At 28.2% G+C, this 72,089-nt stretch overlaps 1 protein-coding gene across 1 annotated transcript; it reads left to right on the forward strand.

Moving 5' to 3' along the window:
• Nucleotides 1-43,959: 43,959 nt before the first annotated feature.
• LOC127291419 (uncharacterized) lies at nucleotides 43,960-55,188 on the forward strand. Its single transcript, XM_051320552.1, has 6 exons — nucleotides 43,960-44,038; nucleotides 47,262-47,319; nucleotides 48,723-48,885; nucleotides 50,141-50,339; nucleotides 51,409-51,600; nucleotides 53,889-55,188. Exons 2-6 carry the CDS (start codon nucleotides 47,264-47,266, stop codon nucleotides 54,065-54,067), a joined length of 789 nt encoding a protein of 262 aa, XP_051176509.1. The 5' UTR covers nucleotides 43,960-44,038; nucleotides 47,262-47,263; the 3' UTR covers nucleotides 54,068-55,188.
• Nucleotides 55,189-72,089: the final 16,901 nt, after the last annotated feature.

Below are 72,089 nucleotides of genomic sequence, written 5' to 3' on the forward strand. Positions count from 1 at the left end.
TATTAATTCTAATAATTTTTCTTATTTGTAATTAAAGTAGAATTTTTCTGTCGATTATTACAAGAATTATTTTTTAACCTTTTATTCAATGTCGTCTTATTATTTGCAAAATATTAATTTTATGCCCAGTAAAAATAATAATTTATTACCTATATATTTTTAGGTTAATTTTAATTTGTCAAAAATTTATTTTTTTTCAAAATAACTTTAAGGAAGTTTATTATTATACAATTTGAAGTTAATGTTTTGTTTATACTTTTGTTTTTTATTAACTTCAGACAGATTATATTATTATTAAATTATGCTTTAATTATTTATATTTTATTTTATAATTAATTGAATATAATTATTTGTAATTAAATGAAAAAAATTATTATTAATTTTTATAAATCAATTGCTTTTTTTAATATTCATTCATTGAAAAGAATGAAAATATACAAAAAATTGTCTCCTCCTTTTCAAAACTTAACAGTTTAAAAACTATAATTCCTTTCCATTCCTTTGGATTAAAAATCTAAAGTTTTGTTGAATAATGTTTTTTGGTTAATCGAATTATGCTGTTTTCTTTTAATTACTTGTAAATTATAATTTAAAGTCAGTGCGAATATTTAATATTTTCCAAGTAAAAATTATTAATCATTTATTATTTCAATAATAATTAATTTTACCAGTTTTCGATACTTTTTGCTTATTAACTCGAAATGAGACAACCAGTTTCCTTTTTGATGCGTATTAAATTGAGTATGAATTTCGTACATAATTTGATACCAGGTTTTTTCTGTGAGAACAAATTATCATCGAATTGCGATTATCCTTAAATTCTCATGTTTTATTAGAACTATTGAAATGCAGTAATAAGGTAATGTTTGTAGTTAAAAGTTTCCGATTGTGGAAGTAAACATTTTTTTCAAAGAAAATTTTTTTATTCAATTCGTCGATTCAATAAAAAAAAATAATTTCACAGGTTTTCTTTAAATTGTATATTGTTTTCACAATTTATTAATGTTTGAAGGAAATGTGTGTAGCCGATATAACCTCAAAGCACAATTTTTTTTCTCTTTAATATGTACAGGGTAGTCACATATAAGTAAATTCAAGGAAAATATCTTTTGTTAGACACAGGAAAAAAAAGTGCTATTTTAGCACCAATTTTGGTGTTGAAATAACACGCAACAAATTTTCACCTGTGAGTGTTATTTTAACACCCTAATGGTTCGAATTTGTCACCTGATCTTATTATTGGTGTTGTTTTAACACCAGAGTAGTGTTCTTTTTTATTTATTTCATTTAGTTAATTAAGGTAATTAATTATCATTTATAATAATTTTAATTAATTTTCTACATTTGTTTAAAATGAAAAATTTAAAGTGCTTTATGAGAAAAGTAAATTAGAACATTAGAATATACATTTGAAAAAAGCAATAGGTTATGTTTACGGCACTGGTTAACCTAAGTTAATTAATGAATTTGATTGACTGCTTTGTAAAGTATTATTATAATTAATTGGTACTTAATTAATTAAAGATATAATGTTTATATGTGCGAACAAATATTTGTCTTTATTTATTGTTTATTTTCTATCATGTAATTGGATTTTATATTTGAAATTCCGTTAACAACAAAATCTAACTGTTAACTTATATTTTGTACTAAATATTATACAAAATAGTGAAGAATTGAAATGAGAAAAATAAAATATATTAAATATTTTTGTCCGCTTTACAATGTTTGTTTATATTTTTTTAATTTAAATTTTTTAATACGGATTTATGATATTTTTATTATTATGACTGTTATTAAATTAATATTTGGTTGAAGTAAATATTTATTTGATAATAATCAAGTAACCTAGTATTTAAACCAAAAAAAATTTTTTTGTGTAATTTTATAACTTATTTTTTTTATTAATAAATAATAATGAAACAAGTAAATTCTTTACAGCATATTTCAACTACACCACTAAAGGTGTTAAAATGACACCACAATTTGTGTTAAAACAACATAACTATTAGTGTTTAAACGACACCACAATTAGTGTTTAAACAACACCACTATTATTGTTAAAACGACACCACCTATTATAACACCAGCTGTAAATCACACGCAACAAATTTAACCCTTATTTTTTCAGTGGAGAGATTATAAAAATTATTCATATTGAAATTAAAAATTCAGCCATTGAGGTTCGACGCCGGTCCAATTTCTATGTGTCCCTTTTTGTGGCTAAGATTTCTTGAAAGTAAATTCCAATCAACACCCTTCTAATATTTATTTTATAAAAAACTTTGAAAAGTTAACAGATAATATTGTAAAATATCTACTGGCATTAGAAACTACATGCGCACGTTATTTCAGCTAGTTGTAATTAATACATCATTTGTTCTTCATATTATTATATTTATAATAATTATTTAAAATCAAATTTCAAATTTTGCGTTACAAAATCGCGTTTGTCCAAAATAAAGATGATCACAAGTTTTCGGTATATCAAAAACTTGTGAGGTGTGTGAACGCCCTTATTGCAGGGAGCTCTTCAATTCCCACCTGAGCATGCTATGATAGATAAAGGGACATATTTATATATATACTAGAGGGGCTCCGCCCCCCTGCGCGCTTCGCGCGCTAACCCCCCTATCTTTTATTTATTTAATATTTATATACATTTATATAAAATATTTCACTGATTGGTTTTTTGCCAAATTCCCTGAAAGCGAAAATTTATCTATATTTTTTTTCATACTACATTTTTATTTATTTAACTTTCAATGAATTTGTTTCCAAGATGTACCACGAGGAGGTATAATACACTTTAAATACTTAAAGTTGATTACAAACCAATTTAACATCTCGCTATATTCAATCTTGAAACGAACATAACCTTAAAATTTAGGTCATTTCTGGCGGGGGAGGGGAGGGGACTTGCGGCTATATTCAGAGTCTTGAAACGAACATAACATCAAAATTTAGGCCATTTTGGCGGAGGAGGGGAAATGAGAGGAGGGAGGGGGGACTTGCGGCTATATTCAAAGCCTTGAAACGAACATAACCTCAAAATTTTAGTCATTTCTGGCGGGGGAGGGGACTTGCGGCTATATTCAGAGGTCTAGAATTCTTGAAACAGCGGCGGCGGCGGCGATTTTTTTTTGTAATATAGGAAGATATATATATCCTCAACTCGTTTGCACTTATAGTCCTTACCTTCAATGCTGTATCAATAAATAATTTTCGGCTATATCATAATTTATTGTATATTTTAATGAAGGATGATATTGGCTTCAGTAGAATAATTTTCTATTTAAATCAATGTTACATTTAGTTTCTTCAAAGAATCAATCAATTGACATTATCAACTAAACCTTATTTGATTCAAATAAAGTTTTTTGATGTAGTAGAATACAAAATAAAGACATTTATTTGATTGAAAAGATCGATTACTTGTCCATTATCAAAGAAATATTTATTTGAATAAAATAATTTTTATTTATAATTTATAATTCTATGATATTCATTTGTCGTTTTTTTATGAATATTAAAAGTTCTAATTTTCCAGTTAAACGCAAAAAATGGGAAGTGATAACACATTTATTTTTTAGCCATAAGTTTTTAATATTAAAATCTGTTTTACACTGAAAAACAAGTTCTACGTCCAAATGTACATTACATGAATATTTTTCTTTCTTTTTACGATCAGCAGAAATATTTGCTTCTACTTCTCGTGCATTGGCTCAACATTCATTTCACGCCTACTGTTATGTAGTCACTTTTCGGTCATTTTGAGTCAGCCATCTTGAAATTCAAAGTTATCTTGTACATGGTATGAAGGTACAATTATTTTTATTCACTAATAGTATAAGTGAACAAGTTAAAAAAAATTATTTAAAAAAACGTTAATTTTTTTCATTTTATCCGACATGTTGTATTCCTCGGAATCACACCGGAATCTTTAAGAGCGACACCTAAAACTTCCTAGAATTCGTTGTAACCTAAATATCTGATCTTAAAATATTTTAAATTCTTACGAAGAAATCATGGTAAGAAAAAAAAATTATTTAATTATTTTTTATTATTTATTTATTATTACTTATTATTGTTTGGGCCTTAATGGGTTGATTGATATGAACCCGTGCCAGTAATGGAAGGGCTGTATTCTATAAGGAGATACGTGTGAAAGCAGAAGTCCCCACGCACAGCGCATGTGCAGCTGCGTATATAGTATCCACAAACTCAATTAATTGTAATTTCCCACTGAAAATGCATATAAAAAAATGGTCTTGAAAACTCATTGCAATGTAATCAGATTTATCACATAAATATTCAGAATACAGCAGGGACTCGATTCTCCGAATTTTCGATTATCCAAACATATTACAGAATTTCTTTTTGTTTATAAGCATAAGCATTTAATAAAAAAAATTATCTATAAATTAGTATTTCGAGACTTGAGCTACAAGAAGACATGAGATACATGTACGTGAAAAATAATGGTTTTTAAAAAAATGTTTATGTAATTCTATTGAAGTATTTATTTCTATTGAAGTAACTAAAAATTTGTTAATGTTGACTTGAAGAGCTTTATAGTTTGTTTTAATCTTATTTAAATACATTCACAAATACTTGTTTAACATTATAAATCAAAAATTCGTTCATTTTCTATTTTTTTCGATTTTTTATTATCCGGATACATGTGTCACGTCACCGTAACTTCTACATTCATAATTATAAGAATTCTTTTAATCAATACTGAATTGTATGTCTCTGCGACAAACACCCGTGCTTTTGTTACGCATTTAAATGCCTTTCTCTTATGAAAACTCCCGCCCCATTGTCGCGCGACTGAACATCTTTCTTTTATGTATAAATGACCCTTGCGTTTTGTATCTTCCTACGTCCATGTACTGTATTTCTAAAACATAGAAATAAAAGCGAGAAATCTTTTAATTTCCCCATGTAACGAACACCTGTAGTATCACCACATTAGAAGAGTGGTACTCTTTCTATTCTGTATTAGAACGGTACAACCCTCTTCTTTAACGTTTAACTGAGAGAGAAGGACTCAACTTCGGCTTCCAAAAATTAGGGTGAAAAATATATAGCACTATTCTCTTACGAATGTTCAGTATAGAAGGACTCAACATCGGCTTCCAAAATTAGGGTGAAAAATATATAGCACTATTCTCTTACGAATGTTCAGTATAGAAGGACTCAATATCGGCTTCCAAAATAAGGGTGAAAAATATATAGATATATTCTCTTATGAATATTCAATATAAAAGGACTACATTTTTATGGAAAGGGCAGTTCTCAAATCATCTTCATACGTATAACATCTATCAGTTCAGAACTTTTCATCATACACGTTACTTCTACTTCATATTTGGTACCAGTTCACATACGAAATCTAGTACAAGCGTTGTTATTCTGCTCGATTTCATACTCAAGTTCGACTTAGAAGAATCTCTGTGTCAAGTGTTAAAAGTTTCTACGTCAAGAAGAGCTGATTCAATCAACTGAACTCCGGACCTGTGGTCATCACCAAGGCCCGTCAACCTGCCTGTGAGCTCTCAAACTATATCTGGTACCAACCAGAAGTTCCTATCATAATTAGGACACAGCAGTGGTCCTTTTTCATACATCTTACATCTAAATTTTCAAGTGGAATGCTGACTTCCCCTTATTTCAAGAATGGTTGCTTCAGGATACTCTCTCTCAAAGATCAATTTTATAACTCTAAATGTTTGTCTAAATAAATTTGTAACCTTGTCGTTAAAAATCACTATTCTCTTTCTTTCCTGTACCCTTAGCTCAGAGCCTTCTGCTCTGTAAATGAAACAGGAATTCACTGAATCACCGAGCGGCCACAAATAAAATAAAATATTATTTCTTTAGTTATTTCTCTATTTGAGACGTAACAGAGGAAATATAATTTTTGGTGCATCGGCCGTTGTGAACAGGAAAGAGAATATAAATTTAAAATCTATGCACTAAAAATATAATTTTTGGTGCATCGTCCGCTGTGAACAAGAAAGAGAAACTTAATTCATTCTTTTTTCTAAAATATTTTTCAAAAAAAAAAAAATGAGAGAGGAGAAAAAATTCTTGAACCAATAAATCTAAAAATCCTTCTATTTCTTACTTACATTTAACACAAGTGACAATTCTATAAGTGAAAGTCGATCCAAAAGTGAAAGCAGTCAAAATATTAGTGGTAAATTAATAATATGCAACATTTTATTAAACTATATGTCTGAAAAAAGTGATCCCATTCCAAACCCAACACCTGATCGTTGTCTTCGAAGTCATACTAGGGCCGGAAATTTAGAAACTCGTCCTAAAGTTGTTCATTCTCCCCCTATCAAAACTTATACATTAGATTCTAGAAATTCCGAAGACGACAGTGATACTTTTAGAATTAGCACAGAAATAGGAAGTGAACAAACATTTAATGCTTTTGAAAATAATCTTCTTGAACTAAATCCAAATTTTTTATCTACACCAAACAAAGAATCTGTTATTTCATTATTAGAGAAATCAGTAAAAATGTCTATTCCAAATAATCAACAAGTATCTCTTCGCGATGCACTAGAATTAGTCCCTTTGTTTGATGGACAAAATATACCATTGACGACTTTTCTCGACGGGTGTCATGAAGCAAAATTAATGTTACCAGAATCTCCCCAAATAGAAGAAAATTTAGTTAAACTCATTCGAAGTAAATTAACAGGTGAAGCTAGAAAAGCTGTATCCGGAAACACTTTCAAAACTATTCTAGATATGGGGACACAATTAAACCGTATACCAATTACAGGGCGAATTAGGAAATATTTTTATGTGGGAAAGTGAAAGAGTTTTATCTTATGCAAATAGAGTAAAAGAGTTATCAGATCAAATTTTTGACGCATATAGATTAGCAAGTAAAGACGGTACTTTAACTAAAACAGTGATAGAAACATTAGAATTAGACATTGTTTCTTGTTTTCGTCGAGGTTTGCGTCCAGAAATAGAAATTCGAATTCCAGATTGCGTAACTTTAAAAGAAACAACAAATAGAGCATTAGAAGCAGAACGAAAATTAAACGCGGTAGTAGAACTCAGAAAAGGAAATTCTTTAAGATCAAAAGTTACATTTGCAAAAGAAGAATCAATTATATGCCAAACTTGCGATACAATGGGGCACACTTCTAAAACTTGTAGGTCAAGAAATAATCAATATATTCGAGATCGTTCTATATCCCCTATGCGGCAGGGACCATCTGTTGCTTTTCCAAGAAGAGGAAACTCCCCTTCTTTTGGTCAACGATGGCATTCCCCTTCACAAGTACGATTTTCAAATTTTTCTCAAAATTCCTATAATAAACCAAATTCACAATTTCAAAATAAAAATGATTTTCGCACTAATCAACAGAACAGACCTTTTAGTGTTACTTGCAATTATTGCAAAAAACCTGGTCATGTTATCAAAGATTGTAGGAAAAAAGAATATAATAATAGGCTCAGAAACACATTCTCAAGTAACAATCAAATTAGAGAAAATTACCCCCACAGCACCGAAACTTTCCTGAAAATTTCCTAAAGTTTTAATTGAAATTTTGAAATATTTAATTGCAATTTTTAGAGAATGTTGTGTAAAGAGATTTAAATGTCCCACTTAATTAAATGTTTAGCGTAAACCTTTCCTGAACATGTAAATTACATTTTCGTTAAAATTTCGTCGTGAACCTTTCCTGAACATGTAAATTACATTTTCGTTACATTTTCGTCGTGAAACTTTCCTGAACATGTAAATTAAATTTTCGTTACATTTTCGTCGTGAAACTTTCCTGAACATGTAAATTAAATTTTCGTTACATTTTCGTCGTGAAACTTTCCTGAAGATTTAAATTAAGTTTCCGTTAAATGTTTATCGCTAATATTGATTGAGTTATTAATTTAAATTTTTGTTAAAATTTTATCGCTAAAATTGACTGAGCATTTAAATTAAATTTATATTACAGTTTTTTCGCAAAAGTAAATAAAAGATTTATTTAAATATTTGTTGAATCTTGAGCGAAAGGTTTACTGAAGAAGAAAAAAAGTCATACTAAAGAGAAGTAGGACAAGGAAATTAAACGGTAATTAAATTAATAAAAACACATTTATTAAATATTATCGCAAAAATAAAATAAAGACGTAATTTAACGTATTTGACAAAAAATATCGTCTTTGAAAAACATTTTCACCATCAAATGTAGCTTTTTAAGCCAAAGAATAAGAAAAATCATCCAATTGGAAATCTGAAACAAAATAATTTCTTGTAAATTTATTTCCTTGAAATAATAATTGTTATTATGAACAAAAAAATATAAGTTTTATATTTTCTTCAATATTTTATTTTATTGTTTTTCAATAGTTTTACTCACCTCATTGTTTGAAAGGTTAATCAAGGCACCTTATGGCATAGGCATATGGTAGCATAGGCACCTCCATCTATGCTTTGGAGGGATTTAAAACGCGAAAAAGAGTGAACCATGTCTTAACCCCTTGTTAATCTAAAAATAAATGTATATATAATTGTTTTATCGACTCAATAAATATATATTTTAATTTTTTTAACAAATGAATGTGTCTCGCACCCAAATCTAGGATTCCGTACACAAAACAGACAAACAACTATTTTGAAAATTCTATAGTTTTTAGAAAAATATCATAATTTTATCAAAAATAACTTTAAAAAATATACTAGAATGCCCATTTGGTTAAAAATTCTACAATTGAAAGGGAAGACCTATTTTTAAAAAATTTCAATTTTTCGGAAAAAAAAATTGTTTGAATCAATTTTAATCGGGTTGGCTATAATTTTTTTATAATCACCCGCTTCTGAATCTTCTGAATCAGTCTCATCTTCCTCTTCGAGAAGCCTTTGTGCTTCCTCAGCCTTTTTTTGTTTTTCAGCCTTCTCTCTGTAAAGAATAAACATTGATTTTTATTATTTTATTATAAATTAAAGGCACACAAAAAAAATTGTTTGGCCGAGACACTACACTAATATATTCCTATGTATTTTTTCCCCCAAAATCCGAGTCTGTAGTCAGAATAATCAGAATGGCTCTTGGTTTTGAGTTATACTCAAAAAACGACTCAGACACGAATTAAAATCAAAAAATAAAACAATTTTCACTGACAATATAATAATGTATTTCAATGTATTTTTTCCCGATGAATCAGAATCCGAAGTCAAAATTGTCAGATTAGATAAAAATTTTGAGATAAATTCAAAAACTCAAAAAATTGCTATCAAAAACACGAATTAAAGGCAAAAGAAGAGAAGCATTTGGCCGAGACATAACACTAAAATAGTATATTCTGGTGTAATTTTTCCCGTTGAATCTAAATTCGAAGTCAGACTTTGTGGATTGGCTAAACCATTAAAAATAAACTGAAAAATCTTGTTTTTGACAAATTTTTAAAATTTATTTTCAAAGTTTGAGCTAATATAGTAATTTTGACTTCGGCTTCAGATTTGGGAGGAAAAATTACATAAAAATACACTATTATTGTGCCGTGGCAAAAAAATTTTCGGTTTTTAATTTTTTGTTTTGAGCAATTTAAATTTATTTCAAAATTTTTAGCAAATTTGTCAATTCTAACTTCAAGTTTATATTTTGCAGAAAAAAATAATTGAAAATAAATTATTTCAGTGTTATAGAAACAAGATTTTCATTTTTTAATTTTAATTTGGTTTTTTAAGTCGTACTTTTGAGTATAACTCAGAAACAAGATCAAATTTGACTATTCTGACTTCGGATTCGGATTCAGGGAGAAAAAATATGTTAAAATATATTAGTGTAGTATCACGGTCTAAAAATTTTTTTTTGTGAGCCTGTGTATTTGAAATTTTAAACAAAAAATTGAAAGATAAGTACACTTACTTTTCTCGTTTTAGAGAATTCCCACATTGGGTGAGCCAATCTTTTACCCAGTAATCTATGTCACTTGTATCGACCTTTTTATTATACAATGCTGTAATAGTTTCTATAAAATAAAAACGTAACATTACAACATTAAAACATTAAAACAAAATTTTATTATTTCAATGAAAACAGCTTGGAACAATTGCTAAATGGTTTTTAACAGTTAAATTAATTTTACTGTGTCAGGAAAACTTAATTAAGGGGAGGTCTAAGTCAAAAGCCAGGCTTTCAAAGAGGGTTTTCATTAAAATTGCCCAATGTCACAAAAACTTTTTATATCTCAGTGAAATTAATTTCAATATAAACAATTATTGATTGCTTATGGAGGAATTATTGTATTATCAAAAATTTTGTAATGCAATTTTCATCCATATTTCGATATTTTTTTTCAGTGACGATGTAAATTAACAGTTTTATGCATAAAAATTCGTTTCTTTGTTCTTGCGACACTGTAAACAGAAAAACATGAAAAGATACTGCCCCCGCAGGATTTCAAAAATGATGCCTGAAAAATGTATATGCGTGTTTGAGTATGTGAAACAAAAATAATAGATTAAAATTTTTTTAAATTGTAGTTGTCATTGGGGGACATATAATTTTGAGCCGAATTACTTTAATTTAATTTTTTGAAAAAATGTGGACACATCTACATGTTTTTCTTTGATTTTATACAACTTTTTGATAAGCATCTTTTTATCTGTTAGCGAACATTTTACAGTTATTTTATCCACATTAATTGACAGTTTAAAAATAAAGATTTTTGAATAAATATAATTTTAAAAATTGTTGCACACATAAATTTCCTTGACATCTTAAAAATATATTACTTACTGTGCACAACCTTGTAGAATTTCGTTTCTTTAAATGACTCTTTTTTCTTGCTACGTCCCATGAATGTGTAGTTAATTCCAATTTTGTTGATCATTAGTTTGTTAAGTGCATTTTTTACCGTCATGCTTAATGCTCTCAATTTTCCTATTGATTTCAAAGATTGGAACTGAAAACAAATGATATTATTATTGAAACTACATTCTAAACTTTGTATAGTTGGGAATTACATGTTTATTAGTCATATTTTAACATAATTTTACATAAATTTTCTAGCTATAAATGCTAATTATTTTTTGAAATAATGAAATTATAAATTGAAAACAGCCGAAATAGTGGCACTTTATTAGAATGCAGAAAATAATTAGCATTTTTGAAAAATACAAAATCAAAACAGTTATACAAACCGAGGCCTGATAACTATTTACAAATTACAGAAATTTCTCGAGATTATGAGTCATTTTAAAAATTTTATTAAAAATTGAGAAAAGTTAATTTTCTTTTCATAAAAATTGGTAATAATGATAAATGTAAAAAAGAGAGTCACTGATAGTGCTGTGTAATATTAACAAAAAAAAAATTTCTCAAACCTAGCCCAAGTACAAAGAAGATATTTGGGACCAAGTTTGAAGTTGAATAATTCCGACAAAAAACATTTTGCACATTAAACCTTAGTGGGAAACCTTCATAATTATATTTATCATTATTATATTCATATTTTTCATATTGTGTTTTACCCTTGTATATTTTTGAATAGTCAAAACATTTTTTTAAAATTTAATTTGGAATTTTTGTAAAAAAAAGAAATTGAAAAATTCCTTCTTTTTATGTCAAATTTGCCAAAATATACAAAAATACTTACAACTTTTTTATAATAGCGTTTATTGCTTAACTTTTCATTCAGAAGATTTGCCTCTTCCAGCGTTGTAGCAGGAAAATCGGCTAATTCTTCCTCATCTTCATCTTCTCCTTCTTTCTGGGATTGCCCCTTTTCATTTAAATGAGAGCAGATGTATTCTACCATTATTCCAATTGTATTTAATTTTTTAAAAATTCGAATATCCTTTTCTGTACCTAGAAATTTCAAAAAAAATTGAAAACAGTTTAGAAAAAAAGGTCATATTTATTTATTTATTTATTTATTATATTAGCTTTAATGAAAGATTGAATTTTAATAAAAAAGTGTATTTCTTACATTGCCATTCCTCAATTTCTTCGGGTTTATCAGAGAATTTTGATTTTCTGCCTTTTTTGCTATAATCATTATTGGGAACATCTTCTTTCTTCTTGGTTGACTCTTCTTCACGCTTTTCGACAAAAAATATCTTTTATATAAATAAAATCAGACTTCTGTTTGCATACATTGTTTTAAACATTTACTACTAATTATGTTAATTAGGAGGAGGAGGAGGAGGAGCAATTTTGCAAAATCTAATAATTAAATAATAATTGAACTATGTTGCAATTAGAGAATTTAAAGGTTTTGGTAAATGTATCTAATAAAAAAAAAGAAAAATTACTACACAGGTTACGACAAAACGTTTTTAAAATTGAAAATTGTTTGACAATAAAATTTTGTTGTTAAATTCGATAAAGACAAATTGATTCGTAAGGTCCTTAAACATGTTAAATCTGTGTTTCTCAACTTTTTTGTAAAATGAATTTATTAGGTTTTGAAAAATTGCTGCTAAATTATAATATTCATAAATATTAAAATATTTGAATTATAAAAGCTTACTTCTGTATGCGAAGTACTTGGTTCCTTCAACTCTTGGGCAGGGTACTTCGAACATCTTGGTTCTACAATTTTTGGAACTTCAAAATTGTTTTCGCTACCTTGTGGAGTAGCGCAACCGTTTCCATCAGTCTCATCAGCAGTCTCAATATTCTTATCAGTATCAAGAATCTGTCCGTTGGAAGTTTCCTCTACAACAAATGTTTTTAATTTATGCAAATTTACATTTGAAATTTTTATAATAGAAAGAACACAATTCCAAATTAGAAAGTAATATCAATGAATTATAAGTATTTTCAATTCTAGAAAGTAATTAAAAATTAAAATAAGGGGTTATACCACTTTGACCACATGAAAAAACAAGCATTATCACGAATTTTTATTGAAAAATGGAAATATTTTTACATATTTTAATTAAAATACCTTATGTTATTATCCTAATATCAACCAACAAAAAAATATTTTAAAAAAATTTTTTCAAAAATTTCAGTTTCACACGTGATTTAGCGGAACGCGACAAAATCGTACAGTAGGCACGATAACTTATTCCGGATTTGAGCTAGGACAAAAAACCAAAAAAAAAAATAGTTTCTGTAACCTGATATCTACTGACATATATATATATATACGTTTTTGAAAATATGCATTTTTAACAAAATGACATCGATTTGAATGAAAAAATACGTATTTTTCTTCAATTCCGTTATTTAAAGTCGATATTTTGAAAAACCTGTAAGTATTTCAGTAGACAATTATATCAGAAACAAAATAAAAAAAGAAGAGAATCAATTAAATTGGGTAACAGTTTTCGTAACAGTTTAGTCATGATTATAGATGAATACTAGAACGACTTGTATTGGATTAACAACCTTTATGCTTACTGTATGAATGATTTTTCTCACTCATATCTTTAAAATTCTATTAAAACAGATTGAAAATGGTATACCAGGTTTTTACCTGGTATACCATTAGTTCGAGTCTTCATTTGCAAAAGCCGCGGCGCGTATAAACATTAGGATGTTTTTGCTTGTACAGTTCAAAAATTTGCCTTTGCCCTTGAGATGTCGATATAAAACTAATGACATCATTTTTATGACCCGAAAGAGTGAACAAAACAACAATTTTTTCGATTTTTTGAAAATTTCAAAGTGATGTAACCCTTTAAGATTTTTGTAAACAATTTTAAATACCATCTTCAAATTTTCTCTTCTTGCTTCCTGTAGGACAAGGGATGTGGGATTTAAATCCGCCTTCAACATCTTGTTTTAAATTAGCTGAAGTTACAAATGCTGTGTCCACTTTTTTATGTCTGATATGTCGACTTTTTTTCAATCTGAAATTATTGACACTGTCGTCAGTGTCAACTTCTGACAGTTGCAAAGCCACTTGATGCTTTTTCATTGCATCTTCAAAACTTCCTGTAAAAACGGCAAGTTTAAAAAAAGTTTTAAGTATACATACATATTTTAAGACACATATAAGACAATAAATGATAGGGGTGATTATTTTTTCGCGATTTTTGGAAAACTCAAAACCATATTCAATTTTAATGAAACAAAGTAAAATTTAATTCAAAATTTTTAAATTTATTTGATTATTAATTTTTAAAATATTTTCCAGTGAAATTTCAAGTCACTTAAATTTTTGTTTATGGATGATCAATTTCTTTTATGTCAATTTTGAGTATTTAAAAGTATGATACATTTTGAAAAATTAAAATATAATTAATTAGTTGACAATTTTGAAAATAAAATTTGACATTTCAAAAAACAAATTTTTTAATTATCTTGTAATTTTTATTTATTTTCATTGCCGACTTTTGATAAGTTTTTTTCTATTAGTATAAAAAATTAATCGTATGGATTTTGAAAAATATAAAAAAAAATTATTTTAAAAATTGCAATAATATATAAAAAAATTAGATCCTAAAATTTAAAAAAATTGACGCACCTAAACGTTAATATCGAAGGGTTGAAATTTCACCTGTCTTAAAAGTTAAATTTTACTCACGTGCATTACAAAAGTGTTTTTCAACTGGGTGAGGTTGTCCTTCTTCATTGCACCATTCTTTGTCAAGCAAAAAATCTGTGTCTGAAAGTAAATATTGTTTCAACTCCGCAAAACAAACAGGAGGATGGTAACTGGAAACTATAACTCCCTTGGCATTCACAGTAGCCCATGGTCTTTTCAGGACTGATATCAAGCCTCCGAAGTCGACAACAGCAAAAGCTGGTGGTGCAAGAGCTTCTTCTTTAATCGTCTATGTTAAAAAATGAAATACATGACATTGTAACATTTTGTCTTACTGAGTCAGGCTTTATGTAACAACCCAGTGGGCACGGGGACGTTGGTCGTCCTTAGGACGTCCTTAAGACATCCTTAGGACGCCTATGTCCGTTCAAAGGACGTCCTAAAGACATCTTACGTTTTAAAGACGTCTTTAAGACACAAGATGACTTTAGGACGTCTTTATTCATATTATAGTCGGTATAGAATTTCTTTTTGAAAATAAACAAAGTTCATATTTTGGGTATACTGCAACACCGCATATATAATGAATATGAGACATTCCACGCCAACTTGACATATCATCAAAATTGACGTTTCTAAATAGGCTCAAACTTTTTTACCTTTTTATACTCCAAGAAAAAGAGGTCCATGATTTTTTCAAATTTTTTTTATGCAGCCGTTTAAGAGATATATGAATTTTTCAAAATTTACAATTTTTAAGAAAAACATTTTTTTGATTGCTCATAACTTTTACAAAAATGGATAAATTTTAAAGTTACCTATATAAAAATTTTTAGTTTTTTGATGAACTTTTCAAAAATTTGATGCAAAAAATTATCGAAAAACTATTTACCACTTTTTTGTAATTTATTTGTTAAAATCTTATTTTCAAAATAGTTTGTATCCTTCGATTTTTTAAAAATAATCCTTTTATATAATAAAGATGAAGACCGACCGACCGACCTACACCAGCTCTGAACTTTCAATAGTTTCACGTCTATCTCTACTATTTAATGTCTATATGGCACATTTTTTTTGGAATTTCACATTTTTTCACCTACTTTTACTCCAAAAAAAATATATTTTTTTTTTTTATAAGTTTTTGTTAAATTTTTCATTTCACATGTCTTGCGCTGGGGGACATGTTTATTTCGAAAGTTGATATGTAAAAAAAATTCTCATGTGTTGTTAATTTTTTTCCGGTTCAAAATTTTTTTATTTGTGAAGAAGCTTACTGAATTTGGTATTGTCATGTAAGACCACCGCGACAAATAAAAATACATTACCATTATTTTTAGATAGAAAATGTTGACAATATTTATTTTATCATTTTTGTTTTTTATATTGCATTCTTAATTTTTATATTCAATTATAATGGAAGAATCAATTGATTGGCGTCAAATTTAGAATTTGTTAATATTTTTTAGCATTAAATAAAAAAGTCAGGTCGTTTTTTGTAAATTGACAAAAAAGTTTAGCACCGGAAAGTACGCGAAAACCGCGAAATTCTAATAAAAAACCGTGGGGATTAAAAAAAAATTATATGGAAATTTTTCGTAATATATTTCAATGAAATCAATGTGATTTCTCGATATGCAAATAAACGATTAAAAATATGAGAAAAACATTAAAATATTGAACAATCAAAATTACGACGCTCCGTGCAAGAAAGGACCTACCCCCGAATGAACGTTAGACTCATTTTTCATGCACTGCTTATGGGAAACTAAACCTAACGTTCATTCGGGGATTATCACTATTTTTTTTATTATTATTATATTATTTTTATATATATTATTATTATGATTATAATTATTATAATTCTACTCATTGAATTTCTTATTTAATAATTAAGTTTTATTCATTTACTTCATAAAAAATAGTCCAGACGAGCAAGCGTTAGCGAGCGAGGATATATTGCTAGTTTAAATAATTTACTTATGGACGTAAAAAAAATTTTGTCTGCCTGTTTTAAATATAGTTTTTAAAATTTTTCGTTCAATAAACGTTACAAACTTCCTATACCAAAATTGTATGACTTTTGGGGAGGTTCATTCAAATAAATAACACGTAAGGTGTTTTTTTTATATAAATTAAATCCTCCTTTGCGAGATTTTTTCCAGCTCTAGGAGCTTTGTAATTAAATAAATAAGTAAATAAATAATTTTTTTTAAATTCCATACCTAAATATAAAATTGCTTTGATGAATTTTCAGCTATTCACGACAAAGAATACAATATTTAAAAAATTTTAATTTTTATTAAAAATTCATTAAACTGAGAAAAATATGTAATAATTTTGTAGTAAAATCAGGGCTATTAAAATTCATGATTTTTTTAAAGATTTGAAAAATTCGATTTTTTTTAAATCAAAGTATCAAACATTTTTATTTACGTAAATATTTTCAATTATTTTTTTACAGATACTATGAACGATACATTTTATAATAAAAACAATTCGTCCTTTATAAGAAATTGTAAATTATTCTGAATTTTTTTAATTAATTAAAAAAAACTTTGTAATCTTTTCAGTCCTCACTCTATAAATAATATATATATGAATTAGTTAAAAATCTTAGCCGAGGTTATTTGATTTTATTTATGTTTTTAAGTTTTAATATTTTAAATTTATTAAAAACATGGAAATTACCAGGATTTTAAAAATGACTTGAAAAATTATTTTAAAAATTCGATAAGTTCTTATTATAGAATGATTCATAAAAGTATGTATGAAATAAAGAAAGTAAACTTAAGTTTACTTTCTTTTTACTTTCTTAACAACACCGAAATATTTTAAAAATTATTTGACCGAGAAATTAAAAAAAAAGTGGTATGGAAAATTTTAATTCAAAATCAGTTAATAAAAATTAATTAATATTTAAATTAATGTTTTGTTAGCTTAAAAATTATTAACTAATAATTTGTTATTTTTAATCAATTCAGAATTAAAGATTTCATTTTTAAGTTTTATATGAAAATATATTGTTTTGTATATAAAGCATAATTTAAACGATAAAAACCCTTTGATTTAAATCATTACAGCCTTTAGTTAAATTAATTGTATTTCACCATGAGGTAATAATTTTTTTAATAAATTAATTTTCATATAAAAAAAGAAATAAAAGTTTTAATCAATTTTATTTCTTTATAAAAAAATTAATTTAATTTTAAAAATTATTTCCATCAGGGTAGCCACTAAAATTTGCTAATAAAATTCAAAGTCAATTCGAGGTTTTTCCATGTTTTTCAGAAATTAAATTAATTTCTTAAAAACCTGGAAACCGGAACTATTGAAACCTTAAAAACATGTAATTAGACGTAAATTTTTAAAATGCTTGAATTGACCTTCATTTTATTCTTACACATTGAATTTTATCAATTTTATTATACTAAATAAAAAAACATGCGGTTACAATTCGCAATCTAGAGCCTCGTCTGTTCAACAAGATTTTTTTGATTGACAAATTTACATTTTTGTATGTAAAAGTGCTAATTTTGAGATCTTGAAAATTTCTTGAAAACATGTTCACTACAAAATTGTCACATATTTTTCTAAGTTAATAATGGATATTAAATAAAAATTTTATATTTTAAAATAATATTGAAAAACAGTATACAAAATTAGTACCCTATCCGTTTTTCATACAGTGCTTTAGAAACTAAATTTAAAACCCAAAATTTTTTATGTCAAATTGAGAACTTCAGATTTTCTCAATTTAAATGGAGAAAAATTTTTAAGGAAATTTTAATTTAAATTTTCAGAACGATATTTTAAACAATTATTCCCTAACAAACAAAAATCAGGATCTGTTGCAACCCTAATCAGTCTTTTTTGAAAGCTTATAATTCGTGGTGTAAGAATTAGTGTCTTAAGTGTAACTGTATATTAAGAAAAAATTTCAGTATTTTTAGATTTATAGAACAAATTTCTAAAATGTTTTGTTTTCTTAAAAAATTTTGAAATCAAATTTATGACATTTTTTAAATTCAGACATTTAATCAAAGTTTTGAATTGAAATCGTCAATAATTTAGAGTATTTTTTAACTATAAGCTCAAGTTTAGTTAAATTGATGAATCAAATTGTTTAAAAAATTGTATGTTAGAATTTTTCTAACAAAAAAATTTTCTAACTTAAAAAATTTTCTTTTAATTTATATAAGTTGAATATTTTTTACAGCAGAAAAATTTTTTAAAATTAAATTTAAAATATAGAACGATCAGAAAATCGCTTTTATACTTTATATTAAAAAAAGTCGTATTTTATTAAAATAAGTCAAAAAAGGTTTACAATCTAAGACCACTAGTACTTAAGACCAATTATTTTCACATTATAAATGTGATTCAGTCAAATATCTGGATTCAGTGAATACAGGACTGAACACGCGATCCGCTGCCATGTGGCTAATTGAAGGTTATAATTTTGGCTTGGTCGCCCTGGCCAAACTGAATTAACATACACATAGAATTATTTATAATTAAATATGAATAATAATAAGGATCTTACTGTTGCTGAAGACATTTTCCTCGACGAAGAACCTATTCAAAGAAATCTATTGTTGCACAGCACATTATAGTTTTCACATGACACAACGCGACGCGACTTAGAGAATTGACGCCGGTTTCCCGCTAATCCCCTCAGCAAAATATTTTCTTGTCGATACGATACAGCGGACTTACGCAGTGATTCAGTTGAGTAACATATTGGTCGGAATTGGACGAATTTAATATTCCACCAATGATATTCTGCCAACCACTACGTACGTAAGTTACGTCGCCCTGTGTAGCACAGTGTAAACCACTGTTAACTGTTCGTGCAATATACATGCATGTGTAAATACATGATCCATCTGGATTATGTATGTGTATGTGCCACACGTTTCCGAAAAGGTAAGCGCTTAATATTTTTTTCTTTTTTAATATTCAAAATTTTTTTGCTACAATACTATTATATTTATGCATGCATAAACAATTTTTTTTATTAACATATATTTAAAGCTTTAATATTTAATAGAATTTTTTAAAAAGTTATGTAAAACCACGTGTAAAACACAAGTTCCTAACCTCAACTTTCACTTTAATTTTAGACTTTTAATTTGAATTTTAAAAAGTTCAGTATTTCATTAAATTATTTGGGTAAGATAAGTATTTAATAATAAAAATTTATTTTTAAAATACAAAGTTTCAATAAAATGGATACGAATTCCGACCATGAGGAAACAAATAATCCATCATGGAGCAGAGACAATACAACATTGGAACAAGGACTTGAGCGACATGAGGGTGAAATTCATGAAAAGAAGAAGCAGAAAGGTAAGTTTTATAAATTATAAACAAAACAGCTTCAATACAGAAAAATTCAAAAATACAATTTGTTGCAATTTTTCTATATTAAAGTTTATTTTAACTGTTGAAAACTTACTCGTATAAAACTTGGTATAATTATTTACATACTCGTTTACAAATATTAAAGAAATAGCATAAAATAAATTTTTTTGAATTAAAAAAATTATTTTTCTGTGCCGTCGAAACTTAAAAAAGATTTTTTTATTTTATTTACCTGACTTTGGGGATTGATATATTCTTATATATATATATTTAAATTATTTTTCTGTTAAAAAATTATTTTAATTTTTTTAAAATTAATGTTGATAATATTAATTCTCATTCTGTAGAAAATTATCTTTAAAATAAGTTTAAGAGCACAAAATCATTTATTACATTAGAAACTAAGAGAGAACTCTGTGGAGGTTATTATACTATACAAAAGTATGTACATATAACACTGATCAGTTAAAAGAAAGGCTGTTTCTATTTCGCCCGACGCGGGCAAAATAGATACGACTGTGTGAACTGGCTATTTCGCCCGTCGAAATATATGTGTTTTAGAAGACGGGCAAAATAAGAAAAATATATTATTTCGCCCGTTCAAGATAAAATCGAGTATCTGGAAGACGGGCGAGTATATTATTTCGTCCGTGAAATGTTTAAACAAAAACTGGCGAAATAATCAAAATACAATATTTAGCCCGCTAGGTATAAACAGCTGTTGTATATTTCAATTTACAAACTAAAATTATTTTAACTTTTATTTTGCAATTTATGTTAAATATCATATATTTGATAAACAGATTTGATGGTCTCATTAATTTTTTGTGTTTCGATAAAAAAAAGGGTTTTTCTGATTTCTTTCTCAGCAGAATCATGGTTTTTTATATCAATGTGAGATTATACTCCGTATAGTATATTCTTTAAATATTGAAAACGACGGTGCGTTGTTTGAAAATCTATTTGGTATCGAAAGTAGTTCATATGACATTCTTTATTTTGATTGTCTTCAATTTTATTTACTCGTTGAATTTAGAGATGCAAATATACAAAAATTTCAGAAATAGTCGAATTTTGAATTCTTATTTAAATTACAAAATTAAAATCCACAATTTTTATTACCAAAGTTTAATAAACTAAATTTAAAAAAATTTTTTTTTCATTTTTCATGAAAAAAATTTTTTAAAATAATTTTTTCAATTTTTAAGAAAAAATTTTTTGCAATTTTTTCGTCATCAATTTTTAAAAGAAAAATTTATAAAAAATATTATTAATTATTTGAAAAAATATTAATATTTTTAAATCGATGACGATCAATTTTAATTGTTTTCGACTTCAACATCGTAATTTTAATTAGTTAAATTTAATAATTATAATTTATAATTTTAATATTAGGTTCCGTTTTAGACGTCGTAAGGTATAGACGTGTTTGAAGTGCGCTCTCTGAGATTGTTCATATTCGTGTAATTTACATTGGATTGTGCTCGCTGTTTGCTGGTGTGGGTTGAACCCAGTGATGTTTTCTCATTTTTTTGTTCTTTTCCTTACACCTGTTTATTTTTCTTTTTACGCATTTTTACTCATTTTTGTATCGTGTTTGTACGTTATAATAAACTGATTGAAAGTTCAGTGAAACAAACTTGGTCAAGTCTTGGTTTATAGTGTGGTTTATAGCAAGTGACTCATAAGGTTTATTGTAAGCTTCTCAATAATAATAAACAATGGAGTCTCAAGAAATTTTAAACACACTACAGAAGATCCAAGAAAGTATGGCTACGAAGGATGACATAAATATAATTAAACGTGGTAACGAACAAATTCAGAAGGAGATGGAAGGATTCAAAACTAAATTCAATCAATCGATTTTTGATTTAGAAAAAAGGTAGAGGTTCTCACGCGAAAACTGCACTCCAACGATAATGCAACTAAAGCAAAAAACATCCTCATCTTTAAAGTGGAGGAAAATTTAAATGAAAGAGAAGATACTCTCGGCAAGATTATGGATGTTTTTCAGCAAGTAGGGTTGCAGATTAATGAATTCTGCGTAGAATCGGCTTATCGTATCGGTAAACCAGGTACAAGTAGACCGATCTTGGTACGCTTCATAGCACCAAGATGGAAATCCCTACTCTTTAAGAAAATTAAGGAATTCAGAGATTTGGGTATGGCAATTGCGAATGATTTATCTAAAGAGGAACGTCTAGAACGAAAAGAATTACTTATGTTTAAGAACAAGTTGATTGAGGGAGGTGAGCGAAACATCATAATCAAAAGAAGCAAATTATGGATTGGAAACAAGGCATTCTCTTTAGAAGAGCTCCAGGAAATGGAAAATGAAAAAGAGCAACATCGCTCCCAATCTTCTAGCCAGGGCCCAAATTCGCTGAATGGGTCAACTCTTGAAAGAAAAAAGAAGCCAGGTCGGCCACCAGGGTCAAATAAGCGTCATCTACAAATGGATAGTAATACTCAAAAGGACTCTCCACTCTCAAAATATATACTACAATCACCAACCTTAAAAAGAGTAAAACAAGACGAATAGCAATTAAATCACCCCCGCACTCCAAACAAGGAAGGACATTCAAAACCCAATAAAAAGAATGAGAAATTATTAAAAGCGGTTGATGCTCGTTTGTCAGTTTCGTTTTGGAACGCTAACGGCTTTCGTAATGTTATAGATTTGACAGACAATAGTATAGGTTGTGATGTGTTATGTGTGTTGGAAACTTGGCTACAAAAACCTCCATCTTTCCTGTCTGGATATTTAAGTGAATTTAATTTTATATGTCATAATGCTTTACGTGAAAGTGTAATGGGCAGAGCAAAGGAAGGTATGGCAATATTTTTTAGGAGAAATATTTTTAATAAGCAAATAATTTTACAAGATGACCACGCTATTTTTGTATTATTCAAAAAAAGTGACTCAGTTTTTATAGTGGGGTCGGTGTACTTTAACCCAACTTTGGAGGAAGACTGTTGGCGGTCAACCCTGGATGTGGCATTCACTAGAATTGAAAATTTAAACTTGTGCTGCCTGATAATAGTGGGCGGTGATTTTAATGGTAGAACTGGTGAGTTAAACCAATTGGATGAAGTTGCCCTGTTGGAATCTTCTTCAAATTTTTATGCAACAAGAGAATCTCTTGATAAAGTAATAAATAAGAGAGGTCGTCTGCTTGTGGAATATTTTGAGGATCGCGCATTCTTCCTGTTAAATGGTAAATCGAGGGGGGATACTCCCGCTCGCTTCACTTACTGCGGTTCGAGGGGAAACAGCACGGTGGACCTGGTCTTCGTGAATTTTGTAAATTCGGAGTCAATTTTGGACCTGCGCGTAAACCCTATAGTCACATTGTCGGACCATTTGCCAATCACTGTCTTTATGTATGATGCGGTAAGAATAAAAGTGGGAAATTGTCAAGTCGTCGGAAGGGATGTGTATAGCGGTGGTTTCAGATGGTCGGAGGAGAGGGGCGTGGAATACCCGGAGATAATGAGCTGGTTGCCGAAGGTACGTTGGTGTGATGTTTCGTCTGAAATAGGTAATGAAAATATAATCCAAGCTATTAGTCAGGTGGCAGAGTCTCTGGGGCTACGAAAATTAGTGAAGAAAAGTAAATCGGGAAAACCTTGGTTCAATAAGAACTGTTTTGAACTGAAAAGAAAAGTTAAAGAACTATTAAAAAAATGTTTTAAATCTAACTTCAATTCAATAGACAATAATCTTTATAAAGTAGAAAAAAAGCGTTATAAAAATTTATTAGATAAATCTAAAAAAGCCTTTGAAGATTCAATCAGAAGTAACTTAGCAGATTCAAAAAATTCCTCAGCTTTTTGGAAAGCAGTTAACAGATTTAAATATCGTGCCCCAGGTCTCGATCAGATTAGTTTGACTGTGTGGAATGAATTCCTGGCAAATGCGTACCCTCCAAGAATTACTTTTGATGTCAATCTAATTGATGTAAGAGACCCCGTCTTGGATGCAGATATTACGTACGAAGAATTGATATTAGTGTTAAAAAATTGTAAGAATGGTAAAGCTGCCGGCTCAGACGGGATCTCATACGAATTCTTTAAAAATCTGCCATCAAATTGGCTCTTGTACATGCAGTGTCTGTTTAACAGGGTTTTTGAATCAGAGTCAGTGCCTGCAGGGTGGGGAAAATCTCATGCATTTATGATTCATAAAAAGGGGGATAAATCGAATCCAACGAACTATAGATGTATCGCTCTTATGAATTCGATTCCTAAAATTTTCACACAGATTCTAAATAGAAGATTAAACACGTGGACAGAAAATTGTAACATTATTCCAGAATTTCAATCAGGCTTTAGGTGTAAAAGGGGTTGTATAGACAATGCATTCGTGCTAAATTCCATTATTCAGATTCGTTTAAGTCGGGAGAAGGGTAAATTATATGCTTTTTTTGTTGATTTTGAAAATGCATTTCCTTCGATTGACCACAACAAGCTCTGGGTTAAACTTTTTAACCTTGGTGTTAGCGCAAAATTTGTTAGAATTTGTAAAAACTTTTATGAGTCGGCATCAATTGCGGTCCGCACGAAAGAGGGTGTTTCTAATTCGGTAGAGATTACAAGGGGGATTTTGCAGGGTGACACACTGAGTCCTTCGTGCTTCTCTCTTTATATCAGTGACATCGAGTCTCACTTTCATGATCATGGGTGCAGGGGTGTAGCAGTAGACTCATCTAATGAAATACTGTTATTGGCTTACGCAGATAATATTGTCATTCTGGCGGAATCGGTTAGTGACCTTAAAAGAAAAATGAAAATTCTAAGTATGTATTGTATGAAAAATGGTCTAACAGTCAACACAAATAAATCAAAGGTTGTGATTTTTCAAAAGGGGGGTCGAAGAAAAGAAGTTTCATTTAAGTACAATAAGTGTGAAGTGGAAATTGTAAATAATTACGTGTACCTCGGAATTCAATTCTCTAATTCGGGTGTTTTTTGTAACGCTGCTGATAGAGCCATTTCTACATCAAAGACTGCGACTGTGTCTGTACTGAATATTTTAAAGCGATCAAAATCTAACGCGTGGGAAACTAAGAGTAAATTATTTGATAGCATGGTAAAGAGCGTGGTAATATACGAGGCAGAAATCTGGGGTCTCCGATACCTGGACTCTTTAGAAAAAGTGCATACAAATTTTTTTAAGAAAGTTTTATCATTGCCGGATAACACTCCAAATTATGCCGTGAGAATAGAAACAGGTAGAGTAAGACTCTCATTAGCTGTTTTAAAAGCTGTATTAAGATGGTTAGAAAAAATAGTCAACATGCCAGAAGGAAGATACCCCAGAATCTGCTGTCGTAGAATTTTTGAAATGGCAACAAGAAAAATTCAAACAAATCAAAAATTTAACTGGGCTCTCCAGGTGAAAAATTTGATCGGTGGGCTGAAACTAATGAGAGATGAGAGCGGCGTAGATATTAATTTTACAGTAAACAACAAGGTCAAAATTCTGAAAGAGTATGAATTGTTTTTGAGGGGGGCAGACCACGAAAGACTGCAAAGATCGTCGAGTCTTCAGATCTACCCGACTTTGGTAGTCGAGGAAGAGGCTCGTTCTTATTTGAAGTTAAAACTTCCATTTTCGGTTCTTAGATTAATAGCCCAGATGAAAGTGACCCAATTTAGACGGCAAGCAATAATGTACAAAAAAGAGAGATTTAATATTGATGCGGAACAAAGCTGTATCTGTTGTAACCTAGAATTAAAAGAAACAATGTTTCACATTTTAGCGGTTTGTCCGGTGTATTCAGGCCTCAGAGAAACAATGCTTGCAGCGTCTGACTTGGAGTATACATCTGGTCAATTTTGGGTGGATCTGATGACATCGAACGACATAACCAAACTGAAAAAATTCGCAGACTTTGTTTTGAGTGTATTAAGATTTAGAATTAATTATGTCGGCTTTTCGTAATGGTTTGTAATTTGAGTGTGAGGGAAAATGTCTTCGTCTTGCTTTTGCTGTAATGTTAGTGGTCTATTTTAATTTTATTGTCAAACATGTTTGAATTATATTATGTAGCCGGAATTCTCTTCATAAACGGAAGTCTTTTGTATAAATTTTTATAATTTTAAAACAAATAAATGGATATATATTACATTCTCATCATAATGAGAAGGTATTACATTTGGGCGATTTTGAGCATTCTCTAATTTTAGTAAATCTCGACGTTTTGCGACTTTCTGATGCCGAAAAAATGGGTCTTAAAAAAATGTCTGTCTGTATGTATGTCTGTAGACAAAATTTGGTCCGACGATAACTCGAACAAATTTTAATGAATCGACTTCAAATTTGGTATACACCTTAAGTGTACCAAAATCTCGCCTGAGTTCGTTGGCCAGATGATTTCGTTGAAAAACAACAAAATAATTCAAATTTTTAGTTTTTAAAAAGTTCTAAAATTCGCATTTTTCAGAAAAAAATTTTTTCAATTTTTTTTCGAAAATTACGACTAAAAATAAACACTTTTTTCCTTTGACAATTTTTAATAGCGATTAAGACAAAAAAGTTATACCACTTTTTTAAAAAAAGACAAAAAATGACATAAACGGATGAAAAATGGGTAAAATGCAGGGCGAAATTACTTTATTTTGAGAAAATATGAGCAACTATGTATTATTTCTCTTTAAACCACTTTAAATTAACATAAATTAAAGTAACTTACTCATAAAATATGGAATTTTTGTTTTTTTAAATTTTAATGAAAAATTTGTTTTTACATTCTTATCATAATGAGAAAGTATTACATTTGGGCGCTTTTAAGCATTCTCTAATTCCAGTAAATCTTGACGTTTTGAGACTTTCTGATGCCGAAAAAATGGGTCCTAAAAAAATGTCTGTCTGTAGACAAAATTTGGTCCGACGATAACTTGAATAAATTTTAATGAATCGACTTCAAATTTGGTATATACTTTAAGTGTACCAAAATGTCGCCTGAGTTCGATGGCCAGGTGATTTCGTCAATAAAACAATAAAATTATCCAAATTTCGTTAAAATATATCAAAATTTTCGGATTAAAATTCTATGTACAACATTTTAACTATCATAGCTAGCTCAGTTATATTGTATGCAAAGTGAAGGTGTATATCGATATAACTATTTTTTTGAACATTTTTTGTTTAATATTGTGCACGTCGTAAATAAAAGATTGGTATTAGGTCGGTAAACCTGGAAGTACCACATTCATAAAAAAAGTTTTTACATATGCCAACATTTAGGGCTCAATTAGGGCTAATTTAGTACCACATGCAAAAATTTAGGGCACTTTACCTATTTGAAATAACCCTTGGTACTGCTGGCTTGAAGTCAAGCTGGAAGTACCACACTATAGAACCTAAATATTTTTCAAAATTTCTACCATAGGAATTTAGGGCTCATTTAGGGCTCTCAACTGGGACTATTTAAAATTTTTAAAAACCACCCCTAAGTACAAAAAAACATCCCCAATTATTTAAACTCAATTTAAGCAATCAATAATCATATAGGAATAAAGAGCTAAATCAGGGTTCTTCAATAGCACTAAATTCACTTTTTAAAAGTGCATCCCAACCACCCCAGCCAAGTAACTGATAGATAGTCAACCACAAAAACTACCCTCAACTAGTTAAAACTCAACATTTTCAAAAACAAACACATACGCAATTAAGACTAATTTAGGGCTCTAAAATATAATTAGATTGGTTATTCAAAAATGATACACCAACTTTAAAAACTACCCCAGAGTGGTTCAAACTTAATTTTTTTTAAAAATAAATACTTAGGAATTTAAGGCTAATTTAGGGCTCTTAAATAAAACTACATTGAGTGTTCAAAAACGATACACCAACTTTAAAAACTACCCCAGAGTAGTTCAAACTTTATTTTTTGAAAAAATAAATACTTAGGAATTTAAGGCTAATTTAGGGCTCTTAAATGGAACTAAATTGGGTGTTCAAAAGTGACGCATAAACTTTAAAAACTACCACAGAGTAGTTCAAACTTAATTTAAAAAAAAATATTTAGAAATTTATTGCTAATTCAGGGCTTTTAAATAAAACTACATTGAGTGTTCAAAAACGATACACCAACTTTAAAAACTACCCCAGAGTAGTTCAAACTTAATTTTTTCAAAAAATAAATACTTAGGAACTTAAGGCTAATTTAGGGCTCTTAAATGGAACTACATTGGGTGTTTAAAAGTGACGCATAAACTTTAAAAACTACCGCAGAGTAGTTCAAACTTAATTTTTTGAAAAAATAAATACTTAGGAATTTAAGGCTAATTTAGGGCTCTTACATGGAACTACATTGGGTGTTTAAAAGTGACGCATTAACATTAAAAACTACCACAGAGTAGTTCAAACTTAATTTTTTGAAAAAATAAATACTTAGGAATTTAAGGCAAATTCAGGGCTCTTAAATAGAACTACATTGGGTGTTCAAAACGATGAAACCAACTTTAAAAACTACCCCAGAGTAGTTCAAACTTAATTAAAAAAAAACATTTAGGAATTTAGGGCTAATTTAGGGCTCTTAAATAAAACTACATTGAGTGTTCAAAAACGATACACCAACTTTAAAAACTACCCCAGAGTAGTTCAAATTTAATTTTTTGAAAAAATAAATACTTAGGAATTTAAGGCTAATTTAGGGCTCTTAAATGGAACTACATTGGGTTTTTTAAAGTGACGCATTAACTTTAAAAACTCCCCCAGAGTAGTTCAAACTTAATTTAAAAAAAAAATATTTAGGAATTTAAGGCTAATTCAGGGCTTTTAAATAGAACTACATTGGGTGTTCAAAACGATGAAACCTACTTTAAAAACTACCCCAGAGTAGTTCAAACTTAATTTTTTCAAAAAATAAATACTTAGGAATTCAGGGCTAATTTAGGGCTCTTAAATGGAACTACATTGGGTGTTTAAAGGTGACGCATAAACATTAAAAACTACCCCAGAGTAGTTTAAATTTAATTTATTGAAAACAAAAATACTTAGGAATTTAGGGTTAATTTAGGACTCTTAACTGAGAATATTTAAAATTTTTAACACCACCCCTAAGGGGCCATTCATTAATTACGTAAGGACGATTTTGGCTAATTTTGACCCCCCCATCCCCATGTAAGGATACATAAGATTTTTCGGACCCCCCCTCCCCCTTCTTACGTAAGTTTTTAACAATATTAATGTCATTAAAAAATTAATTACATCAATACAAATGGAAAATACTTGTCAAAATCTTACGTAGGATTAGCTTCTACCCCCCACCCCCTCACGTAAGACCATGTAGAGATTTTATAAACCCCCCTCCCCCTAAGGACCCTTACGTAATTAATGAATGGCCACTAAGTACAAAAAAACATCCCCAATTATTTATCTACTCTGGGGTAGTTTTTAAAGTTGCTGTATCGTTTTTGAACACCCAATGTAGTTTTATTTAGAAGCGCTAAATTAGCTCTAAATTCCTAAATATTTTTTTTTTGAAAAAATTATGTTTGAACTACTCTGGGGTAGTTCTTAAAGTTTATGCGTCACTATTGAACACCCAATGTAGTTCCATTTAAGAGCCCTAAATTAGCCTTAAATTCCTAAGTATTTATTTTTTTTTAAAATTAAGTTTGAACTACTCTGGGGTAGTTTTTAAAGTTGGTTTCATCGTTTTGAACACCCAATGTAGTTCTATTTAAGAGCCCTGAATTTGCCTTAAATCCCTAAGTATTTATTTTTTCAAAAAATAAAGTTTGAACTACTCTGGGGTAGTTTTTAAAGTTGGTGTATCGTTTTTGAACACTCAATGTAGTTTTATTTAAGAGCCCTAAATTAGCCTTAAATTCCTAAGTATTTATTTTTTCAAAAAATAAAGTTTGAACTACTTTGGGGTAGTTTTTAAAGTTGGTGTATCGTTTTTGAACACTCAATGTAGTTTTATTTAAGAGCCCTAAATTAGCCCTAAATTCCTAAATGTTTTTTTTTTTAATTAAGTTTGAATTACTCTGGGGTAGTTTTTAAAGTTTATGCGTCACTTTTGAACATCCAATGTAGTTCAATTTAAGAGCCCTAAATTAGACCTAAATTCTTAAGTATTTATTTTTTCAAAAAATTAAGTTTGAACTACTCTGGGGTAGTTTTTAAAGTTGGTTTCATCGTTTTGAACACCCAATGTAGTTCTATTTAAGAGCCCTGAATTAGCCTTAAATTCCTAAGTATTTATTTTTTCAAAAAATTAAGTCTGAACTACTCTGGGGAAGTTTTTAATGTTAATGCGTCACTTTTAAACACACAATGTAGTTCCATGTTAAAACCCTAAATTAGCTTTAAATTCCTAAGTATTTATTTTTTCAAAAAAATAAGTTTGAACTACTCTGGGGTAGTTTTTAAAGTTAATGCGTCACTTTTGAACACCCAATGTAGTTCCATTTAAGAGCCCTAAATTAGCCTTAAATTCCTAAATGTTTTCTTTTTTTTAAATTAAGTTTGAACTACTCTGGGGTAGTTTTTAAAGTTAATGCTTCACTTTTGAACACCCAATGTAGTTCCATTTAAGAGCCCTAAATTAGCCTTACATTCCTTAGTATTTATTTTTTCAAAAAATTAAGTTTGAACTACTCTGGGGTAGTTTTTAAAGTTTATGCGTCACTTTTGAACACCCAATGTAGTTCCATTTAAGAGCCCTAAATTAGCCCTAAATTCCTAAGTATTTATTTTTTCAAAAAATTAAGTTTGAACTACTCTGGGGTAGTTTTTAAAGTTAATGCGTCACTTTTGAACACCCAATGTAGTTCCATTTAAGAGCCCTAAATTAGCCTTAAATTCCTAAATGTTTTCTTTTTTTTTTAAATTAAGTTTGAACTACTCTGGGGTAGTTTTTAAAGTTGGTGTATCGTTTTTGAACACTCAATGTAGTTTTATTTAAGAGCCCTAAATTAGCCTTAAATTCCTAAGTATTTATTTTTAAAAAAAATTAAGTTTGAACCACTCTGGGGTAGTTTTTAAAGTTGGTGTATCATTTTTGAATAACCAATCTAATTATATTTTAGAGCCCTAAATTAGCCTTAATTGCGTATGTGTTTGTTTTTGAAAATATTGAGTTTTAACTAGTTGAGGGTAGTTTTTGTGGTTGACTATCTATCAGTTACTTGGCTGGGGTGGTTGGGATGCACTTTTAAAAAGTGAATTTACTGCTATTGAAGAACCCTGATTTAGCTCTTTATTCCTATATGATTATTGATTGCTTAAATTGAGTTTAAATAATTGGGGATGTTTTTTTGTACTTAGGGGTGGTTTTTAAAAATTTTAAATAGTCCCAGTTGAGAGCCCTAAATGAGCCCTAAATTCCTATGGAAGAAATTTTGAAAAATATTTAGGTTCTATAGTGTGGTACTTCCAGCTGGACGTCAAGCCAGCAGTACCAAGGGTTATTTCAAATAGGTAAAGGGCCCTAAATTTTTGCATGTGGTACTAAATTAGCCCTAATTGAGCCCCAAATGTTGGCATATGTAAAAACTTTTTTTATGAATGTGGTACTTCCAGGTTTACCGACCTCTTTCACTTCATCACTTATTCTTTCTGGAATGGCCTGACACTTCCTGATAAAAAAATGGTAAAATGAAGAACATCTGTTGAACAACAGGAAAATAGTTTTGCTCTTCATCACTTATTCTTTCTGGAATGACCTGATACTTCTAGTTAAAAAATGGTGAAAAGATAACCATCTGTTGAACAACAGGAAATTATTATCCGGCATCATCACTTGTTCTTTTTGAATTTATCTGAAAAGCCTAGATTAAAGTATGATAATGTGAAAATCATCTGTTGAACAACAGGAAATTTGTCTTGCACTTCATCACTTATTCTTTTTGAATTTATCTGAAAAGCGTAGATTAAAGTATGATGAAATAAAAAACATCTGTTGAACAACAGGAAATTTGCCTTGCACCTCATCACTTATTCTTTCTGGAATTGCCTGACACTTCCAGTTATAATATGGTGAAAAGATAAACATCTGTTGAACAACAGGAAATTTGTTTTGCACTTCATCACTTATTCTATCTGGAATGGCCTGACACTTCCTGATAAAAAAAATGGTAAAATGAAGAAGATCTGTTATACAACAGGAAATTTGTCTTTCACTTCATCACTTATTCTTTTTGAAATTGCCTGACACTTTCAGTTATAATATGGTGAAAAGATAAACATCTGTTGAACAATAGGAAATTTGTCTTGCACTTCATCACTTCTTTTTTGTGGAATTGTCTTACACTTCCAGTTATAAAATGGTGAAAAGAAAAACATCTGTTGAACAACAGGAAAATAGTCTTGCTCTTCATCACTTATTCTTTCTGGAATGACCTGATACTTCTAGTTAAAAAATGGTGAAAATATAAACATCTGTTGAACAACAGGAAATTATTATCCGGCATCATCACTTGTTCTTTTTGAATTTATCTGAAAAGCGTAGATTAAAGTATGGTGAAATAAAAAACATCTGTTGAAGAACAGGAAATTTGTTTTGCACTTCATCTCTTATTCTTTCTGGAATGGCATGACACATCCTGATAAAAAAATGGTAAAATGAAGAACATCTGTTGAACAACAGGAATTTTGTCTTGCACTTCATCACTTATTCTTTCTGGAATGGGATGACACATCCTGATAAAAAAATGGTAATATAAAAAACATCTGTTAAACAACAGGAAATTTGTCTTGCACTTCATTACTTATTCTTTCTGGAATTGCCTGACACTTCCAGTTATAATATGGTGAGAAGATAAACATCTGTTGAACAACAGGAAATTTGTTTTGCACTTTATCACTTATTCTGTGTGGAATTGTCTGCCACTTCCAGTTAAATATATGGTGAAATAAAAAACATCTGTTGAACAACAGGAAAATAGTCTTGCTCTTCATCACTTATTCTTTCTGGAATGACCTGATACTTCTAGTTAAAAAATGGTGAAAAGATAAACATCTTTCGAACAACAGGAAATTATTATCCGTCATCATTACTTGTTCTTTTTGAATTTCTCTGAAAAGCGTAGATTAAAGTATGGTGAAATAAAAAACATCTGTTGAAGAACAGGAAATTTGTTTTGCACTTCATCACTTATTCTTTCTGGAATTGCCTGACACATCCAGTTAAAAAAATGGTGAAATTATATACATCTGTTAAATAACATGAAAATAGAAAATGTCAAGCTGAAATTATTATGACTTTTTCTATAGATATACCGCTGTCGTCCGAACTAAGATCATAATTAGATCGTATTTCGACAATTGCGACAATATTATTTTTTAATAATCTGGTCGATTTTTATTTTTTCGATTCCCTAAATTTTAGATATTGTGTCAGCTAATCACAAGCAGGGCTGGTTTTGAGCGGCAATGACAATAAGATAATCCATAATAAAGGAAAGTTTGCTATTTGTAAGTGATTAAGGTCCAAAATAAGTATTATAAGTTTATATACAAGAGAAATATCATTAAAGTAATTTTTAATGTTAAGAATATTGTCAATTTTTTAAAAGTATTATACAAAGAAAGGATAATATATAGTTTCAGAGTTATGATAATGTATCTTATATGTATTAGAGATTCTCGTAACCATTTTTAAATTTAAACAGCAGTTTTGTTGCAAATTAAAGTTTGCAAGTTGCATAAATTTGCTAAAATTTTACTTGACAAAGGGGCAACTTTGCAGAAAGTTTCCAGCAAGCTTGTTGCTTAAAAAAAGTAACAAATTTATCTACAAAACTTTATTAACCTTTATTTCATAGATGTTTTTTATTCGGTAGAAAGTGCAAGCTAGTTTTACTATCACTAGTATTATGAAATTCAAAATTATTATTTTATTGTGTCAAACGGTGTGAGCAACAGTTTCCAGTTGCCGAAAATAAATAAATTACTATATAATTTTTTATTTTAATTAAATTTAAATAATTTGTAATTAATATGTATGAATTTATCAATCAATTTGTAATTAAGTTGTCTTTAATTTATTAATAATTTGTTTATTTTGGACAACTGGAAAATATGTTGTGCGCGCACCTTTTTGACTTATCACAGTAAGTCAAATGCAAAGCAAAACATAAAGCAGGTTGTTGTGGAACCACCTTTAATTGTATTGTTTATCATATAAAGTATCAATTGGAATTGTTGATTTACTAATCAGTTTAAAATTTTCATTTGAATTTTTATCTACGCGCCGGCGGAATGTCATATCGGGATGCACTTCGTTACTGCTACATAATGATGCTTATTATGCAGCAACAGTAAGTGTAGTTTTAAATTCGAATTAAAACTTTAAAATGTTTAGTAAATTAATAATTTTTATTGATTATTCTACATTGTATGATAATTACGATGGAAACAGTTTTTTGAAATATGAGTTAAGTCGACTTAAGACGTTTTTCGAGCAAACGGTTTATAGTGTTTTCTAAAATCTTTTTTATTTCAATTAAAAGTTTTTTTATATTTATAAAACTTACATAAAGACTAAGAAAGTAACAAAAAATTATTTGTTACGTATATAGTCAACTAGATATTTCTGACTATAAACAAAAGTTTTTTGAAAGACGTTACATTTTTCACTAAATATGAGTTCCTGGAGTGGGATTACAAATAGCGACAGCGCTACGAAGATTTCGCTACGTAGCGATTCAAAGCTACATTCACTTTAAAAAATTTTCTAGCTATCGGGTGACTTAAAAAAACGGTATCATTTTGATAGATTTAGCTTGGTACAATTGTTTTTCTGTGTATTTTTTTCTTATATTTGCTTTATTTTATAATTTAACAATCTTTTTAGAATCAAGAATGTATCAAATTCATAAGGATTTCCCACGATGAAGAAATGAAGCAATTAAAAGAAGTATCTAAAAGGCTGACAAATTTTTCAAGTGTAACACTTCAAATCTCAAAAGTTATAAAAAGGCAATTCGAGGCAATGATAATTATTAATATTATTATATTAACACTTTTATTTCCAATTTCTATCCTTACAAAAAATCAAGAAAATAATTCAACTTTATCCAATAATAATAAACTATTTACTTTTCTTTTTTATATTATTAATTAAATATTTATTGCATTTATATTTATTATCTTTTTCATAGGATTAAAAGTTTCTATTAGAGATTGTCTAAAATGGGAAAAAAATTGAAATTAAAAAAATTTTGAAGATATAACCTCAGAAATAGAATTTTTATTCTCACGCAAGGGTTCACTAAAAAAATGTATAGGGCATTTTTTTGAGTTAAAGAGTTTTTCAATAAATGAAAATTTAAATTAATTTAATTAAAAAATAATTAATTTAATTTTAAAAATTAATCAATTTTTAAATTTAGGCTGGTAAAGAATATCCTAATTTTAAATCTCACGCAATTATTATTTTTAATTCTTGCAATAAGATTAATTTTCTTAATTTTTATTTATTAAATTAAATTAAAAAAATTTATTTCCCTTTATAAATTATTTTAACATTAAACTAGATAATTTATTTTTAAACTTGTTATTTATTAAATTCATAAGTTATTTGCAATATTAAAGTATAATTTATTTCGTCACTAGTTAATTATTTTATTTGAAACTAACAGTTGGCAAACATGAAGTTAGAGAATTGATTCCACCTTCATGTTGTATTTGTTTGCTACGTATATAAAATATTTTAGGAAATTGACATGAATTCTATGTCAATGTCCTTATTTAGAGGGGTTATGTTTATAGTTTCTTCTAAATTACCATCTTGCAGTTTAAGCTTTGAAGAAATTGTCAACGGTATTTTATTTTGGCCTTGATTTGGAATAAATTTCACTAAAAATATGTAAGTTTTTAATTCTAAATAACAAAAAGCGCTACATAGCGACTAGCGCTATTAGTAATCCCACTGCTGGTGAACAACTTTTCCATCTTATTAACCAAATGTTTTTTGTTTACTTTTTAAATTGATATTAATACATAAATCTTTGTTTTTACTGTGAAAATTTGTCGACTGGTAGTAAATCTTTATAGAAGAATAGAAAATACCGATAATAACGAATTAAATTTAAGTTTTCACAAAATGTCTAAAATCGTCTGTGACGTTGATAATTATTTAACTCTCTTAATACTCTCCTTCGAATTCTATTATATGATGATGACCTGTCTGTGATTCGATTTCTCACTATTGGATCTAAAATAAATTTTTCATCAATAATTCTATTTAGTCATTTTATTTATAAATTTAATTAAATTATTATTATTATTGTAGTATTTCATTACTAAAATCGAAGTTTATTTCACAAATTTTTTTAAATTTTTGCGATTTTATTTTGAGAAAAATTTCATCAAAAATAATTTAACGTAATTATTTTGTATTAATTTGAGTCTTCTGAATGTGATGGTGTGGTTTATTTTGCGATTTTTTAAGTGTTTTGATAGTTATTTATGTGACAAGGGCGCAAAAGTAGGGGAGTCGAGAATTGTGTGAGTTTGAAGCACAAGCGAAGCGAGTGCGACAATCACGCGAGTCGATACTCCCCTATTTGCGCCCATGTCACATACATAATTTTTTATAACATTTTGCGTCAAAAACTCGACTAAATTGCTGTGATGGAAGGGGAAAGTGTGCGTAAAAGTACGATTTCCCTTCCTTTTAAGCACACTGTATGTAAAAGACAGCGATTTAGTCGAGTTTTTGACGCAAAGTGTTATAAAAAAGTTATTTTGTTTTTCTCTTAATATAAACAGTTGAGACGAGTTCACCAGCACGATATTAATATTATCTTTATTCATTTTTCAATTAATGTTTATGAAAGATTTTGTTTTATATAATTTTGTGGCGAGAAAGCCCAAATGCAATTTCGATTTAGTCAAATTGTCTAATTAAAGCGACAATCTCTGAAAACTGCAAAAAAGTTTTAATGGTTAATTATAAAAGATTTTATTTTCTAAAACAAATGTAGTGTTATAAAATAGTGATAATTTTTATTTATTTGATGTTTTATAATGATTTTTAATTATTTTGATAAGTGGTGATCTCGTCCCAATACTTGTGGCAAAATCACCACTTGCAAGGGTAACGTAGAATGACTGTAGCTCAAAATAATGAAGAGACCGGAACTTGCGTCAAGAGAGTAAAATGTAGCTAAAAGGTCTATCTTTCAAACCTTTTTTAGTTTTTGTCTTTATCGGCTTTAGATCGGAGATACAGTACGAAAATTGAAAAAGTGGTGATCTTACCTCACTCTACTGTAGATATTCATTTTTTTGAAATCAGTAATAGTATCTTCAATTATTTTAACAGTATCGAACTATAATTATATCAACAATGCATTGAAAGATACAAGGTTATGTCAAGTTAAAGGATGAGAGATTTGCCCATGAATTTGAAAAGGTATGAAACTTATGATATTTCTTCAATCTTTAAAACACAGAATATTCGAAATGTCGAATTTACAATGTACCATATCCCCTAAGTAGGGGAGGGTGGGGCAAGGATAGTTAAGGGGCAAGGATAGTTAGTGGCTCTAATACAGAAACAGCTCGTCAAAAAAACGGGTCATTTATCATGTACACTCGTCTTAACACCAAAAGACGACAGTAAAAATTTGAGCTTGCGGGGACACTATTTGTAGAAGCTACGTGCCCATTTGTGTTAAATCTCAGTTTTGCTAAAATATTTTCACCTTATTTTTATTATTCAATCTTATTTTTGCGGATATAATTTATTAAATATATTTCGTTGCGTAAATGTTCTCTGGTGTAAAATTTTGTGCTAAAAACGAATAATAAATAATAAATAATAATAATAATAATAATAATAATAATAATATAATAATAATAATAAACGAATAATTTGTGATAATTCGAAAAAAGCGCTCACGGGGCAAAACTAGTTAGTGCCTTGTTGTAATACTTATGACAAGGTAATGTCTGGCTAACACAATTTTTTAATTGCAAACGAAATGCTAATTGCTTTTTATGGATCGCGATTTAATAATTTTTTTGTTTTTCAAAAAATTCACAAAAAACATGTTTTTTTTGATAAAAATGATCATCCTTAACTGCTAAGTTGTATTAAACATGATTCGATTTAATTAGAACAATAATTTTTATTGTTATTTCTTGACAAATATAATTCGATACCTTGAAACAATGGAAAATCAAATTTCATGATTTTTTGTATCATTCTTAGTAAAAACAAATTTTCAACTATCTTTGCCCCACTAGTGGGGCAAGGATAGTTAAAAATTTTTTTTTACTTTTCCAATATTATCTCGAAGGCATTGCAATCTACAAGAAAACAATGTATAGCAAAATTGTAGGTAAATAAACGGGCTTTCGAACGATACTATTCTTTTTCCGATGCCAGTTTAAATTTCACGGCTAGATCCAAAAATATCTTACCTAACTATCCTTGCCCCATCCTCCCCTACTGGTTGTGCGAAATATCGAACATCGAAATTTTAATATACTGAATCTCTAAATTATCGAATATCGAAAAAATCGATAGAAAGAAAAATGTCGCTACGCCATTAATTAAGAAAGGGAAATTTCAAATGTAGAAGGGTTTTCCCACTATTCTAAGGTATGACTTAAATGATAAATTTCATATAAAAATGAAATTAGAATTGTTAATTGAACGTCGTCTAGCGTTATTTATAATTAAATTTTATAATTAATTAAATTATTAATAAAAGAAATTTAAATTATAGAGAGACATTTTTTTAATAAATAAATCTAATATACTAACAAATTGTTGCAGTGTTTTATTAATGTTTTTTTAAAATGATTTTCATTCTCTCCATACTTAAAAGAGAATTTTATTGAATATTATTGAAAGATTTTCACGTTATGACAACAAATTTTGTAACAAAAATAGTTCTCTGTATAGAAATGTCGATCTTTTGAAGATTTAATGTTTTGATAATTAGGTGCTTTAGAAAGTCAGTGCTTTCGATGTCTTAAAATTTCGGTCATTGTAAATTCGCAGTAATAACTATTTTGTATTTTTGAGATTGAGAAAAAAAGGATAAGATTCAAAGTTACGTAAAAATTAATGGCATTATTATTGCAAAAGTAATGTTTTATAATAACAAGGCAAGAAATACAAATTCTGTTACCTGTCTGAACTCCAACAGAATTTGTTTTTATTTTTTTAAAAACGCCACTTTGTTGATCTTTTGAATTTGATCGGGAGCCACAAAAAGAACATTGCTGTGTACCTGAATTGGATCGAGGACACAGAAAATTATATGGTATTAAAATAAGCTGCAACGCTTATTATTTTAATCCAATTTTGCTTATTTTAATACCAAAATGGATTAAAATAAAGCAAAATTGAATTAAAATAATAAGCGTTGCAGCTTATTTTAATGCCTTTTAATTTTCTGTGGAGTAAAGCGAGAATATTTACGTTGTTGTGATTTAGAGCGACATAAAAAAATCAATTTTAATTAAATTATATAAATCGAGTTTTGTTATTAAGAGGTTATTTACCATGATGTAATTGTGCATTAGATGAAGAGCGAGAATGGTGAGGTTTTGGAGGTGGTGGGACTAACGGTGGAGAACTTTGTCGTGGACCAGGAGAGGATCGAGAATCAGACCGAGATCGACGACGTTTAGGTGACTTGGAACGAGGTCGGGAAAGTTGTTTCGATTTGTCAATTGTTTTTATCGTATCTAAAAAAAAATCATTAATTAATAAATTTATTTTGACAATTTTATTTATAAAACTTTTGAATTTATCAGTATTTTTCAAGGAATATTAGTGTTACAGAATCTCTAAGTTAAAAGATTTAAATTTTCAATAAAACATATATAATAAAATTTTTTTTGATTGAAGAGTTACATAGGTGTCTTACAACTTGTATATTGCACATGCTTTATTCTAAACTAGCAACTTGGTCGTCCGCAAGCGGCCGACTACGTTGCTAGTGTGTATTAACCATATTTTTTATTCATTTTTTTTCAAAAAAATTTAATATTAGAAATATAAAAAAAAATTTCTTTATATTGGATCTACCACCCAAGTAGCACGGAATATTGCTTGAATGTCAAGCTGATATCAAGCGGGAATATTTTTGTGATACCCATTTTCAACTTTTCCTTTCCAACATTTTATTTAGTAAGGAACAATATTACCCTATTTTTTCTCATAAATGTGTTATATTTTAAGAGTATATGCACAAAGTTTTAGTTACAAATATAAGAAATTTTGATAGTTGTACATTTTTTAGTGAAAAGTCTAATGTTTATATTTGTTTCGATTACAAACTTTTCTGTTTTAATTATTAACATTAAATAAATGTCTATGAAAACTATTTTTCTTTAAAATAGATGTACTGAGCTACCTTAAGTTAATTTAGAATTTAATTTAGAAAATTGTGAGTGTTAAACACCCACTGTGCGGTTTATTCAATTTTTTCGAAGTGTGTGCTTTAAGGATTAAAATTTTTTTTCTTTTTTTTAGATTTATCTATATAGATATTACTTGTATCGGTGTTATGTCTTACATTGCTCTAAACATGAAAAATTTTATGTATTGTTTCGTTCTTACACATTAAGAATCCTAAACTCTAAAAAAGTTATTGACTGTCTGTCTAATGCATGCAAACCTTTGTTCGCGCATCACTTAAACACGAATAAGCTGAATGAAATGAAACTTGATGATTTCATAGAAGTCCAGTCAATTTAAAATCATCGATTTATTAACAGGAATCAAGAATATAACCTTAAAATTAGGTCTAGGTTATAGGTAAATTTGCGAATATGACCTTCAATTGAGCCATGGTCATACGTCAATAAGCGAACATGATCATCAAAATTAGGTCATAGATCAAAAAGTAAACACGACTTTTAAAATAGGTCAAAGAACATCAGTCAAAATACAAAAACAACCTCAAAATTAGATAAAGTAGTATATGTCAAGATGCAAACATAACCTCTAAAATAGGTCAAATATCATAGAACTTGAGGCGAACCTTATCTACAAAATAGGTAAGAAAATATAATCCAAGAATCGAATTTTACCTTCATATCAAAAGTCAATATGCGAACATAACCTGAAAAATAGATCAAGTTTCATAAAACCTGAGTCAATCATAGCCTGAAAGTTAGGTTGTAGACAAACTATGAACATTATCTCAAAATTAGGTCAAAGCTCATAGGTCAAGATGCGATCATAACCTCAAAATTAGATCATAGGTCGTGAGACCGGATATTTACAGAATAACTAAACTATGGTACTCCCTCTTCATGTCAATGGTTAGATGTCGAAACACAAACAAACCCTCAAAATAATTTGTTAATGTTAATTATAAATTAAATTTGTAAGAAATAGTTGTAACTTAACTTAAGTTTTTTGATGAATTTTAGAAAGTTAATATAGTTGTGCCGCGCTCTGAAGAAAAGGACCTTAGAAGAAAATCACTTTGAGGTTATGTTTGGTACAATTTTACCTTGATTAAATGTTTTTATTGAGTTATGTAAAATCAACAATAGTTTTTACTAAATATTTTGGGTGTAATGAAGAGTTTAAAATCAGTGATCTGTATTGAGAGTTAATCCTCTTCGTGTATTTTCATTCCAAAACTTTCAAACATAACCTACAATTTTTTGCTTCTAAGATCCCTTTCTTCAGAGCGCGTCACAGTTATATTACAAAAAAATTTTATTTTTAAGAAATTTTACAAAGAAGTATGTACAATATTTTACATAACTTTAAAAATAGAAAGAAGAAAGAAAAGACAAATTCCCACATTACATTTTAAATATTAAATAAAAATCTATAGGAAAAAAACGGATACATTTTTTTTATACACTGAGAAAATTATAGTGACGCTGCAGCTCCTATGGGTGGCGCGGCAAAGCTAAATCTCGAGTAAAAGCACACCTTTACCGAGGAGTACACAGATATCCATAAAGGTCAGCTGCGAATTATTTTTGGAGCGGTAACTGACTTTTGTCATTTGGACATGATTCGTTTGAAATATTTTTTTATAAATAAATACCTGAAAATAATAATAAAAGTTTGCAAAAAGTTTTAGAGTGGACATGATGGATCTTTTTGTTTAAATAATTTGTTAAGAAAATATTTTTTTTTCCTTTTTCTTTTTATTCACGTCAAAAAGTATATTATTTTGCTTTTTTATGAGTAAAGCGACAGAAAAACTTTTTGATGTGAAAAATAAAAAGAAAAACAAAAATTTTTCTAAAATAAATTATTTAAACAAAAAGTTTCATCAGGCCCACTCTACAACTTTTTGCAAACTTTTGTAATTATTTCCAAGTATTTATAAAAATAATTAAATAAAATTGTACCCAAATTTAAAAAATAATAATTTGTTTATATAAAATTACTATTTCTTTAATAAAAATTAACAAAATTTTTTTTCCGTTAACACTATTCAAAAGTCGATAAAAAAATTACAATTTCTTATCTTGGAAAAATTGTTTAAATTCCATAATTTCAGAGTTATATACCATTGGTAAATTTCACGTGGAATCGACCATAGATATATATATATATATATATTTCTCCACGAGAAAAGGGACCTTACGGTTTCGCAATAGATTTTGAAATATTTATGTGAATTAAAAGATTTTTAATTTATAGTTATGTGCTTTACTTTATTAACCCGGCGAGTATGTGGCACGAAACTGTTACACCGACTATGTGGTGGGCATGACATGCCCTGACTGTAAAATTGCTATTAGAAGTTAGATTTTACTACATTAAGTTAATTTTTGGTATTATATTATAAAAAGGTATCTAATAAATACACTACGATAACTCCAGCTACTCGAAGTACCAAAACGCTAGAATGAAAATTATAGGAATTAATATATTTCAAATAAATGTGGGGCATGAGATGCCCAACCACATAGTCGCCGGGTTAAATGTATTTGAGTTCAACTTTTTGTCATTTTTACAAGAATTACAGAAACTACAATTTATCAATTGACATCAAAAATTTTGAAGCTATATCTTTTTACCCTAAGGTCTCATTTCTCGTGAAGCATTACATATACTGAAATTCTTTAAAATATTTAATTCAATACAATTTTACGACATTCAATTATTTAAAAAAAATGTTTAATTAATTATTTTTGAAAATTAAATTTAAAAAAATGGAATTTAATTATTTTAAAAATCCTAATTTTTTTAGATACCTATTTCAATGAAATTGTTCAAAACGTTAATCTTTTGAAATTTTTAATTTTAAATATTTTTAAATTTACGTAATATGTGAAATTTTAATTGTAATTTTACCAAAATTTATTTATTTTTAGATGCAACTTACAATTTTTGATAATGCTTTAATACTAAAAAATAGATGAATTTCTTGTATTGTGGCTTTATCTGAAATTCACTTATCAATTTTTAAATTGGAATTTTTTGACAATTTGTATTAAATTCTTCAAACATTTTAATTATTTTTAATAAAATGTTACGAAATTTCTGTTGTAAAAGAAAATTTTCATTTCATATTTTGGGCTTGTCGAAAGGACTTGTCCCGTTTATTGTGAAATAAATGAAAATAAATATTTTCAAAAATGTTAAAATCAACATATCTTCAAAAAATATGGATTAAAATTGTTTAAGAACCTAATTTTTCCAGAATTTAAAATAAATAAATTTAAAATAAATCCAAAAATTTATATTACATAGAAATCAGGCAAGTAAATTAAATAATATATCAAATATTATAATTGATTTCTGTAAAAAATAATTGTGTCAAACAGAATTTGCATAGTAAATTTTGTAATAAATGTGTTTATATTAATAGTTTCATTTACTTGTTTTATTTTTATGTGGTTCATTGTAGAAACCTGCACGTTATAATATCAGTCGGATGGCAGTGAGCGTCCCAGAGGCGTTCACTGCTAGCTGGCTGACACTAAAACGTCCACCCTTGCACGTTTTAATAACAGTCAAGTGTCAGTGACTGACTCAGTTACGCTCATTTCTACCCGGCTACCAGTAAAGAGACCGTACATAATTCAAAATGCCTGACTATATGGAGCAACTATGATTGGCAGGTTTTTGGAATGTGCGCGTGGCGGAAGCGCATTACTTATACGATTAATTTGAAAGCATTGATAGTGCTACATAAGTTCCAATACGTTCTTCAAGTGTTCGTCACGAAAGGATCTACAGTAAAGCTTAAACACCAAAGGTTCTTCGCAATATTGAAAAAGGTTAGTCTTGTCAATAATGTAATTTTTAATGAATAATCTGTTTATTCTTCTCTTTCTTTAATATATTTTAATAATATAATTGTAATTTCTATATCATTAAAATAATGAAAAGAAAATAGTATTAAGTTTTACTGTAAAAATAATATTTCAAGAAAATATATATTAATGAAAAGAGTAAATTTTCACAATTAAAAGTAAGAGATATTCCATTCCCAAATTTGTAATTTTTTACTAAAAAATAATACGCCATAAAACCATAAAAATTATAATTCAAAATAATGAAGTCAATATCAAAAAAATTAACGCGCATCACATTTAGTAGAATTTTCATTACAATTTATTTGAAAACAGTTTATTTCCTGACATTATTCACAACTTTTAAAAACATAAAATTTCTAAGTTCCTCAACAGAAAATATTATAAGAAAGACATATAATCTAATTGACCATAAACTTATCGTATGACTGAAAAAAATGTAAATACACTGTTATTTACATCTTTTCTTCTTCCCTGTTTACGAACAGTGAATAGTATCTTATACCTAGAATTTGATGAAGTTGTTCTCGTTTAAAATGCTATATAATAAAATTACATGTAAATTATAGAAGAAAAAATGTGTATTATAAATGTTATTTTTGATCTGATTTGTATTGTGTTTATTATTTATTTAATTTTTACTATGCTATAAATGTATGTAATTTATAATGTTTTCATTATTTTTATAATTGTTTTTATTGTATTTCTTATTATTTGAATTATTTCATGTTTGTTCTTATTTATGTTCTTTTTATTCCTTCCATTGCTTATGTAATCTCTATAATTTTTATTATTTATATTACATAATAACAATATATATATATATATATATTATACATGACTTTTATTATACAAATTTTTTATGTAATAATTAATTTCTATTATTGTTAAAAGAAATTATTTATATTTATAACATGTATAATATTTATATAATATTGTTATTATTATTTACATTATTTGTATAAAAAATATTATTTTTCTTCTCTTCATTTCTTTTGTAATTTTAATAATTATAATTATTTATATGATTATTGAATTTTTATTATTCGTTTCATTTTTGTAATTTTAATGTTTGTAATTGTTTTATTTTTCTGCTAGTATTACTTGCATAATTTGTATAATTACTGTAATTTATAATATGTTTATATTATTTCTTATTTGTATGAATTATGTAATTTAATATTTTTGTAAGATTTTCTGTAACTCATTTTTTGTTTCTATAGATGACAATTCCTTTTTCTATTGATATTTATTATTAGTAGTATTTGTTATTTTTCAGTTTTTCTTATTCTTTGTATTATTTGCATTATTTAAATTATTTGTCATATTTGTATTATTTTCATTGTTGTTATAAATGTTATAAGTTCTTATATGATCATTATATATATATATATATATGTGACGTGCTCCGAGGAAAGGTACCTAAGAAGCAAAAAATTTTAGGTAATTTTTGTGATTTTTAACGTAAAAATACACAAAGGGAATCAACTCTCAATATAAATTATTGGTGTTTAAATCTTCATAACATTGAAAATATTCAATAAAAACTGATTTTACTTTACATAATAAACAAGGAGGGGGTCCTTTATGTTTATTTCATAAACATTATGCTTCCTCATTGTGTGAAGCAAAAAATTCGCTTCCTCGTGAAGAAAGCAATGAATTTGTCCAATTCAATTCATTGATTTAAAACATTTCGAATTAAAAACATTTAAAATGAATTAAATTTTTTGAAAAATAAAGAAAATTTTTATTAATTTTGAGTGTAACATAAACTTTATATATACCAATCGATTCGTTTTAATGCAAGGAATACAATTATTTTATTCATCAACTTGAATTTTAAAAAAACACAAAATTTTTTAGCTAAAATATGAATTTTCGATTTTTCAATTTTTATTAATTCTCAAATTTTAAATCAAATCTATACTTTATATATACAAACCAATTTCTTTCAATACAGGGAATAAAATTATTTCATATATAAACATGAATTTAAATAAACACAACATTTTTTAGCTAAAATGTGAATTTTTGATTTTTTAACTTTCATTAATTCTTTAAATTTCAATCAAATCTATACTTTATATATATCAATCAATTCATCTTGACATAAGGAAGACAATTATATTATGTATTATATATTAAAATTTTTGGAAAAAAGACGATAAAATTATTTTTTGGGGGTATTTTTAAAAATCCTCTCGTCATTTTTTAGAGATTAATGTGTTAAATAAGCCTACCAAATTTTATCCAAATCCATTTAAACCTGTTAAAGATATCGTGTTCACAAAAACTATCCACACACACACATACACACACACACATACATACATCCGGACAATTGATCAGGATCTCATATGACATGTTTCTATATAGAGGAAAATTTGTTTTCACCATTTTTTAAAAATTTTATAAACGAAAGGACTACATAGCTTCCTCCACGAGGAAGCAAAAAATTAACTTCTAATTAAGGTAAAATTACGACAAACATAACCTTCAAATGATTTGCTTCTTAGGTACCTTTCCTCGGAGCGCGTCACAGATATATATATATATATATATATATATATATAATAGCAAAAGATAAACTATTTCAAATAAAACATTGTTGACAAATAATATTATATTATAACATGAATATAAATTTAAATAACTAAAACTAATAATAATATATATTATATATATATATATATATATAATTTTTAAATTAAACATTAATAATTCTGAATTATTGATATAATAATTGTAATATTTTTGAATTATATTGCTTTTAAACGTTGCATTATTTAAATTGCTTTTAAAATATAAGTTATTTTTATGATTTATATCATTTCAGAACGTTTTATATTCTTTTTATTCTTAGTATTTTTATCAATTTTGTATATTTGTTTAATTTTTAAAATATTTGAGATTGATATTATTTCTATAATTTATATAATTTGTAATATATCTTTATTTGTATGATATTCATAGTATTTGAGAATTATATGATACTGTATATTTAAAATATTTTCTGTCATTTAATGATTTATTAGATTTGCATTATTTTTTTTTCTTTTGAAAGATATAAAAAAATAAGTTGTTATTATTAGTGTTATAAATATTATTTTCTGATGATATTATTTCATGATTAAAAACAGAATAATATACATTTTATTCATTAATCATTTTTCGTTTGTTATAGAAATGGATTTCTCATCAAATGAAGCAGTAGATGCTGTGGAATTTTGGGACAAAACTGTGTATGTTTATTGCTACAATATGTTTGGTTCAAAAAAGTATATTTTTGAACAGTGTTTGATGCCCCCCCATATTACTATCAGTTTCAAAAGAAATGACCTTTTTTAATAAGCAATATTAAGGGGCGCCACAAACACCTCTTATTTTTCCATTACAAAAACATGTTAAAAATGAATTTTTTTTAGAAATTAAAAAATTGTAATAAAAGAGCCTCAGATTGAAAGAGACCTCCAAAAATGGTCAAAGTTTATGAATGCGTCGGGAAATAATAAGTTGTTAAACAAGTTGTAAATTCAGATGTTCATTACATGAACATTTTGTTTCCTCTTTACGATCAGCAAAAAAATTTGCTTTCTCGTGGAGAAAGCAAAATTTTATTGCCAAAATGTGATTTTGATTTTTTAACTTTCATTAATTCTTTAATTTTTCCTCAAATGTATACTCTATATATATCGATCGATTCGTCTTGACGTAAGGAATACAATTATTTCATATATAAACTTCAATTTAAAAAATCATAAAATTTTATTGCCTAAATGTGAATTTTTGATTTTTTTACTTTCATTAATTCTTTAAATTTAGCTCAAATGTATACTTTATATATATATATATATATATATATATATATATATATATCGATCGATTCGTCTTGACATAAGGAATACGATTTTATTATATATAACCTTAAATTTTTCTATTTAAAAATTTTTTCGATTAAAAAAAAATTTTTGGAAAAAAGACGATAAAATTTTTTTTAGGGTATTTTTCAAAATCCGTTGGTCAGATTTGAGATATTAATATGATAAATGAGCCTACCAAATTTTATGTAAATCCATTAAAACCAGTTAAAGTTATCTTCTAAACAAAAAAGGGATCCACACACACACATACATACATCCGGACAATTGATCAGGATCTCATATAACATGTTTCTATAAAGAAAAAAATTTATTTCCGACACTTTGAAAAGTTTTATAAACGAAAGGACTACTAAGCTTCCTCCACGAGGAAGCAAAATGAATCCCCACCCAGATTGCTTCAAAAAAACCAACTCCCAAGACACTGGGGCATCGTGGGTGGCGGTTACTTTTGAAGAAATTAATATTTCTCGATGTATTCCTAAACTTTGACCATTATTTGTTGTCTCCTACAATTCGGAGTTTTTTTTTTTTAAATTGTCATAAGAACCTCTTGATTTTTTAAAAAAATGCATTTTTTGCGTATTTGTAATAGAGGAAGAGGGGGCACACCTTAATATTGTTTTATAAAAAAAACACGTGTTAATTTCTTTGTAATTGGCACTGATGTCGTACTTTTTTTTGCACCTAAGTCCCTTTTCATATACCAGGTCACATATACTCTCATTCAAAGAGTATAATATTCAAATAATTGTTAATTGTTACAGAGAATTAATTGCATTTGTGCAAAGCAAAAATGAGAAGCGAGGTGAAGGAAAATCACAATTGTTAAGATTTTATTTAAATACCGGAAAGGGAAGAAAAATCCAGTCCATCATATGGGGAGCGGAAGACATTAAAGCATTAGAAAATGTTATTGTCGTTAATGAGGTATTTAGAAAATTGCACACCACATAACATGTTCACCTCTCTGAATTACATGTGACAGGCAAATGAGAGGAATTCCATAAAAAGTGAATTGTAGAAAATTATTGTCCTATGTGCAACCAGGAAAATCTGGAAATATTAATTTAAAATTTCGCGATATTGAGTAACATAATTATTTTTTAAAAATGCGCTTAATTATTAATATTTAAATTGTCATATAGTGAATGTGACAAGAATTTAAAAATTTCAAATACGTTTTACCCTTATTTCTTTTTAATGACGGTGAAAGTGGAGATGCGCACGGAGAAAGAAGTATATTTAAAGTTAATATATTTATGTTAATAAGTGACTTTTTAAATAACACTTCACCACTGATTAATATGTAAAAAAGATTTCTAAAGTGAAATAAATGAGATACTCAAGCAAAAGTTCCTTGAGACACGGCAACATTGAAATTTCCAAAATTGAACTTCGTTTAGCGCGAAATTTAAAAATAACCACTCACAAAATTTACAATGTTATTTCTAACAGTAAAAAAATATTGATAAAAGACTGCTGACTATACTACACGATTAAAAAAAGATGAATTATAAAATGCAACTAAATGCGATGTTGCCACGTATCATCAAAACTTTTCTCGACTTTCTGAATTTTCAAAAAATTTATATTAATATATTTTCAATGATACTAATATTACTTATTGCTATTCTAGGTGATAATATGTTTCGCGGAAAGCTTTTTCACATGGAATCTTTAAAATATATACAGTTTATAATGATTTTATTTTAAATGAATTTTCCCGGAACCACCCAGTCTATCAAAAATTTTCAATTTTCTTTTCTTAATTACTTGCATATTTGACTAGTAGTAACATAAATTGTCTTAGAAAATAATAAGTTGATTTTATATAGTTTTTTTAAAAACCTTTTTCACAAAAGGACATTTGACTTCAACTTACTGCACGTTTCTCCTTCAAATGTAATAAATTGAAATTACCATTTGTAAAATGTTGCAATATTCTTCCGTATTTAAAAATAACAATGTTACCTAATGTTTATAATTTTTAACTCTATATGTTGAAAAGAATTTTGTTTTAAGACAATTAATATTTCCCGAATTGCTTTCTGTAACGTACGACAACAATTTTCCATAATTTTAAACTAATGATATAAATGCAAATTTTTCAAATCTTTCAATTTACATGGAATACGTTACAAATTTGTATAATATAAATAAGATACTTCTTTTTTAATTGTAGATTTTACATATTGACGGTGCTTTCTCCCGTGTACCGTCAAAGCCAGAATATAATTTCGGAAATTTTAATTACGAATTGCAATTATTTGCAAAAACTGTAATTACGTCCCTAGGAAAGCACATCATCATCAGTGATCCACATTTTGATTTTCCTACAGTGGCATTAAGTGATGTCATTCACCATGAAGGCGAAACTTTAAGTAATATTATTTATTTACTATTTTTACCATATCAGATGATTCTTAGGAAAATGTACCTTTTACATTCCTGTGTCATTTTCGATAAAAAATTTCGTACAAATTCTCTAAGAATTCTATAAAAATTTTATTATAATTGCATGCAAATGTTACTTTCATATTATACAGAGTTAACAGAAATGAAGGGAAGTTAAAGAAGGGAGAGAAATCTCAGAGAATGTGTAATTTATCAGAAAAATAAGGGAAAAGTCAGGAAATGTAATAAAAGTTATTGTAAAATTTTTTAATTTCTACAGGAATAAAAATAGTCAGGTAAAATATGTCACTGGTTGGATTCTGGAACGCTAACTTGTCAGCTTGTCAGCTATTTTAACTATGCGATAGTTAGCACATTACGATGGTCTAAAACAAATTTTTTTAATTATCTCACCCTCTAGGATTGTTCTATTTAAAAAAGCAGTACCCCTGTATTTTTTTAATGTTTAAAGGTAGCTTAAATTGCTCAAAGTTTCCTATGTAATTTCAATGGGAGAAAAACATTTTTTTGTAAACCCAATTGTGAGACACTCTACCAAATAATAGTACACTACAATTTATTAATTAAAATACAACTTTTATCAAAACTTATAGTAAATATTCATATTTTGCTCATATTATTTAAGGTATATTTTAACTATACGACCATTACTGGAAAATTTTATTTGTTCTTCTTAATAAATTATAGTATATTATTTATTGAGACAGCGTTTCTTATACGTATTTTGATTGATTTCTTTTTTCTTAATAAGAAAATACATTTTTTTGGTCAATGTTAAATTTCTTTCTATTCTCCAAACATATATTACCAATTTTTCATGACTTTCTATCTATTTTCTTATACCTCTACAATTCTTGCATTTCATAAAATTTACCCCTAAATATGAAACATAATAAAATTATATATTTATATTTTTTTTATGATTTATAGTTATTTCAATTTTTATGTAACACACCTCCCTAAAATTAAATATATATTATTATGTATTTTTATATATGTATTGTATATTATTGATATGAGAAATATTGTTTACAGGAGTTCATGGCTACATTAAAAGTAAATTTGTAGAGGAGCGTATTGGAATGCATAAAAATTTGGGTACGTATGGATGTGGATCCATTACCGATGGCACCTACAAAATGGAAGTGAGGATTGCCTCATTTAAAGGTACCTTCAAAGGCTTAAAAGGGAACCCTGTTAATTTAATAGGCAATATTAACACGCAAGGTAAGATTCATAATGAAAGCAGTGTTTTTGAAAAGTTCTTTAACATACTTTTTAATGGTGATTTTCTTTATTTTTCATAATCAGAATTTAACCTTCTATATTGGAAAATAAGAATGAAATACAATTTTGTAGAAAATTAACATTAAAAATTTTTTTTCGAAACGCAGCTGATCTCTTATTTATTAAAGATATGCAGGGCGCGAACTGGATCAGTATTTTCCGTAAAAGTCAGTAAAGTCGGAGGTCTGTAAAAGTCATTATTTTTGCCTGATTTTCCGTAAAGTCTGTAAATTTACGCGAGTCAGTAAAAAAGTCTGTAAAAAGTGGGGTAGTAGCTATTGTACGCAATTAAATCCAATAAACAAAATTCTACACAATTAATTATACAAAATGAAACTTTACACAGTATATTTAAATGAGATATATTAATTCTACACAATTCAATTTTACAAAAAAAATCTACACATGACAATAAAATAAAATAAAATGTTTAATTAAAATTATTTCATTCTGCACAGTTAAACACTACATCACAAAATTGTATACAATTTATTTTAACGCAATAAAAATTATATAATTATTTTATTAAAATTTGATTTTTAAATTTACGCAATTCAATTGAACCACAAGAAACTACACAATTCAGTAAATTTTGTTTAAATGAATTTTTAAAAAAAGTTCGACACAAATAAATTTCATAGAAAAAATTACTACACAGTCCAATTAAATTTTTTATTTTCTTTTATTGGATTGCGTAGAGCTTTTTTCTCTAGAATATATTTGGATACAACTTCTTTTCAAATGTGTTTAAACACAATTTATCTAGTTATGAAGAGTTTCTTGTGGTATAATTTAACTGCTTAAAGTTAAAAATTATATTAACGAAATTATTATATTTCTTTCCTGCGTAGAATTAAAATTTGTAAAATTATCCGGTGTAATATCAAAAAAAAATTAAACATTTAATAATATTTAATTCAAATGTGCAGAGTTTTCTTCTGTAGAATTTATTTCTGATGAATTTTTTTTAAATGTAGTTAATAAAATTTATCAAACGGTGTATAATTTTCCGTTCTTCAAATTAACTGCGTAGTATTCAAAATTGAATTAGCAAAATGATGAAAATTTTTTTTTATTTCAAAATAAATTATTGCTAAGAGTTTTCAGTTGAAGTATTGAACTGTGTAGAATTAAATACATTAAAATAAACGTTTTATCTTATTTAATTCTAACGTGTAGAGCTTTTTCATGTAGAATTTATTTGCGTAGAAAAAGGATAAAAATTTTCTTTTTTAAATGCAAATGTCTCATAAAGTAAAATGAAATATTTATTTTCCACTTTTGAAAGTCAAATTAAAATTTCTTTAAAAAAGAAATCGTCATTAAAAAGTATGTAAAAAACCTTTTAGAAATATATTTTATTTTAATAAATATATTTACTAATATTTGTTATTTTAAGTAGTATATAATAGGACTAAAGTTTACGAAACTTTTGGGAATTTTTGTAACTGCTACATTTCACGTAAAATACCCCAAATATGCCAGATAAAAGCCAATATTCGGTCAAAACGATCAAAAGCATGGAATGTTTTTGGAAATCGACTAAAAAATTAAAGTACGAACCTTTTAGTTTTATAATATAAATGTAAAATTAGCCACTGGATTTTCGAAGGGCACGTAAATTGTTTTCGCCGGTAAAATAAGTCCCTTTGACACATGGAATACAGTGACATTAAGAGGCCTTCCCCACTTCAAGCGAAATAACTTTATGCAACTGGCTATGATTCAGAGGGTCAGTGACAATTAGCCTTAATTTAAATATAATACAATGAATTAAGAATATTTTTAAGAAAACGTAAATTTAAGAAAAATATTTGATGTATATTTTCTTGGTTCTTGAGAATACTTTTGGAATTTTTTATTATTTATTACATTCTTGCAATTTGGGATTCAATATCATTTTACATTCATATTGTAACCAAACATCTCTCATTTTCCATTTTGCACACGATTTTAAAAAACTCTATGCTTTCCGTCATTATGGCTGAATACTGTGATTTGAAATGTAAGGGTTAATGTATTTATCTCACACCTTCTTTTTAATACAAAAAGAAATTTAATGAAAAAAGTTATTTATAAAAATAACGGTTATAAAATATAAATTCTATTCCAACCTGAGTCCATTGTTATATAATAAAATAAAAAAAATAAAGTCATTTAAATTTTGTAATTAGGCATCTCCTTAATAAAATATGTATTTTTAATTTTTATTATATTTATGTTTAAAGGTACAAGAATATTTCTTCAAATAAAAAGCGAGGAAGATATTGAAATCTTAGAGGAACGAAGTTTAAGTTTCCAAGAGACAATAGCAGGTTTCAGGGAATTAAAAAGAACAAATGATGGACAAATTCATAAGAAAAAAGACAAAGATGTTGCAGTTAACGAAGAAGAAGAAGAAGAATAATTAAATTTTTGTTCACTAATATAATTTCATTAATATGACTTCTAACATCGGCAATAGGGTGCTCTAAAAAATAAGATTTTTCATAAAAAAAGCTCGAAATTGTATGACAGACCAAAATGGTCAAATTTTTTGAATCCATCGAGAAATATTAATTTTTTAAAAATTAACCCTCACGGGTGCCCTAAGGTATTCCAAGGGTGGGTCTTTTGAAACATTCTAGGTGGAAGTTTCATTTAAATAAATTAATATTTTTGGACTGATTACTAAACTTAGACCATTTTTCTAAGTTTCCTATAAATTCTCAGCTTCTTTATTACAATTAACATTAGAAATGTTTATTATTTTAAAAACATCTATTTTTCCCATCTATTATTAATAGGAAAATAAATGGTGTCTGTGTCACATGTTAATATGGTTTTTTCTAAAAAAAATAAAAAGATTGTTCATTTTTTTTAAATTGGCACCGATATGTAGGGGGGCCGTCAAACAATTTTCAAAATTAAACTTCTTTTGGACCACCCTAATCGACACCTCATTTGAGATAAAAGTTCTCAACAGTCTGACAATAATTTTTATTTTATGATTTATAGATTCTTTAATTATATGATATTTGTAAAAAAAATTGACAAGACTGACTTTTATATTATATGTGTATCGCTGTCTGTCTTCACGATTACTGTTTGTAAACCCTATACAGCACAACTGAGGTATAAATGTACCACAAAACAAATTCAAATTACTAAATTTGTTGGAAATTTTTTCTTTTGGAATTTGTAATTTTTTTACAATATATCTGATCGTAATAAAAACATAGAATGCTTTCTTCTGCATTAAAAAAGAAACAAGAAAATGGCATATAATAAAGTAGTTTTGCCTTAAATATAAGTATTTTATGAACAAAAAATTGTTGGGATGGTTTCCAATTTTACTTCTACGTATGAGCCAGTTACGTATTACTGTCTAGGGTTAAGATAAATATAAAAGAACTATTATTAAATTTTCACTTAAAATGCAATAAAGTTGCAATTTTTGTTTTTGTGCAATACAATTTTTGTTTAGAGTTATTTAAAAAAAGAATTTTTTACGTATAGAAAAATATTAATATTCTTTTTCGTGAATGACAGGCGTCGATAACAAATAATATATATATATATATATGTATATATATATATATATATGTATATATATGTATATATATGTGTGTGTATATGTGTATGCGTATGTGTATATGTGTGTATGTATATCAGGCCTGATAGATATATAATCAATTATATGCATAAATGTAGATTAGTTTATATCGCAAAGGGGTTGTAATTTTTATTAAACAATGACGATCGTAATGGGATCAATGATTATTAAAAAGAATCATCATTGGTCTTGCTCTACGATCGAGAACACATACACCAAGAGAAACATGATACTCTGTACGTGCTTTCTAGAAATCGGCGAGAAAACGTGACTTCTAGATTTTGGCTCAAGTGCGTGCTATTTCCTATTTCATCCCCATTCTAGTGGTTTTTAATTGCTATATAAACCTAAGGAATTACCATTGTAGATGTCATAAGTTCCGATAAAATTTCCATCGTGTGTCGTAGAGCGACCCTTCAATTATTCTATAAAAATTATTGTATTCTTTCCGTGTTTCGGTGCAAGTTCAATTGTTTTTCACTTAGAAACAAGTTTCTTTCCTTCTGAAGGTGCAAGAAAAGCAACATTAACGCTTAGAAATATTAACAAAATTGAATTAATTGTCGTACATTAGGGGTTTAACTAATAAAGTTACATTACATTAATTTTGCGAGTTGCTTTTCCTGCACTTAAAGAAACAAGTTTCTTTTCTTATAGCTTCAAGTGTTAATAAAACAACGCGAAATAAGTGTATGAGCTTAAAAACCACTATAATAAAGCATAAAAGTCGTTTTGTTACCAAAGTGATATAACGAACTTATAGTTTCATTCAATTGAAACTCAACTGATTGAAGAAAAAAATTATAACGACTAAGCTGTGTACGATTGATTAACTGCGATAATTGTCAAAGTAAGTAAATACAACATTGTATTAAAACATTGTAGTAAATAAATTGTTAACCAATAAATATCATAAATGGGAGTTATCAGCCTTGTTATTGTAACGCAAAGCCCATAGTTTTGTTAAAGTGAAAACAACCCACGTAAAAATAAATGTCAAGTCTTACCAACTTGATAAATCAGCTAATTTCCGAAGAAAATTAAACAACAAATACAATTAAAAACGCGTTCAGCTCGGGACGTAACATGTATATTATCAAAAAATATTAAATATTATTTTAATTTTTGTATTTAATACATTTTTTTTTAATTTCAATAAATTTGTGTATATTTTAATATAAACGTAAACCTTAATATTCTAACTTGCACCCGTAAAATAAATTTTGTATATTCTGAAATTAAAGAATTAATTAATAACTTAATAGGTTTTAATATATTACCGAAGATTATTTTTAGCTAAATTCTTTAAGGACATGTTATTGAGTCGTCAAGTGCTCCAGGATGAATTTTTTTTTGAAAATGAAATAGAAATTAATAAAAAATAATAAAAAAAAGATTAAATTTTAATTCTAAAAAAAAAAAATGAATAAAAACAATATTTTATAAATAAAATCTTCTCTCTTGATTTATCCTCTGGGCGACGATTTCCATGCATCAACTGTAGAGTGCGGTGAATGTATAGTCCACTGCTTACTGCACTGATTCGAGCGCCGCCAATTGGGTCCGTGCGGCTGCTTGAAGAAGTGTGTTCACATCACTAATTGGGGCGGTAAATTTCAAAATACATTCAAAAATAAAATTTGAAATTTCGTAATTAAAAAATTCAAATATTTTTGCTGTAGGCAATACTTATAGTATAATTTATGTTTTTCTTTATAAAAAAACAATACAACAATTTTGTAACAATTTTGTTATTTATGCTGTAGTAATATTAAAATTTTTTTGAATATTTTAAATTCAAAAAATGTAAAAAAATCTTTTTTCTGAAAAAACACAAAATTTTTTAATTTCAAAAAACCCAAAAATTTTTTTTCTCAAAATTCTCAAAATTTTTGAAACTTATGAAAATTCGAAAAAAAAATAAAAAAGTTTTCTTTTTTGAAAAATATTCAAACCTTTTGAAATTTGAAAAATTCAACAAAATTTTTACATTCAAAGAAAATCAAAAATTTTTTTTTCTCAAAAATCTCAAAATTTTTTAAATTTGAAAACTTCAAAAAAATTTTCACTTCCAAAAAAAACAAAAAAAATTTTTTCTGAAAAATATTCAAACTTTTTGAAATTTGAAAAATTCAACAAAATTTTTACATTCAAAGAAAATCAAAAATTTTTTTTCTCTTATGAAAATTCGAAAAAAATTTCAGTTTCAAAAAAATCAAAAAAAATTTTTCCTCAAAAATATTCAAACTTTTTGAAATTTGAAAAATTGAACAAAATTTTCACATTCAAAGAAAATCAAATATTTTTTTTTCTCAAAAATCTCAAAATTTTTTAAATTTGAAAACTTCAAAAAAAATTTCACTTCCAAAAAAAACAAAAAAAATTTTTTCTGAAAAATATTCAAACTTTTTGAAATTTGAAAAATTCAACAAAATTTTTACATTCAAAGAAAATCAAAAATTTTTTTTCTCTTATGAAAATTCGAAAAAAATTTCAGTTTCAAAAAAATCAAAAATTTTTTGAAATTTGAAAAATTGAAATTAATTTTCACTTTAATAAATCAAAAATTCTTTTATTAATTTTCTCAAACGTATATAATAAAAAAGTACAATTTTTAATTTTCAATTTTTGAAATAGGAAAATTAAATTTTAAGAATTATTTTAAAATATTTCTGTACCCAGATAGATACGAACAATTTAAATACACGGAGAAAAAAATCAAGCGAATATAGTAGACAGTAATTATACTACTTTCGCGCGTGCGCTTTCTACGATATTCGTAAAAAAACATACCCAATTTGCAGTGTCCTATACCAAACGAGTATAGATCCCTGCAAATATCGTAGAAAGCGCACACACGAAAGTAGTATAGTTACTGTCGCTACTATATTCGCTTGATTTTTTTCTCCGTGTACATAATAGTAAAAGTGTTACAATTATTTAATTTGTATTGTTTTTATAAAGTAAGCGCATATAAATTATTACATTTTTAAGCCTTTCAAGCCTAGGAAAATATTGATTTTTCAGCAAACAAGTTGTAGTTGCTAAGGTCAATTTTTCAAATACACAATGGCCCTTGCTGCTGTAGAACTTCAAATTCATAAGAATTTGTGACCTTCTACTCTGAAATAAAAGAAAAAAATCCCTCGCTGCTGTACAATGTCACACTTACATGACGTACTTCTCTATACATAACGTGATTTTGAAATTAAAATGTTAAAATCTAAATAACAACAAATCCCTCGCTGCTGTACAACGTCATATTCATAAGAATTTGTGACGTTGTACTTTGAAAATGATGTAAAAATCCCTCGCTGCTGTACAACGTCATATTCATAAGAATTTGTGACGTTGTACTCTGAAATAAAAGAAAAAATTCCCTCGCTGCTGTACAACGTCATATTCATAAGAATTTGTGACGTTGTACTTTGAAAATAATGTAAAAATCCCTCGCTGCTGTACAACGTCATATTCATAAGAATTTGTGACGTTGTACTCTGAAATAAAAGAAAAAATTCCCTCGCTGCTGTACAACGTCATATTCATAAGAATTTGTGACGTTGTACTTTGAAAATGATGTAAAAATTCCTCGCTGCTGTACAACGTCATATTCATAGGAATTTGTGACGTTGTACTCTAAAAATGATGTAAAAATTCCTCGCTGCTGTACAACGTCATATTCAAAAGAATTTGTAACGTTGTACTCTGAAATAAAAGAAAAAATCCCTCGCTGCTGTACAACGTCATATTCATAAGAATTTGTGACTTTGTACTTTGAAAATGATGTAAAAATCCCTCGCTGCTGTACAACGTCATATTTTTAAATATATATGACGTAGTACTCTGAAAAATTACGAAAAGTAAATCTTAAATTGAAAGCAATGTCAATCTAAGATCTTTTCAATCATCAGTTATCTCAATTACATTATCCATTTTTAAGGGGAAACGTCCTAATTCTCTACTTTGAATGATAAAAAAGAAATGCTTACGTATTTCAAGCGGATCTGTTGAATAATCTTGAATACATGGATCCTCGTTTACAGCTAAAGTCATGCCAATTGCTCCTGCAAAAACACCACAGATTTTCAAGTCTGGTTGTCTAGTGACTTGAAGAGGTATAACGTTTTTTGTGTCGAGGTTTGGGTAACGTAGTTTGATATAAACTCTTTCTCTTTCTGTCAGATCGTTAAACGTTGGCATGAATAAACTGTCGTATATGTATAAAATTTGTTCGTAGAAATATAAGCAACGCCAATGTTGAGATTCCAGTCCACCGACTATTTGCAAATCCTTATTTTTCTGACATGGTGTAATAAATTCAGGGTAAGCAAGATGGTGCACACTTAAAAATTCCATGTCTGGAACATTCTCTTGTAATACTTTGACGAATGCATCTATGCATGCATCATCCAATTGTTCATTCACGTCTAGTATTATATTTTTTAATTCATCAATATTTGGTTCAGCATTTACAATTGCTTTGAACGTCTGTATTTCCATTTCTGTTGGTAGCAAAATGTTTTCCATACTTTTTATAGGAGGAAGTGCCCAATTATCGGAAAATTTCATTTTTTTTGCACTCTTTCTTAAAATGTCTTCATCAACGTTATTAATTTTAGGCAAAGGTTTGCATTGTTCTTCAATTGCATCTATTTTTGGGGTGTCCTCATTATTTACATTTTGTGCCTCAGCTTCGATACATTTCTGTAGAATGTTACTGAATTTCCTTTTTGCTGTTTTTTGTCTTCCAGCTAAGTAAGGCTTTCTTGCATCTATAATATCCTTAGGTTCGCGAAGAGGGCAATTCCTTAAGAAGCGACTGTCTATTATTTCAGGAACCAAGCACTGTAAATAAAAATCGGTTAATTTCTTTTCTATTTTATTCCAAAATATGTCATCCCGTAAAACTACTGTTACATCCATATCTAACAGTGTCCAAATAACGAAAATACAATACTTTCGTCTTGTGCAATGGAGAAGTCCTTGTATCTGATAGTAATAATTGTGTGCAGGTTTTAAAAATTTCTTATCCTTCTTTCCAAACATACTTTTGACAGCAGAACTTTCTTCCTTTGCTTGTTCTATAGTCATGTGTTTTGCAGAGTATGGGCACTTTATTTCAACGATGCCACCTGCAACTGTTTCAAATAGGTATTTTTTACATTTTCTATTCATAATTGAATCAAGAGGAATATCTAAATCATATAACTCCTCTTCAATTAAACCGTCTGGAGAACCTCCTAAAAATTTAATTTCTGGATCAATGAAGAATCCACAATTTTCGATTTTGATATCGAGTTTTTCTGCCAACTGTTTTCTGGCTCTATCTTCCATATCTAATCCATACTGCATTGCCTCCGTTATCACTTTGTTGTATAATAATCTTTTTACTAATCCCGCAGACAATGTAGTTTTTAATCTTTTACTAACGTCACCAAAGTTTGAAGCTGTAAGCATTTTTTGACGTAATCTTTTCCACTCAAGTGATTGCGATTGCATTATTGTTCGCTTTCTAATTGCATCCCTATTTTGTTGGTTCACCTCCAATTCATCCATTAAAGATTTGTATTCCTTATCAAATAATGGGCCTTTTAAATCATGTTGTTCAGCATTTTTCCCGTAATGTGGATCCATATTTTTCTTGAAGTATCTTTTCGTTCTTCTTTTTTCTTGAGCATATTTTTTATTAGTCTCAATCTTTAGTTTCCGACGATTCTCCATTGTCTCTGCGATTTGAGGAATTTGCTTGCCAATTCCTTCATGCACAGCTGTTAAAACTTTCTTTGTTGTGAATTGCGCAGCAGCTGCATGACACCGTACAAAATAACTATCTCTCATATTGTACAAGATTCGTTTCCCGGAAATAACTTTGCAAATTACATTATTTGCAGACTCAACTACGTTTGTTGTGATCTTATACAATAAACTCTCTGCATAACGTCCTAAAATACGCAGTCCTTCCATGAGTTTTGCATAAGCATTAGTGTTGCGTAATATGGGCATTAAATTTTCCTCATGTAATAAGTTTCTTCCCTTACAGGGCCAATTTAGTTTTAAGCAATTCTTATGTTCACCAAAAACATGACTTGGAACATTCAATATATCTTCGTACAGTAAATCGATTTTCCTATTTATCGGTGATGATTCATCTTCTCGGCGTCTTTCACTAGCTAAAATTATTTCTATTCGCAGTTTAAGCTTTTTCTGACCGAGAAGTTGTCGTGCTTGTTTATTACCTAGGTTTGTTTCCTCATTTGCAGCTTTTTTTGATGCAATGTCGTCGATAAGATTGCACAAATTCCTATATTTATGGTTGTTGCACTCTAATTTTTTTATTACAACATTGTATTTTTCGTAAGGTTCGTGGTTTGCGAGTATTGCATCTGTACTGCTATCACCGTCAGCAATTCTATATTTATAAATTAATCCATTTTTTTCAACGCTTGTCGAGAAGCCTTCCAAAACAGCTTCACTCTCCATCCCTGAAGCGCTCTTATTTTCGTCATAATTGGAAAAGCATTTATGTTCTTTAGGCTCTCTTTCTTCCTTCATTGCTCTTTGGCATACTGCACACGGGACATTTTTTACAATGCAATCTAATATTTTATTTGTTTCATATCCTATTATTAAAACAACTCCTCCTAAGGAATCATATGACCCTGATCGATAACTTCTTTTTGACCACGCACAATCTACTGCTACTGCAATATAAGGTATGTCATCGATGACATGTCCTTTTGCTCTTGCAATTTCTGCTTCTTTTAAAGCAGAACCTTTCATTAAATTTTTATTAACCTCTATAACTTGTAATCCTATCTCCAGTCGACTTTTTATATACAATGCAGGACTCATGTAGTGCACATTTATAGCTGCAAGTGCTTCTTCCATTGTGGAATATCCAATTCCAGCAGTAATAGTGCCAAGGGCAGAGGCTAAATTAATATCTAACACATCTTCACTCCTCGGTTCTGACCAAATTGAAACAATGGCTCCACATACATCACACTGCAAATCAAATTTAGTTTTTAATCCTTTTCTATAACGGGATACTATTTTCCACATTTTATTTAAGCAACCCTTCTTGTGGTTATTTTCTGCCACAACTTTTTGCAAAGTATCATTTATAACATGGCTCATCATTGAGATTTGCCTCTCCTGTGTTATAAATTCGTTCAAGATTCGCACCTTTTTAAACTTGTTACTAACCTTTTTAACAGTTTCTTCAACTACTTCTTCATTTATTTCTGTAAGCACTATTTCTTCCGCTATAAGTCCTTCTATTTTTTCTGTAACTTCTTGTTCTTCGTTAAATTTTTTTGGTATTAACAATTCTATTTCTTCAAATATCTCTTCAACATGTTCCATTTCCTCATCGACATTCTCCTCCATGCTATCTACTTTTTCTTCTTCTGCATACATATTTGCTTCTAAGTCTATTTTTTTAGCGATTTTTTCCTCGCTGCCTTTATTTTTATAATTGATGTCACATTCAATGTCTTCTTCTTCATTATAACTCTCTTCATCTATTTTAAGAATTCCGTTCTGAATTTTAACTTTTTCCACTTTATCCTCATCTTCTTTTTCTTCTTCTATCAATGCTTCTATTTCTACTTTATCCTCTTCATCTTCTTCTTCTTCTTCTATCAATATTTCTATTTCCTCTATTATCTCTTCAACTTCCTCTATTTCCTCGTTGATTTGTTCAGGATCTTGGTCGTCTTTTTTATGCGCGTCTAACTGCACCAATATTTCATTATAAGCACTTACCTGGTTGTTGTTTTCATTGTTTTTGATGATGTTGAATGGAATATCCTTTTCTTTATTTAATTCCTCATTTTTATTTTCAATGATTGGTCCTTCAACAGTAACATCCTCCTTGCTTAAGTTTTTTAGGTTATCCAGTTTCTCGCGTTGACGTCTATAGAAAACAAGTAACTAATTAATAAATCATTTAAAACATTAGAAAATATTATGCTAATTCTTTATAAAAAGAAATTTAATGTTGGTTAACCTTTTTTGAAGGTGTTAATTTCTAAAACCTTATAATTTCTTTATGAAGAAAATATAATACAACATTTTCTCTACATTGAGGCTGGCTACACCGAGAGTCAATCAGGAGGGTTAAATTTAATCCTCTGACGTACTAAACAAATGGACTAAATTTTGCGTCTGCGCAGAATGTTTGTGTACATTTGCAACCATGGTTGCAATAGGACAAGTTTGAAAAGTTCGCTGGCTTTGGCGACCACGTGGTCGCTTATTCTAACCTAACTTTTCTAACCTGTCACTATCGCAACCGTGGTTGCAGATGTACACAAACATTCTGCACAGACGCAAAATTTAGCCCATTTGTTTAGTACGTCAGAGGATTAAATTTAACCCTCCTGATTGGCTCTCGGTGTAGCCAGCCTCATTGACCTTAAAAACTTAAACGCAAATTAAAAGTAATAAAACAGTAAGATAATTTGATAAGACAGTCTGCATCTCTCTATTTATTTGGCAATAATCTAAATTGTAGGTACAAGGTTGTGGGCGAAGTAGCAAGAACTGGTGAAAATTTCTATTTCCATGAATAAATTTAACAAGATTCTAAAATTATCTAATAAGACCACTAATTTTCAGTATCAAATTCGTAATCCCTATGAAATTCTGCGTTCAGACATGTTGTATAAGTACCCAAAATATTGGTCCCAATGTCTGAGATTGGGCCCAACATTTTTTGACAAACAAATAAATAAACTTTAAAAAATCTCCTATTTGAGGTTTTTGGGGTCACATGATTAGAAATTCAAAGCTAATTTTCAAATTGGGCACAGAGCCCAATGCAAGATTCCACAGCCTAATGTGAGGCCCACAGTAAAGAAATTAGTTTTCTTAAATAAAACCCACTAATTTGCAGTATCCATTTCGTAATCGTTATGAAATTTTGGGTTAAGACTTGTAGTACAAATGCCAAAAATATTGGGCCAAATGTCTAGGATTGGGCCCAATATTTTTGGAATTTGTACCACAAGTCTAAGCACAGAATTTCGAATTATTTAAACAAATAAAATTGTTTTTTTCATAAAAATTTAAATTTTTTTTCTTGAAAGAGCATTTAAATACGAGTATTTAAAAAAAATTCATCCCGATTGGTTGAAAATTACGTAAGTTATAATGAATCAAAAAAAAAAATTACAAAAAATTTAAATGTCCAATATTTTGAAAAATATTTTGAATTTTTTAAAAATACTTAGGATTTGTTTTTTTGGCCCTTAAAGGAACCCAAATTATCAATATTATAAAAATTTATCAAAATAGCCTAAATGGGTGCGATCACTTGACGTGGAGTCGCTCACCTAATTTTTAATTACATTAAGAAATTATTTTACAACTTCAACAAAATTATTTTTAATAATTAATTTACAAAAATTTTTTGTTTGTTTAACAAATAATTTTTTGCAAAGGAATATAATGGTCACAAAATAAAATAGGTCTAAAAATACTTTCGCCACTTTTTAAATAGCGCGCTGAAACTAGCACCCGCGCTATTATTAAATAAATAAATCAATCAATAGCAAAACAAAATGTAAACAAAGACAATAAACAATAACAATTATTATAAATAATAAAAGAAAATAAAAGTAATAAATAATTCTTAATACTCCAAAGTTATGTCAACAAGTTGACATTTTTTGAAAAAACCTAATTTCTATATTCCTCTAAAAAATTATATTTTTAACGTTAAAAAAATTATTTATACAATAAACAAACTCAAGTACCCTACCAGGAAAACCGACTATTTGAAAATATTTTATATTAAAAAAATCTGAAGGGGTAGAAAATGTCAATATTTTTTTGTAAATGTTAATGTTTGGGGACATATTACACGGCCTCCCAAAATATATGGACGTTTTCTACCACCCTTATTTTTTTTAAATCAACTTTTTTTTTGAAAAAATCGAATTTTTTAGAATAAAGTTTAGCTGCTAATTTTTTTTTTAAACAAATTAAATTGTTTAATGCTTCTAATATGTTTAGGGACATATTTCACGGCCCCCCAAAAAATAAGGACGTTTTCTACCTCCTTAATTTTTTTTAAATCAACTTTTTTAAAAAATATTTCAAATTTTTTAAAGTAAAGTTTGGATGCTGATTTTTTTTAAACAAAATTTTAAAATTTCTCAGAAAAAACTAGATTTAAAAAAAATCTATAGGGTAGAAACCGTCTATATTTTTTGTGGGGCCGTAGAATATGTTCCCCAAAATATTCGAAACATTGAACAATTTAATTTGTTTAAAAAAACATTAGCACCTAAACTTTATCCTAAAAAATTTGAATTTTTTCCAAAAAGTTGATTTTAAAAAATTGGGGGGAAGTAGAAGACGTTTATATTTTTGAGGGGGCCTCGGAATATTCTCCCAAACATTAACAAAATATAGTGACGTTTTCTATCCCTTCAGATTTTTTTATGAAGGGGCCTTATTATAGAATAGCTGTTGTGACGTCTATGGGAGGGTGCTGAACGCGGCTGCTATGGTTTCAGCGCGCTTATTTAAATTCTATTTTTCGTAAAATTGAAAAATTTGGAAATGTATAATTTTCTAGAAAATAAGTTTGGATCCCGTGTGGAAAAATAGTGAGGGGCCCCCGGGGGCCCCCATGGATTGCCCTCATCCCGTAGGGAATCCATAGAGGCAACCACTGCCGGGTTGCTCATGTGTAACCTCATGGATTCTATATGGATTTTCACGCTTGCCCTCAAGTTTGCCTTAATGTTTTTTAATCAACAATATTAATAATAATAGTTAATTAATAATAAATAAGCTTAAATTATGAATAAATCACATATGTATTTACTAATTATTCCATTTCTAAATTTAATTCTTACTCAAATTGAATTTATTAATTAACGTTTTAATTAATTAACTGTGATATACATACAATAAATAAATGAATTTAAAAAAAATGAAAAATATGATTAGCGAAACGTTCTGAACGTTCAAATGAACGAAATATTTTTTTCAATCTATTAATTATTAAAAATTATGATGGCATTTGATATGATGATATTTAAAACAATATTATAGTATAATAATCTTTGTATTCATTCCGTCATTCATTCACATTTTCTTAGTACTTGAATTTTCTCATTATTATTAGATTATATATACATATATATCTTTACTTTGATAATTAGGGTTCTCGACGGTTTCTACCTGAAATTTTTGTTGTCAAAACAGCTTTTGGTTGAGGGTTCATAAGATGGTCGATGACCTTTTAAATACTGTAATGAAAGGGGTCGCTGAAACCGTATATGACCATGAAAATTTTTTTTGACGATCCATTTCCCCGCAACCACCCCCTTGCACCTACTCACGGGGGTTGGAGTTTCAAAAAAAAAAATCGAGTAGTGTGTCAATTCCAATGTTTTTTGGGTCGCTTAATCCGAAAAATACCACTAAAAACAAATCCTTAACCCCCTACAACCCCCTGAGAAGGGGTTGGAATTTCAATTTTTACAAAAAGTCGAGTACGGTATCTATTCCTATGTTTTTTTGGTCGCTGAAATCAAAAAACACCAACAAAAACACATTCTTTACCCTTTTAACCCCCTACAACCCCTGGAGGGGGTTGGAATTTCATTTTTCACGAAAAGTCCAGTACGGTGTCTAATCTTATGTTTTTTGGGTCGCTGAAACCAAAAAACATCACCAACAATAAAGTTTTCTAGAAAGTTACCTATGATTACACAAATACGCACCTACAAAGTCTTAAGGAAATTTATTTTTCTACACTTAGCGCCGTGAAAAATGATATTCCAACCCCCTCCCAGGGGTTCTAGCGGGTTAAGGGGGTAAAGAATTTGTTTTGGTGGTGTTTTTTGATTTCAGCGCCCCTAGAAACGTAGGATTAGACACCCAACTTGACTTTTTGTGAAATTAAAAATTTTAACCCCCTCCCAGAGGGTTGTACGGGGTTAAGGAAAGAAAGGATTTGTTTTCAATGGTGTTTTTGGGATGAAGCGACCCAAAAAAACATTGGAATAGACACCATACTCAATTTTTTTTTAATTTGAAACTCCAACCCCCGTGAGTAGGTGCAAGGGGTGGTTGCAGGAAAATGGGTCGTCAAAAAAATTGTTAATGGTCATATTCGGTTTCAGCGACCCCAAAAACATAGGAATATGGGGTTGTGTTTTTTGGGACCTGAATTTTTTTTTGTGCCTGTGTTATTATTGGAGCAATATATGATCGTAATCGTGAACTTCTGAGGAAAACGAATATGTCAAAATAAATTAAACAGTCTTTATATTTAAAAATTTTATAATTTTTTTGAAAAACTCATTAAGCGTCATAAAATAATATTGTCATTAAGCCCGAGAACGTCATACAGGCCCCCGCTGTAATTGACTTACTCGAGGTCTGAGCCCGGGACAGGCCGATAGAGTGAGGATATACCACTTCCCTTTTCAGGACCCAATCCGTGATCGCTCGATTCGTCCTAACAGTCTTGGGTTGAGGGAAATTTTTTTATTATTGTATATGCGATATAGATGATAACCGTTTAATCCCAGTGAGTGGAAGTGGTGTATTCATACTTAACTTACCAACACCTATCCCCGAGGATGCCACTCAGGCCTACCGTAATATCTGCCACTCGCGAGAACTTAATATAGGCCCAGATTGGTAGAGTGGGGGTATAACACTTCTCCTCAATGGAGTGAAACGGCTACTGCTGATGTAAGATAAACATAGAGCAACCGACTACCGTTTCAACAACATTGTAGTAGTGTTGCTAAAAAAAGATTCTAATAGTCTCAGGTAACTTAACTTGATTATTATAAAGTTTATAATATTTTTCTGCAATTTGTCGATCAATAACTTACTGCAGGTGTTGAATCTTCTTATATTATATTTGTGTTTTTCATTTTTGTATTGGGCCCAAAAAATATATTCCTATTTTTGTATAGTATTAATAATTATATATGTATTTTAAAGATAAATATGGATATGGCATGATATTGGTATTGAAGATATTTGTTTCTTTTGGTTGTCTTAAATGTTTCATATAAAAAATACTTCAATCCATTTAGTTTTTTTGGTATTAAATAACATTGGCATTAAAGATATTACGATTTTGAGGATAAAGAAAGATATTGGATAACATTAGTATTGAATATATTTTAATAATGCAACAAAAATATTGATTGTTTTATAATAGTGGAAGCTGTCTTTTGGAAAAATTTTTTGGTATTGGGTAATTTTGGCATTAAAGATATTTGGATTTTGAGGATAATAAAATATGATATTGGATAACATTGGCATTGAATATATTTCGATATTGAAAAAAAAATATTGACTGTTTGAGAATAGAGGATGCTGGCTTTTGGAAAAGTATTTAAATAGATAGAAAGAGGTTTGAATATTGTTTTAAGGGTTAAAATTGTTTTATGGGTTAAATAATAGTTTGTGAGTTGAATATTGATTTGAATATTAATAAAAAGTGCAGAGGAAAATAAGTTCAATAATAATCATTATCGAAAATGATGTAATGTGGAAAAAGATTAAACAACGCTAATTCACGTTCATAAAAGACTATCATTGTTGCATTAGTTAGCTGAATTATAGTTAATGCAATATTTTATAGGTGAAACACATGTAAGTAAATTTTTTAAAGCAATAAACTAAAATAAACGATTTGTTTTGAAAATTGGCTTTATCAACAGTTTGAAAGTTGAAGAAGGATACCATGTCGAACATAGAAGAGTATTTTATTTTAAGTAATGAAGATTTTAAAATTATTGAAAATGTAAATGAAATGTTAAATGATATGCACATGTATAAATTTCAAGAATTATCAAAAAATGATTCAAATTCTTTTTTCATTATGCAAAGTACTTTGTATTTACAAATGCTTGATTTAATTGTTCCAAATAGAGAAAGAGTTAAACATATTCAAATAGTTTTTAGCGGTAATAACAATTCTGGTCATTGGATTTGTGTTTATTACGATGGAGTAAGACTTTATATTTTTGATAGCCTTAATGCAGGGTGTTTGAATATTCACCAAATAGAATATTTAATTAGATTGTTCCCTTTTAAACCAACAGAATTTTTTGTAGATGTTGATCAACAACCGATTGGTACAGTTAAGTGTAAAGTATAATGCAATAGCATTTGCAACATCTGTATTGGTTAACAGTGTAAATTAAAAGATTAATTTATGAAACTGATAATAATATAATGAGTAAGCATTTGATATCATTTTTTGAAAACAATTAATTAAATAATTTTCCGTCAGTTAGAATGTCTAATATTAGGATTTCGATTTGTAGAGAATGATTTGAATTGTCTTTTCATAAATCGAGCTAAAGAATTTCAAAATGGTGAACTAAACCTTTCATATTTTTTAAAGACTTTTCCCAGTAAAAATGACAACAGAGTTCTGTCTACTGAAACTGAGAATGAAAAGAAAATACCCAAAGAAAAAAGTTTGTCCTGTAAGATGAAGAAATTATCTACAGAAATTGAAGAGGGATTTACATGTTGATGTAAATTCAGTATGCACAACAGAAAATAATAAGAAAATAATTTCTAGTCTTATTGTTAGGGAAAATTTTGATCCTATGACATATCCTACAATGTTTCCTTATGGTGATCCTGGATGGACTGTTAACCTTAAGCATACTCAAGGTACTTGTAATTTTATTCATTTACAATTTTATATGTATCGTCTTTCATAGAGAAGAAAAAAGCGTGGATTGACACATATGCGTTTAACTATTTGTTTACGTACACAAATTTGCGATTCAGAAACTTTAAATAAAATGATATGTGCTGAAATCACAGACGAAATAAAGAATCCAGAACTTTTTAACATTGTAAAGCGATTTTAAGTTCATGGGCCTTGTGGTATACAAAATAGGAATTCACCCTGCATGGATCCTGAGATGGGTCATTTAAATGTATTGCTGACAATTCGACGATCGTAGCATTGTATAATCTTTATTTGAGTACAAAATTTAAAGGTCATATTGACTGGGCAATAATAGGTATTATATTATTATAACACCATAATGTTGAAATAGTAATACAGTAACGATTACAAAAATAATATTATTATTTTTGTGAGATCAAAATTCCAAAAAGTGTCCGTCAAATAAAAATAAATTTTTAATTTTTCATAAAAAATTGCAGATATCTCGCGCGTTTACGCGCGTTTCTTTTAGCTAGTTTTGTAATAAAATTCGTACGTAAAGAAGTTGCAAAAAAAATTTCGTTCACTTGAACGTTCAAAACTTTTGGCTCAAAATATGTAATTTCTGCATACTATTAACGGATATTTTCATTTTTAAACTAATTCATACATAGAATTAATGATTAAACGCAAACCTGATAAATAAATAAATGTAACGCAGGGGTGGAATCGAACCTACGGACTATGAGCCTAATGTTTTACCAACTATCTGCTACGCACGCTACGTGAAAACGAATGTTAACTTCTTGATGCCATTTAATGATAGAACGTCCAAGCGCCCATCCTGCTGGAAGGGTCTTCCGGCAGGACGCTTGGACAAGCCGCTGCGTACTGCCGGCAGGATGCTTCTCCGCACATTGCGCCATCCTGCCGGCAGGATGTTCCGTCATCCTGCTTGCAGGACGCAATTTATTTAAAACATATATTTCCATTAAATTTTCTTAAATTACCACATAAAATTCCATAAATTACCATAAATTACCCTATAAATTTCCAAAATTAGTTTTCAAATTTTTCTTTTAGATATTATAAATTACCGCATAAATTTCCTGCAATAATTTTTAAATCTTAAATTTTGTTTGTATTACAATTATAAATAATAATATACTACTATATATACTGATTTCTCAAAGGCTTTTGATAAAATTAACCATGATATTCTTTTGTCTAAGCTAAGGGCTCTGGGTTTTTCTGAACACTTGGTTATATGGTTTAAAAGTTATTTGTCTGACAGGTGGTTGTCAGTTAGAGTAAACAATGTTTACTCCAATACTTTTTTGGCTACTTCGGGTGTACCACAAGGTTCACATCTTGGCCCTCTCCTTTTTCTGTTATATATAAATAATATCTCTCTGGTTTTTCGGCATTGCAACTTTTCCTTATTTGCTGACGATCTTAAAATTTATAAAAGAATTAATAAAAATAAAGTTAATAACAATAATGATAATGATGATCACCTAAAAATCCAAAAGGATCTTTTTCGTTTGCATGAATGGTGCGCTAATAACAAGCTATTTTTAAATATAAAGAAGTGCCACATTATTTCCTTCTCTAGGAAGAGTGATATTTCTTTATTTAAGTATAAAATTTGCAATGACGAACTACCGAGAGTATTTAGTGTTTCTGACCTTGGAATAACACTTGATTTTGACCTTAGTTTTGATAAACATGTAACTAATGTTGCGAGTAAGGCCAATGGAGCTCTTGGTTTTATTATGCGAAATGCAAATCGTTTTTCGGATTTATCCACCTTAAAGTCATTATATTATTCGTTTGCTAGATCGATCTTAGTTTGCAATCATGTTATTTGGTTTCCTTATCAACAAGATAGATTATTAAGACTCGAACAAATTCAAAATAAATTTTTACGCTTTACTGCTTGGCAAAGATATGTAATTCACGATAGATTTAATCATGATTACTCGGATCTCAGACGCTTATTCAATATCCCGAAATTTCATCATATTTTATATATACTGATTTACTATTTTTATACAAAATTCTTAATAATTATATCGATTGTCCTGAGATTCTGTCAAAAATTAATTTTTATGCTCCATTTAAACACCTTAGAGATCGCCCTTTGTTTAAAAC

Source organism: Leptopilina boulardi, unplaced genomic scaffold (assembly GCF_019393585.1).
Source record: "Leptopilina boulardi isolate dan_hultmark-lab unplaced genomic scaffold, ZJU_Lbou_2.1 LbouV2_10, whole genome shotgun sequence".
In the NCBI taxonomy this organism is placed as follows: domain Eukaryota; kingdom Metazoa; phylum Arthropoda; class Insecta; order Hymenoptera; family Figitidae; genus Leptopilina; species Leptopilina boulardi.

Excerpts from the sequence above, each read along its gene's own strand:
- LOC127291419 (XM_051320552.1), top strand. The coding sequence starts at position 47,264 with ATGGATTTCTCATCAAATGAAGCAGTAGATGCTGTGGAATTTTGGGAC. Across the intron at positions 47,320-48,722 it reads GAATTTTGGGACAAAACTGT|AGAATTAATTGCATTTGTGC; the intron begins GTATGTTTATTG and ends TAATTGTTACAG. Across the intron at positions 50,340-51,408 it reads CCATGAAGGCGAAACTTTAA|GAGTTCATGGCTACATTAAA; the intron begins GTAATATTATTT and ends TATTGTTTACAG.